The sequence below is a fragment of the Hevea brasiliensis genome, chromosome 7 (assembly GCF_030052815.1).
Source record: "Hevea brasiliensis isolate MT/VB/25A 57/8 chromosome 7, ASM3005281v1, whole genome shotgun sequence".
Lineage (NCBI taxonomy): Eukaryota > Viridiplantae > Streptophyta > Magnoliopsida > Malpighiales > Euphorbiaceae > Hevea > Hevea brasiliensis.
Window position 1 is genome coordinate 84,615,822 of NC_079499.1, and position 72,089 is coordinate 84,687,910.

Below are 72,089 nucleotides of genomic sequence, written 5' to 3' on the forward strand. Positions count from 1 at the left end.
AATTTGTAGACTCAGGAGGTCTATGTATGGCCTTAAGTAGTCTTCTAAACAATTTTATATTCATTTTCATAATGAAATTACATTGTATAATTTCACTATGATTGACAAAGACCATTATATTTATACAAAAAGGTCTAAAGATAAGTTCGTGATCTTATCACTATATGTAGATGACATATTTATAGCTAGGAGTGACATAGAGTATGTCACAGAAACAAAAGAGTGGTTATCATCTAAATTTGAGATGAAAGATATGGGTGAAACAGCTTAAATTTTTGGAGTTAAGATTTTAAAAGATCATTCAAAGAAACTATACTATCCCTTTCATCATTCAAAGAAACTATACTATCTCTTTCACAAGAGCTATATATTAAGAAAATTCTTGAATGATTTAATATGCAAGATTGCAAACCCATAGACACTCCTAAATCCAAAGGTAAGTTGAAGAATGTGCCCCACGACTCCATAAGAAAAGGAGCAAATGAGTAGAGTTCCTTATGCTAATGTACTCAGTAGCTTTATGCACATTATAATGTGTACTAAACTTAATATCTGTTATGCTATCAGGTTGGTTAGTAGATATCAATATGATCTAGGACATCAATATTAGAAAGCAGTTAAGAGGATACTCAGATATCTTAAAAGCACAGTCGACTATTCACTATGTTATTAAGGAAAAGATCTGCAATTGAAAGGCTATACCAATGCTTGTTGGGGAGGTGATTTAGATGAAAGGAAATCTACCTCAGAACATGTTTTCTTACTAAATAATGGCAACATATGTTTAGACTAATAAGAAACAATCCTATATTGCCTTATCAACTATGGAAGCTAAACTAGCGACATTTTCAGCAGCTGTGCAAGAAGTTGTGTGGCTTAAATGATTCCTAGTACATTTGGTTGTGTCAGACAGTATTATTGAACCAATAATGGTTAATTACGATAGTCAATCCATAATAGCTTAGACTAAGGTTCCAAAGTACAACGAAAAGGCAAAGCTTATTAATATAAAGTATAATTTTATTGGAGACATGGTTGCAAAGAAAGATGTGAATATGAAGTATATATCTACGCATGATATGGCAGCAGATCCCTTTACAAAACCTATTGCAAAAGAGGTTTACAATAGGCATGTAAAGTCACTGGGTTTTCATAGATGTTAATGTATTTTACTTTATGTATTTTCTTAAACATGTTCATGTAAATGACATTATTAAATAATTAATGTCAAATTCATTTATGCCTAAATTATTTTATTTTAATTATATTATATGTTTTGAACATGTTTTGAGAAGTATGTTAGACAGATAAAAGATTGGCCTTTTCACATAAGCAATCCCCTTTGTTATCTAAGACATTAATGAAGATGAGACAATTATAAACTTATTATTACCTAGAGTGATAATATTTAGAGCTCAAAGTTTATAATATTATGTCATCTAGTAGGAAATATTTAATCATATGTGATTAAAAAATAGTATTTGTCTTAATGCTGGATATGGGTTTTGATGTACATAAACTAGAGTAGATATGTGAACTCAAAGTAGATATTGGGAATATCTAAACTATCATCCGCACAGTAATTTTGACATATACTCCATGGGAAAGGAGATAATACTGTGTTACGTGATTCATACCGCGTATGTGATAAATGTCCAGCTAGGGTAATACAAGTTAAATATCTACTTGATATTGTGTGAAGCCCTAAAGGTTGCAAGTAATCTTCATTTTGTACCTTTATGACTCTGATTAGTTATTTGAGACTTAATTTAGTGCTTGCTATCTTAGAATGCTACCAAAAGATCATGAATGATTCGATCCAATGGGACATTACTAGAAAAGCAAATTAAGTTAAGGTATAGAGAATTGTGAGATGAGGAATATCATTAAAGTATTATCACATTAAATTTTGCTCATTAATCAATCAATTATGTTTATTTGGGATAGACATAATTATGAACTCAATATTATGAAAATGAGATTGTAAGATATTTGAATGTAATAAATGATCTAGGATATCACATACTGCATCTACTCTAAACTCCATTAATAGAGATGCTATATTATTTTAATAGGTATATAGCAATTGAGCTCTTAAAGCATGCGTTGGTCACACGATCTATCCGTGAATTATGAAGATTGTAAAAATTAAAGTGAGAGTTGACCCATCATATGTGAGTTGGGGGATGAAAGAAATTGGGTTTGAGACACCTATATGGGTCAACCCGAATCTATATCTTATAAATAATAAAATAAAAGAATTTTATTATTATCTTAAAAATATTTAAAGGCCAAGAAACATATAACTACTTGTGCAGTTACATATAAAAGAATATTATATATTATATTTTGAAAGGCTATCTTCGAATAGAGTTGGTTGCAAACATATGCTGCTTCTTAAGGATAAAAAACTGAACACTTGATTTTTGAAACAAGTTTTACAGAGTTACAACAACCTTGTAAAGAAGAGAAAATTGGCTTTCGCATGATCTTGTTTTGGTTTTCAAAATACTCTCACTCTTAAGCACATTTTCTGGAGCATCTTTTTTTGCAATAAGGTGTGCACTTCAACTATGATTTTATGAATTTAGTTCATGTCCTAATATGTGATTAACTCTATTACTAGTGATACAAACAATGGTGCTTAGTGTTTATGCAAGAGCATGATTTAGAAACTATGTAATAGTTGTTTTATGGTTTACTTAGTAATTTTTATAATATGGAGTGAAATTGTAAAAATTTTAAAAAATACATATTTTTTCTGCCAATTATCTCTTTTTAAAATAAAAAATTAAAAAAATAATTTTATAAAAAAACTAAATAGTAATTTTTTTTTTTATTTTTTATATAGTGTCACAAGGATTTTGTGGTCGCCGGATGGTTCTCACCGAAGTGGGAAAAGTGAGGAGTTGCCACTTTAATTTTGAGGGAAATTAAAGAAAACTGTTTGTAAAGATTAAAAACCACTTCGAAAACAGAGATTCTAGGTTCGGGGTCCGTATACGGGTAGGGAAGGTGTTAAGCACTGCACCTCGTCCCTCAACGAGGGTAAACAGATTTAATGTTATGCTCTTTTTAAATTGAAATTAATAATTTGGGGATTAGAATGATGATGTTAATCATTTGTACAGATAAAATGAATGTTTGATATTTCACTATTACGGGTTGCCCAAGAACACGAGTACATGAGATGACCCTTCAGTGAATAGGTGTTGTGTAATAGGTATTTTGAGGATTAATATGAATAATGAAGTTGTGATATTTTCAGAGGGAATTTTTGCCCTATAAATATGAGTGCCTTGAGGAGGACTCTCCAATGGGCCTCAACATAATAGTCGGGATACTTTGGATGAACTCTCCCATAGACTCACCATTTATGACGTATGATGAGTATTAATTATAACAATGGAGTTAGAAGGGAAAGGACTCTCTCCCGATCTAAAATGTTCTATTAGGATTTTAGCTAAGATAATTCAGGTAAAGACTCTCTCCTGATCTCTTAATATATTTTAATTTGAATTTAAGCTAAAAGAATTCGGGTAAGAACTCTCTCCCGATCTCTTAATGCATTCTGTTAAAACTTAAGTGGAGGATTCATGTAAGAACTCTCCCCTGATCTCTATATATATTTTGTTAAAATTTTGACTGAGAATTCAGGTAAGAACTCTCTCCTGATCTCTTAATGTATTCTGTTAAAACTTAAGCGGAGGATTCATGTAAGAACTCTCTCCCGATCTCTATATATATTTTGTTAAAATTTTGACTGAGAATTCCGGTAAGAACTCTCTCCCGATCTCTTAATATATTCTGTTAAAATTTAAGCGAAGGATTCGGGTAAGAACTCTCCCCCGATCTCTATATATTTATAAGAATGGCGTTTTATTAGAACTTCGAACTAGGGATTCTAGTAAAGGGTCTTTCTTGATCCCTTTTATAAGGGAAAGAAATACCGAAGACATAGGAAACCCCTGTGAAAAGTTTTTCCTGGCCTAAGGGGCTTTATAACTAGATAGCGGATGTTAGGCCAAACTCCTTGCCAATCTTTCATATGATTGCTTTATTCAAACTCTTTGGTTTCAGACTCCATCCCTTTTCTAGTTGCTACCCGAGGTCCAAACTTCGTCTCGATTTTCAATCTCTTATCTTATCGTCTGAGCTTATTCCAGGCCTCGATCTCATAGCTTATTTTCCGTTTCGGCCCCTCTAGCCTATTGTGATCATTCTATGACCGCCGGAGTTACGTTCATTTTCCTATTGTTTTCATTTATTTGTTAAGTACTTCTGCCTACACTCTTTAGAGTATTTACGAGTAGCCAATGACTCAAACATCTACTTTTAAAAGGAGTGAAAATGGGGTGATGATAAATGAAATTTATGAATGAATAAAAAAAGACAAAGGAAATAACTACGAGCTAAGACAACCTATTCTAAGATTTAGTGTGATTGGATATGTAAAAATACTTGAGAAAACAAACCAAAGGTATTCAAAAAAATGACAGTTTAGACGCTTACCTGTAGAAAGTTGGGGAGATAGGCGAGCCAACTCCAGTATCAACAAATCTTAGAGAGCTGAAGGCAAACGGCCAAAGAACTTGAGCTTACCCGAGGTAATGAGAATAAAGCAGAATGAAGTTGAGCTTGAAGGGTAATGCACAGATACTAAAGTGATAGGAATGAGGCGTAGTGAAGTTGGGATCACAGGGTAGTGCACAGGTACTAACAATGAAAATCACAGGATTTAGAGCTCTTTAAAATGAAATACTTCAGAAAACTAGTTTCTAAAGTTTCTCAAAACTTTAAGAGCTTCGAATGACAAGCAGGTATTACATGCTTCGAATCAAAGTTCAAAGTCTTTCCACGATAATCACCACCTCCTCTTCTCTACAATATTACATGCAGGTATTTATAGCAAATAGGTGTTCAAAATGAAGGGTCAATATCTTATCAGGAGAAGACGAAAGGCTTAGATTCAAAAGGACATAATCTGATGTCTGAGAATTAAAGAGAATCAAAATGGGGGGTTGGGATTCCATTCAGAATATCTATCCTTTCATCCCTTAATCCAACAGTCAAGGGTCCCGCCTTACAAAATGGATGCAAAGGCTGGGAACAAAAGGCACCGAATCTGTCATCTGCTTTCGATCTGAGGGCTCCAAATCCATCCTTATAATTGTAATCAACGATGTAGATCGAGATGCATAGGACTGCTTTAACCGTTTAGCATCTGGCTGCTAGGAGGGCGTCCTTGCAAATGAGATGTGTGGTGAGGATCAGATCATGCCTGTAATGCTTTAACTAACTCGGATCTAACGGTGAAGGGAGCTAATTGAAGGTCCTGACCGGAAGTTATTTAACCCCCCTGAGTTCTCAGATCTCTATAGGTCATCCCCTATTTTTTTCTGATCTTATTATGACTGACCCATCTTAAGATTGTTATTCCAATCTGATTGTGACTGACCCATCTTAAGATTGTTATTCCGATCTTTATCTTCTATTGCATCCGGTCCTTTTTACTTCTCGATCTCTCTATTTTCCAACCTCCTACTCAATCCAACCTGTATCAGTCAAAGCAATCAATTCTTCGATTACCAATGAGCCCGCTTCAAGTTTCACAATAAATGCCAAGGCCCTATATATATGCAGCAATAGGAAATCACCTTAACACTTCACTTTTCCTTCTCCAGTTTATTTTCAATGCACCACTTCCCTAATTCTAGCTTTTCCGGCGATAATTCTAATTATGATGGCCATTTTGATCTTTTTTCGACTGTTTCCTTTGCCCTTCGCCTGAAAATTTAAGACCCCGGCGATCAGAGAGCTATGAGAACGTTATCTAATGACAGCGAGAGAACTAGACTAATTTACCGATCAAGGTCATAAAGTGATGACCGTGCCGATCTCGAATCAATCTGCTGGTATGATCGGTAGACCTATCTCAGACAAGAGGACTGCTAATTTCAGTCTTGATGTCGGTAACCGCCTCTTGAAGTTCATTTGGCTCCCAACAATATCGGGCATCCCAACTGCAGCTTAGTTCTGGTCAATGACATCGGCGATGACTCTGCTCAATATCATGGAAGTCATAATCACCCTATTTGAGCTTCACATCTATCCATTATTTGTGATTGGCTATCAAACATATCTTTGATTCAGCCATAAGACTAGGCTTTGACATAGGCCCATCGTGCGACATTTTGAGTTCGGAATGTAGTCTAGGGATACTTGTATTTGCTAATCTTGAAAGATCGCCCAAATGATGTAATCTAATCTTTTGGAAATGAAATGAAATTTTATTTGAATATTTAGTTTGTTTTATTATTTTTCAATCCCTTTTAATTATGTCCGATCTAATCCCGCCAAATGAACTCATAAACCAATCTCCTTTATCTGATCTCTTTATCTGATCTAATCCCGCCAAAGTGGTCAGATCTCGCTTATCGATGCAGCATTTAATGCACCAGTGGGTATAAATAAGGAGGGGGTAGCCATTTGCAAATCATACCACTTTCAGATTTCTCTCATCGATATCGAATTCTCTCTCGTTTTCCAAGTTTTTTCAGCATCGACTAGTACTCCGGTAAGAGCTTTAATCTTTTTTCGATCAATTTTCCTTTTTATTTCGTGAAAATGAGTGGTACTGAGGGTCAGAGAGCTGCAAGCCTGCCTTCCCTCCATATTTCATGGACCTCAAAAGAAGGCGATGTAATTAGGCCAAGCGGGCAATCCAGCACAGCCATCATTCCAACTACTGGTCAAGCTACCAGATCGAAGTGAAAAACGTCTTCGAAGAAGGAGAACCTGCCAGTTGATGAACTGTCATTAATCCTTAGAGAGACTGATCTCCAATCTATTAGTCAAGAATACAATCTGCGAATCGACTCATTTGAACTGATCAGATGCCATGGCGATCTTTGGGCTGATCACTTCTTTGAAGAAGGCAATCTTATCATACTGTACGAGGAGCAGCTGAAGTCTGGGCTCCGTTTTCCCTTGGATGGATTTTACAAGGCCATCTTGAAATTCCACCATGTCTCAGTAGCTCAAGTGCATCCGAACTTCTGGCAGACTTTAGTAGCCTTCAGAGGCCTCTGCCGAGCCAAGAGACTGGAGCCCACGGTTAGGATTTTTACCTAGCTACATAAGCTTGCCTGAAGAAAGGATAATGAATTTTGATTTTTTCAAACAAAGCCGAACTGCAGGCCATTCACCGATCTCCCTTCTTTGCTGAAGAACTGGAAGGATCGGTTTTTTATCCTTAGGAGCAAGGATCAAAATAGCTTTGAGGGGATCCCACGTAATTAGAATTATTTGGTCCCCCAAGTTTTTAAGAAGCTCACTTTAAATGAAGATGAAGACACCATTGTGAAAGAATTAAAAGCTCAGGCAGCCACCCATAAGTATTCGTGCTTAGATGCGGTCATGGCCAAACTGAAATGGTCGATGATACGTCTAATCGCCCATGAAGATTACGAGCTTCAGCTTTCTGACCTCAGTCCTATGATCAGTATAATCTAGATCCCTAGTCTCTTAATCTTACTGGACTCACTGACTTTTTCTTTGTGCAGGTATGGCCGGAGGTAAAGCTTCCAAAGAGAGCCGTAAAAAAAAAAGGGAGATCTCCCAAAAGGTACAAGCGATGAAAGGGGCTACTGCCGCTACTGCTCAGACACCCAGATGAGACTTGGTAGAAGTACCGAGCTCCCCTCCTCGACCTCAGGAGCAGCCAGTCTCAGAAGTAGAGGTCGTCACCTCTCCACCTCAGCAGATTGAACGTCCACCTCCTCCGATCTCTTCTAATATAGAAGGGGAGTCTTTTGGCCCTACTGTTAGAATTCAGAAATTAAGATGCTTGAAACTTGAATTCAGAGGTCGATAACAAGAAATTAAAATGCTAGAGAGTAAAGATCAACTTGGGTCTTGAATCCAGAGGTTGAGGGTATGAAATTAAAATGCTGGAAAATTAAAAATAAACTTGGATCTTGAATCCAGAGGTTGAGGGTATGAAATTAAAATGCTTAAAAGTAAAAATCAACTTGGATCTTGAATCCAGAGGTTGAGGGCATGAAATTAAAATCAATATGAATCTTGAATTCAGAGGTCGATGACAGGAAATTAAAATGCTGAAAATCAAAAATCAACTTAGATCTTAAATCCAGAGGTTGAAGGCAATGAAATTAAAATCAACATGAATCTTGAATTCAGAGGTGGATGACAGGAAATTAAAATGCTGGAAATTAAAAATTAACTTGGATCTTGAATCTAGAGGTTGAAGGCAATGAAATTAAAATCAACATAAATCTTGAATTCAGAGATTGATGACAGAAATTAAAATACTGAAAATTAAAAATTAACTTGGATCTTGAATCCAGAGGTTGAAGGCAATGAAATTAAAATCAACATGAATCTTGAATTCAGAGGTTGATAACAGGAAATTAAAATGTTTGAAATTAAAAATCAACTTAGATCTTGAATCCAGAGGTTGAAGGCAATGAAAGTAAAATCAACATGAATCTTAAATTCAAAGGTTGATGACAGGAAATTAAAATGCTAGAAATTAAAAATCAACTTGGATCTTGAATCTAGAGGTTGAAGGCAATGAAATTAAAATCAACATGAATCTTGAATTCAGAGGTTGATGACAGGAAATTAAAATACTAGAAATTAAAAATCAACTTGGATCTTGAATCCAGAGGTTGAGGGCATGAAATTAAAATCAACATGAATCTTGAATTCAGAGGTTGATGAAAAGAAATTAAAGTGCTGTAAATTAAAAATCAACTTGGATCTTGAATCCAGAGGTTGAAGGTAATGAAATTAAAATCAATAGGAATCTTGAATTCAGAGGTTGATGATAGGAAATTAAAATACTGAAAATTAAAAATCAACTTGGATCTTTACTCCAGAGGTTAAAGGCATGAAATTAAAGTGCTGAAAAATTAAAAATCAACTTGGATCTTGAATCCAGAGGTTGAAGGCAATGAAATTAAAATCAACATGAATCTTGAATTCAGAGGTTGATTAAAATGCTAGAAAGTAAAGATGAAATTAAGGTGCTGGAAAATTAAAAATCAACTTGGATCTTGAATCCAGAGGTTGAGGGTATGAAATATTATGTTTGTACCTTTAATGATCACAGAGCAAACTTGACACAAGATCTTCCTCCATTCAAAGTGTACTTAACAAGGTCCCGAAGATAGATGATTATTGAAGAGGGTCAGAACGAGTCCCAAGACTTGACCTACAATTTCCTCCTTTTACTCACTTTTTCAGGATGCCCTTTTGGGTTTTCACCCCTTACTCATTTTGTAGAAAATGCCCTTGCGGGTTTTCGCCTTTTTTCACACATTTTGCTAAGAGCACCATTTCGGGTTTTCACTCCTACATTTTTTTTTAATGCACCAATCGCCTGGCCATCATTTATCCCCTGCAAATCTCATAGCAAAGTATATGAGGTTACCAATATTTAAATCCTTATCTTATAATAAAGTTTTAATGAATTAATAGCGCATAAATCAAGGTACACAATTGAAAAAATAAATAAATTAAAGTGAGGGAACAATTTTATTATGGCTTAAAAACAAAGGTACAATTTCAAAGAAAATGGTACAAGAGTAGACCTCACAAATTCCTTTTAGCTAACTTTGAACTCCCTTAACTGCCACCATTTCAAGTAATCTTTCGACGAACGTTCGTGCCATGGTAACTTATTACCTCTTTTGGTCTCAAGCCCCCTTCCTTATTTCTCCGTTTTCTGTACCTAGGAGCGCCCTTTTGGGTTTTCACCCCTAGAGGATGATTTTTATTTTACTCACTTTTTAGGATGCCCTTTCGGGTTTTCACCCCTTACTCATTTTGTAGAAAGCGCCCTTGCGAGTTTTCGCCTTCTTTCACACATTTTGCTAAGAGCGCCCTTTTGGGTTTTTACTCCTACATTTTTTTTTAATTTAGGCATAATATCTTTTTACAGCATCTGCATTCACGGGTCTCAGGAATTCTTCCCCGTCCATATGAGTCAAGATTAATACACTGCCAAAAAATGCCTTTTTAACCACATAGGGTCTCTCGTAAGTTGGTAACCATTTTTCCCGGGGATCATTTTGATTTGGGAGGATCTTTTTTAAAACCAGATCTCTTGATCGGAATTCGCGCGGGCGAATGTCTTCATTAAATGCTTTAGCCATTCTCCTTTGATATAACTATCCATGACATGCTGCTGTTAGTCTTCTCTCGTCTATTAAATTTAGCTAATCTAACCTCGATTGAATCCATTCTGACTTATCAAGTTCCAACTCTTTTAGAATTCTCAGGGAGGGAATTTCCACCTCTATAGGTAGAATGGCTTCCATTCCGTAGACCAATGAATATGGAGTTGCCCCAGTCGATGTCCTTATGGAGGTCTGATAGGCATGAAGGGCAAAGGGAAGCATATCATGCCAATCTTTATAAGTGACAGTCATTTTTCTAATTATTCTCTTGAGATTTTTATTAGCGGCTTCCACTGCTCCTTTCATTTGGGGACGGTATGGTGATGAATTGAGATGCTAAATTTTGTACTGGTCACACAAATTTCAAATCTTTGGGCCATTCCAATTCCTAGCATTGTCGATGACAATCTCGCCAAGAAGGCCATATCGGCAGATAACATTATTCTTGAAAATTTTAAGGAACTTATTTTGTGTGATATGAGCATATGACGTGTAACACCCTCACTTTAGCTAGTCCGTGCATTCGACTGTTTTGGTGATTAATGTCGATCTGGACAGTCAGAATATCTAGAACTATATGTAAACTAGAGTGAGGAGTCATAAATAACTCAAATAATAGTAAGAAAAATTTAGGAAAAATTTTAGAAATGAAATACAATAAAGTTAAATGAGCCGGTGCCCCGGTGATGGGTGACCCTAACGGGAAGTTGCTGTCCTCACAGCTATTGGCTCTAAACTGGAGGGTAACCCAGTGAAATAACTTTTGAGATTCTAGAGAAGAGCCATTGAGGTTTTGATGGCATTAGAATACCAAGAAAATGCTTCTAGAATTTTATCAATCGGTACAGACAATTTTGGCTCAATAAGCCAAACGAAGGGCATTTTGGTCATTTTGTCTTCAGAGATAATTTTTTTGCCAACTTGTCTAGTTAAATTTATATGAAATAAAATATGAATAAATATTGCTACAAATTTAATTACAAATTAGTAGAAAAGAAAAGAAAAGAAAAGAAAATGAAACAAAATGCAAATTATGACATCACCATGATGCAATTAAAAGCCCTCCACCCAATCACAACTTGACAAACAAATTAAAAAGGATAAAAATGAGATAAAAACAAACCATTTCCAGCAACCTTCTTCTTCCTAGTCCCGCACCAAAGAGAGAGAGAGAGAGAGAGAGAGAGAGAGAGAGAGAGAGAGAGAGAGAGAGAGAGAAACCCACCATTGTTATGCTCACGAGCTTAAAACCCTAGCTAATTCCACCATAAAACCACTTACCCCCGTCACAAAAATTAATTCTTACTACTAGAGCAAGCTTGAGGCAGCAATTTGAAGAATAAATTTAGGAGAATTTGAAGTTGTTATAAGCTTGGAAGAGAGATCAACATAAGGTTAGTGCTTACTCTCCCTTCCTACCTTTATTAAACCATGAATTGAAGTCATGAGGAGTTGATATTGCATAAAAATTTAAGAAAACCATGGGTATTAGAAAGACCAAAAATTTGGCAGCCTTGATGACCATAAGAGTTTGATGAATTTTGAATATAAACTTACTTAATAATGATGATTGATGACTAAAAGTGTGTTAGAAGTTGTATGAGAGGACTTTATATGAATTAAGATATGTTGAATTAGGGTTTTGATCATAAATTTAGGATTTTGTGGTATGCTTGAAATTGATCTTATTGAGGTGATTTGTTGACCATTAGAAGTGCCTTGAATTCCAATTGAAGTTTGGGAGTTGGGAGAAATTGAATTGGAAGTGTTGATTTTCATGCAGAGAATTCTGGACCTATGAGTCCAGTGTATTTAAATAAACATAAGTAGAGCTAGATAGCTCCAATTGGTGTGAGACCAATTGGAGATGAAATTTAAGACCTTAAGCCACATTTTTGGTGAAGAAATCATGCCTAGAAAACTAACCTAAGTTGCCCTAAAAATTGACCTGATCTGGGTAACACACATACTGCCCTGGAAAAGTGACCAAATGAACAGTGTTTGTTCATTTGACCATAACTCAGTGTAGAAATATCCAAATGACCTGAATTTTATATCAATGGAAAGATTAGAAAATTTAGAACAACTTTCATGGGGGACACAAACTCAAATTATGAACCTAAATAATTCAAATTGCTAGTCCAAGTTATGACACCAAATCTGGCAGAACCAAATTGCCTAGAAATTCTGGGCACAGGTCAATCCGGCCAGTTATGGTAAAATGGTCATAACTTGAGCTACAAAACTCCAAATGGAGTGATTTAAAAAGAGAATTAAAGAAGACAAATAAAGGAACAACTTTGATGAAGAAAAGTTTGCCAAATTCTCACTGTAGCTTAGACCAATGGAATAGTAAACATAGGACACAAAAATTGAATTTTTGAAAATACTTTTAGGAGGCTTTGAATTGCAATTGGCAATCAATGCCAATATACTTAGAACCCAAAATGTGGTATAAATATGTATCAAACATTTATGTGCATATTATGAATTAAAAAGTCAATATTTGAAGAGAAATGGTCAAGTGAATAGTAACTACCGAAAACTTAAGTTGCTAATGAGGTCAATGGTACCCCACTTAAAGGATTTAATGTATACCTAAATTATGAGAATAGGTAGATGGGAATTGTATTCTCATCACAAATAGAACTTAGGAGACATTATTAATATATTTTGAAATGTGGTTTAGAAATCAATATAAATGAAAATATTGAACCTAGGGACATATAAAATAATGTAATAAATTAGATAAGGAATTATAAAGGAAAAATAGATGATATAATTGATAAATTGTGAATTATATAAATGATATTCATGAATATATGCATTAGATGAAAATGAGTCTAGATATTGTATTTCCACTAGGAAATAAAGTTTAGAATGTTACAATAAATATATGTAATGGAATATATAATGAAATGATAGACCCATTAATATTAAATGGTACATGAGAGAAAATAAGGGGAATTATAAATACTTAGTAAGTAAAGATATTTTTTGAATTATAAATGATAATTCATATAAATTTTGAAATGAATAAATCAATCACATAAATGTGTGAATAGGATTTTAGTTCTCATTAGGAAAGAAAGGAATAATATTTTGAGTACAATGGTACATGAAAACCATTGTTGTGAATTGTGATCAAAATGAAGGATAAAATGAATGTATAAATTATGAGAAATGTATAAATTATGTATAATTGTGATTAAGAAAATTTATGTTCCCACTAGGAACAGAATTAAGTGATATAAATTGTAATTAAAAATTATAATGAATTAATGATATACTAATACATATTAAAACTTAATGGTATTTATGTGCCCATGGATCGCCTAGACATGTGTGTCAGATTAGATAGATTGGCATGCCAATAGGGCTGTATGCCTGTATTCATGGCTTTATGCCCGCACTCATGGCTTTTATGCCCGATTATATGTTATCATGGCTTTTAGACATATTGATATGTTATCATGGCTCTTAGGCCATATTGACTGCATACATGGTTGACGTTTTGTATTCCATAGTGCCAACGACCCGTTATTCAATTTAGTCAGGCTGTCATAGGTTACCTGGGCAGTGTAAATTATTGAAATTATTTAAGAACATTAGTAATTAAAAATATTAGAAAGTATTGAATGAAATAAGAAAAAAAAAATTAGCAATAGAAACATAACTGAATCAAGCAGTACAAATGAAATTTTCAGAATTGTAGGAACCAAAAATATAATACTCCTAGAATTAATCTGTATATCGAATATTATTACTGTATAAACTCAACACTTCCAAAGATGGACAAAATAGAATATAAAATAGTTGATATTAGAAATATCATACCAAATTTAATTGATACCCGAGGATCTAAATTATACTTTAGAATTATACTTCAGTTTTTCTTTATCTGTATATATTATTTTCTTTGTTATATTATTGCACCAATAAGCAGAAATGCTTAGCGCGATGGATTTGTTTTCTTCGTGCAGGTACTAAAGCTAAAACCCAATGGACATTTGACTAGGATTGTTAAAGTCCAGGTCTACAGAAGTGTCAGAAGTGCTCAAGGTTGTCACCTCCTCAGCAATGCATATAGATAGGGCTCACATTAGTCATTTTATGTATTTTGTATATTACAAATATTTCATATGTTGTAATGTAAACTAAAATTTTATAAGTAATATTTATGTGATGTAAATTAATAAATTGATTAGTTCATATGTAATTAATTTGTATATTATGTAAACTATGAATTTGTTCAATTAGTATGCAAATTATGTAAATTAATGGAAATATGAGAATTTTAATATGTGAAAGAAGTATGAATGATAATGTATGGAAATAAATGTGAAATTGAATTATATAGAGAATATTTGAACTAATCAGATGATCATGATGAGTACGGATAAATTTTATTGTATGGAAAATATTGTTGAGATTTTCAAATAGGTAAATAGTGAATCACGTCAAACGTTAATATAATAGGGGAAACTCCATTAGTTTCTTCGTCAAAAATTAATTGATATTAAATTAAATGAATTGAAAATTTCTAAAATAATAAAATAAGATAAGTTAGGGTGCTTTGGCACCGAATGTAGCATGCCTTATTCGGTTACACTATAGAGGAGTGAGGGGTGTTGCATGACGTTGCCTCAACCCATTTGGAAAAGTAATCAATAGCCACCAAGATGAACCTGTGCCCATTGGATGCTTTGGGATTAATAGGACTGATTACGTCGATGCCCCACATTGCAAAAGGCTAAGGTGAGACAAGATTACAAAGCTGATGAGGCGGGACATTTATCAGATCAGCATAAATTTGACATTTATGACACTTCCAAAAGTACTCAATGCAGTCTTTTTCTAGAGTAATCCAGAAATATCCCCGTCTCACAATTTGCTTGGCCATCATAAGCCCATTGGCATGAGTAGCACAATTCCCTTCATGAATTTCAAAAAGGATCCTTCTTGCTTCTTTTGCATCTATACACCTCAACAACTCGCCTTTGGAGCTTCTTTTGTACAAAATTTCACCACTGGGGAAGTATCCTAGTGCTAACCTCTTGATCATTCTTCTTTCATTTCTGCTTGCCCCGAGAGGGTATTCCCTGATTTTGATATAGACTTGGATGTCATGATACCAAGGTTTACCATCTGTTTCTTCTTCGATAATGAAGCAGTACGCCAGCTCACTCCTTGCTTTAATTTGTAACATCTGTGTCATTTGTCCCTCTTCCATCTGAGTCATAACAGCTAGAGTGGCTAAGGCATCAGCGAATTGGTTTTTGTCACAGTTGAGGTGAGTGAAGGAAATCTCTTCGAATTTCTTGATCAATTCTAGGAGATACTTTTGATACGGGATCAGTTTCGGGATTTTAGTTTGCCATTCCCCTTTGACTTGGTAAATGATTAAGGCCAAACCTCTGTATACCTCTAATTTTTTTATCTTTATTTCGATGGCAGCCTGTAAACCCATCACACAAGGTTCATACTCTGCAACATTGTTGGTGCAGTCGAACCTTAGCTTGATAGCTATTGGGAAATATTTTCCAGCTGGGGATATCAAAACTGCCCCAATCCCATTACCAGATAAATTGACTGCTACATCGAAATATATTTCCCATACGTCATTTGGTTTTTTGTCATTACTGCTGACTTCATTAACATTCTCATCAGGGAATTCAAAATCTAGGGCTTCGTAATCCTTGATTAGGTTTTCTGCTAGGAGATCAGCAATCACACTTCCTTTGACTGCCTTTCTAGTCATGTAGACAATGTCATATTGAGAAAGTATGACCTGGCATTTTGCTATCCTCCCTGGCACGAACGGGCTTTCAAATATATACTTGATTGGGTACATTCTAGAGATGAGCCATGTTTTATGATTCAACATGTAGTGCTTGAGTCGATTTGTTGTCCATGCCAATGCGCAACAAGTTTTCTCTAGAAATGAGTATCTCGACTCGCATTCATTAAATTTTTGCTTAGATAGTAAATGGCTCTTTTCTTTCTCCCCGTGTCATCATGTTGTCCCAGCACACATCCCATCAAACTTTTTTGAACTGCCATGTATAAAATCAACGGCCTTCCCATCACTAGAAGAACCAATATCGGCGGATTTGATAGGTACTATTTAATCTTTTCAAAAGCCTCTTGACAAACTTGATTCCATTGGGCAGTGTTATTCTTTTTGAGTAGTTTAAAAATGGGCTCAGCTTTAGTAGTGAGATTGGAGATGAATCTTGAAATGTAATTCAGTTTTCCAAGGAAACTACGCACTTCCCTTTTTGTCTTTGGGGATGGCATTTCTTGAATGGCTCGAACTTGTCTAGATCCACTTTTATTCCTTTCTTGCTCATTATGAATCCCAATAGCTCACTAAACCTGGCCCCGAACACACATTTAGCTGGGTTCAGCTTTAGTTGATACTTCCTGAGCCTTTCGAACACTTTTCTCAACACCTATACATGACTTTCTGCCCCTCTGGATTTAATGATCATATCATCCACATATACTTCTACTTCCTTGTGCATCATGTCATGGAATAATGTGACCATGGCGCGTTGGTAGGTAGCTCCAGCATTCTTTAATCCAAAGGGCATCACCCGATAGCAAAATACCCCCACTGGGTGATAAAAACATTTTTGTCTTTATCTCCCTCATCCATGGGAATTTGGTTATACCCCGATGCCCCGTTGATACATCAACATCTTCCCAGCCTTGCAGCACATCTATGTGTGGGAGAGGAAAATCATCTTTTAAGCTTGCCTTATTGAAATCCCGATAATCAACACATACCCTTACTCTTCCATCCTTCTTCATTACAAGGATGACATTAGCTATCCACTCGGGGTATTTCGCCACTTTTTGGAATCCAATATCATACTGCTTTTTGACTTCATCCCTAACTTTGAGCAGCGTGTCGGGGCTCATTCTTCTTAATTTCTGTTTCACTGGGGTCGTCCTAGGAATCAGAGGGATTTTATGTGTTAATATCTAAGGATCCAATCCTGGCATGTCATCATAGCTCCACGAGAATACATCAATGAATTCCTTGAGCAAACTGATCATACTCTCTAATTCTCCATTATTCACGACCTTAAGTTCCCTCTTAATTTCCTCAGTCCCTAAATTTATGGTGTGCATTTCATCCCCACAAGGGAGGGCACATCTCTTTCGCCCTATTTTTCTACAGACTCTTCTTTGGAATCACTCAAATGAATGGCAGTTATGGGACTTTCAAAGTTAACATAAAGAATTTCAGAGTCAATTGAATTATTATGTCTGGATTGGTTAATGGTCCTGAAGAAATGAAAGTGAAGTATATTAAAAAATGGATTTTAATGGCGAAAAGAAAAGAGAATTGGACACAAAATGCGATATTAATTTATTAATACTTCAATCATAAAAAAAAGGTCTATTTACAGCATTACACTTATCACCATGGACAGAATAATCAAGTGTTGATAACAAAATATACTTTACTCGAGATTAAGCATAGGGATATCTTCTACTTCCCAATTATCAAGCTCTTGCCCTTCAGCGATTGGTGAAATTAGCACCTCGGACATGGAGTCTAGCTATATGACATTGATGGATAGCTCTAAAGGAGACTTTTCACTTTCTTCTAGATTCTCAATGATTGGTTTGGTAAAAATATCTGTGATTTTTGGGACAACTTTCACCTTCCTGAATGTTTTGTCAAACATTTTATCCCTAAGCATATTCCTCATCCAAAATCTTCCATCTACTAGAGCATCTTTTTCATATCCCAAGATGAAGCGACCGATCTTATGAATAGCTGGTATAGGTTTGACAATTCCCTGTAATGTGGCGCCCAATCCCTTGCCCTTTTCATAGCCACTTTTCAACATTACCTTTGGAATCATTGCCGCAGCTCCTTCATCACTCAAGGTAGTTCCTTGTAACTCCAGGGCTTGGAAAGAACTTTCCAAGGATCTTTCAATTATTTCTACATAAGGAACCGATTGAGGTTTAGTGGCTAGCATGGCTTCCTCCCCTCTTACTATCATGATTTTGCCACTCATTATGTATTTGATCCTCTGATGCAGAGTTGAAGTTACTGCATTTACCGAATGGATCCAGGGTCTTCCCAACAACAAGGTGTATGCTGGCTCAATATCCATTACTTGGAATGTGATGTTAAAAGTGCATGCCCTGATCTGAAGTGGCAAATCAATGTCCTCTAGTACCTCTCTCTTTATACCATCAAAGGCTCTTACTACGATGGCACTTTGGCGTACTGCTGATAAATCAACAGATAGTCTCGCCAAGGTGGCATTACGCAAGACATTGAGGGCAGATCCATTATCAATCAGAACATTAGTGACTATGCACCCCTTACACTTAACTGTCACATGCAGAGCTTTGGTATGCTTCAAGCCAGCTGGGTCTACTTCATCTTCCGAAAAAGTGACGAAATTGGACTTCTGAATTTGCCCAACTATCTTTTCAAATTGCCTCGGTGTGATATTGGGGGTCACAAAGGCCTGGTCCAGAACTTTTTGTAAGGCATGGCGATGCACTTCTGAGCTCAATATCAATGACAGCAAGAAAATTCGAGTGGGTGTCTTTCTTAATTGCTCGATGATGTCATATTCACTTTGTTTCATGATCTGCAGCAGTAGTTCCACTTCTTCTTTCTTTTCACTAGATTCCCCTTTCTCAACCCTTACAGCCCCTTCCTCCACATTTTCTGGTGACTCTCCCATTTTTACTTTCCCCTTCTTCTTTTCTATTTCATCATTTCTGTAACATCTCCCGCTCCTGGTTATAAATTCTACTTCCTGATCTTGTGGGAGCAAGTTACTGGTTGTGACAGGTTTTGACTCTAGTTGGGAAGTAGTATTATTGAAGGGTCCTATATAGGTCATCTTGAAATGCTCGTGTGGGGCGAAGCATGGCTTAGGAGAGGTGATGGGTTGAGTGTAGGTATGGTTGAGGGTAGGAATTGAAGTGCTGCTGGATGCACTCTGAATAAATACATGGAGATTATAGTTCCAAGGCACTGTATGGGTATTAGTGACTGGGAGTTGAGGCGGAGTTCGGATGATCATTATTGGTGGTACTAGTGGTATTGGTGTGTTAGGAGCATAAAAGACTATTCTTGGATTGGGGGTAGAGGTATCTCAGCCAAATCTGGCTGTGTTCACTTCATCCTCTATCCTTGACCTTCGCTGACATCTCAAAATTCTGAGTGATAGCATTCTCAGAACTTCCTACTTGAATTCATCACAGTTTTACGACTCATGATCAGCCATCCCTCCATGGTAAGGACATCATGAATTATGCCGATCACTTCCTAACCCAAATCCCTAAGGGCATACATATCCCTCTCTTACTGCGATTGCAAAAATCTCATTGAAATGCAAAATCAGCTGATTTACCTCCAAGATTGATCTTTCATCCCAAGGTTCTATCACATTCACACTATTCCCTGTATCATGATTAGGTAATGCGTTTGAAGTGACGTTGGGAAGAGAGTCATTTCCCTCAATTTTTAACCATCCATTTCTGATCAGAGCCTATACCCTTCCCCGAAGAGCTCCACAATTATCGGTTGAATGCCCCACTGCCCCACCATGATATTCACATCGGGCATTAGCGTCATACCACCTAGGATATGGTGGCTGAACCGGGTTAAAGGGAATGGGCACTATCTAATTTATACCCAATAAGTATCGATAGATTTCACTGAGCAGAAGGGGGAGAGGTAGATCAGGAGTCCTTGGTGGTCTTGGGTTGGTTTGAGGAGTAGGTGGTCTTAACTGAATAGGTTGAGCAGGCGGTTTGGGGTGGTAAGCAGCTTGAGGTGGATATTGTGGGCGAGGGTGAGGATAATTTGGAAAAGGAGGCAAACCATTTGCTAACATTGGATTCTGAATTAGAGGGTATGGTCAAAAGTTATTTTGAGGGAGTGGTGAGTGAGCTTGTCTGGTGATAAAGTGTACATCACCTTCCTTCTTTTTCTCGAAACTGGTGGTTTTCTTTGCAGAGTTTTCTCCAATCAACTCTTGCAACCTTCCTAACCTGAGGTTAGCTTCAATCCTTTCACTAGTCTGGATAATGTTGGAAAAGCTATTGGACGTATTTCCTATCATTAAACTAAAATACGGGGCCTTTAGGGTTTCAATGAATAGAAAGCAAAGCTCATTATCAGTAATCGGAGGATATACCTCAGCTGCCTTCTCTCTCCATCTCTGTTCATATTCCTTAAAGCTCTCCTTCTCCTTCTGCACTAGATTTTGAAGGTCTCTTCGTGTTGAGGCGACATCGCAATTGAATTTGTACTGCTTGAGGAAAGCATCAGCCAAATCTTTCCAGGAGCATATTTTACCCCTATCCAGCTGTATGCACCATCATAAGGCTGCCCTAGAGAGGCTTTCATGAAAGAAATGGACTAAAAGTCTATCATCTTCCATAAGGGCAGACATTTTGGTTTTGTAAGTGGCTAAATGGATGTAGGGATCTGAATTTCCAGTATATTTGTCAAAATCTGGGACTTTAAACTTAGGTGGTACTACTACATCCGGTACCATTCTCAGTAAAGATACATCAGCTGAGCCATACATGTTCAGACCTTTTATAGCTCTTAGTCTTTCCTCTAGAGCAGACAACTTCTCATTTTCCTTTTCTTTTCTTTCACCCCCTACTACATAAGCCATGCCTCTGGTTGGGAAATTAGTTGCAGGGTAAACTGAAGGGATTGATATGGAAGGGTGAAATTCGGCGTTTGAGATAGCTAGATGATAAGAAATGGGTAAGTCATTATTTAGGAATGTTGGACTGACGGTGATTGTCAGATCAGGAATAAGAGCTTAGAAGGTGAAAGAGGTTGAAGCTTGATGGGAATCAACCATCATTGCGAGTGGGAGAATTACTGGTAGATTTGGTTCTGGTGTAGGTCGAATGGTTTCTTTACTCTGGGACATCTCCCTCATTAGTTTCATCAACTCTGAGACTTAGTCTCTCAATTCCGAAACTTTTCCTTGTAGGTTCTGTACTTGTTCCTGGTCTTTCATTATCTTCCTTGCTCGGGACCTTATTAAGTAAACTCTTTTCAGTTGAACCACTTGCTCGATCGGGTTTGCTTTGTTTGGAGCAATGTTGATTTCCTGTAGAAAGATTTTATTAGTTTTAAATTTTGTTATAGTTAAAGATCCTAACTAGACAAAGGATACGGTGGCAGATAACTACCAAAATGGAGTCTGCAGAAGGTGAATTGTGTCAACTTTATCATGGCATCACTCGATAGTCCAATAGTGAATAACGGGATCGTATGTGTGTCTATGACACTTGTCCATATGATGCATTCATTTTTTCGTATAAACCTAATGAGGATAGTTCCCACGAGAGTTACACTATTCATTCATATTTTGCTAAACATGGTCCAAACAATTCATTAACAATCTGTTCATACACAACATTCTTGCTATTGCCTAGGTTCAGGAAGACTCTTTAAAATACAATGACATCTTTTGAGATACTCATAGAGTCTTTCTTCTTGTTTGGCAAGATTCAATGTCTTCAAGGCATACTCGAATTCTGGCAGCAGTTCTTATTTTCTTTGGGCTATCATTCTTTCTAACTGGTTGATATTTTCTCTTGGCTCTTGATGAAGGGTTGCTTGCCTTTCTTTTTCTTTCCTTTCTTTGGCACATGCTTTCAAAATGTCATTAATAAGTTATGCCTACTCCTTTAATTCAAGCTTTTTCTTTTTGCTTTCCTATTTATATTCTTCCATAAGTATTTCCTGATATTCCAGTTTTTCCTATAATTTGCCATTCTGGACTCCTGCCACTCTCACTGCGCTTTGAAGCAAGGTCTTTTCTTTCTCCCACTGTATTTCCTATCCCTCAAATTCTGCTTCTCCTGCTATTACTTCTTCCCTGAGCCTCTTTACCTCCTTTTTCAGGATTCACTATTGGTCTTCTAACTGCCTTATACGTTCTTGCAATTGTTGGTTCTTAGCATTCGAATTCTGTAGAGAGCTTACCAATTTGGCACTAACTTCTTCTGAAAGAACTTCTCGATGAGGCATGCTTCCCTTAGGCTCTACTAGTTCGGGAACTCGATATCCCCCATCTCTGCTTTTTCTCCATCTGAGATAATCTTCCGTGGTGCTTGGCCCTTTAGGCGACCATTCAATCAAGGTGACCTTTGCCCAGGATTTGCAAAATGCTTTCAGTTCTTCCTCTCTATCGGGTTCATGATAGAAATGAGCTTGATGGAACCCTTCAACATTGGGCATGAATTGGGTTGAACCGAATTGCCTCATTACCAAAGCTGGGATATAACTTGTGCACCCAGTCAGTCCTATCAAAAGAACCAAGTGATTATCCCCTATACTCAACAAAATGGGCTGGCCCGTAGTCCACAATTTCCTCCAGCAATAGTTGTGACTGTTGAAGCTTAGAATCTGCTCTTGCCAATGTAGTTCATTCTTTGGACTTATTGCCAATTTAGCCATCTTTTCGATGAGAGGCTGGTAGGGATACCAAGTTAATCCCTTAGTTTCCAGAGGACAGATATGGCTGAGGATCCAAAAATGTAGCAATTAGGGACAACACTTGATGGTTCCCTTACCCTGTTGTCGGCAATACGTTAGAGTCAAAAAGTTCTCCACGAGGATGGCAGGTATTGGGTTAACATTCTGCTTCTCTACTACCCAAAACAACTCTGTTACGCTGTGGGTTATAACTCCCAAAGGCCTGAGAAACAAGATTAGGCCGTAAATTCCCAAAGCTAGTGCCAACGAAGCCTGTTCCCATTGCTTGCCCTGAATATGCAAATCCAAATATTTTTTTATGTAAGTCCAAGAACACCCATGTGTGCTTCCCTTGACGGTTTCCTTCACCTTTGCTTCCTCTGCAGAGATTCCAAGTATATGCGCAAACTGTTTCCAAGTCTGCCTATGCTTAAGGTGTAGATAAATGCGATTTTGTACCACATAAGGGATCTCTAGCAGCGTCTGATATTCTTCTGTAGTGGGAATCGTCTCAATATTATTGAAGGAGAACACACTATGCCTGGGATTCTAAGTTGATAGCATGGCTTTTAATGCAGGAACTTGTACTCTGACCCACATTAAAGTTGCAATCCTTCCATACTTTTTCTCGAACTTTACTTTGACATAATCGGGAAGTGATTTCCAACTGCTGGATAAATCATCAAGACCAGTCATTCTAACCACAACCTTACTAGGATCAAATGGAGGTAGTAGGCAAATGTCTGCCCCTATGTCATCAATCTGTAGGGACTTTGAATAATGAATTAGTCTAGACCATGGTTTAGCATTCTGTTCTTGCCTTGAAACTCCTTCAGTTGACTGACTCGAGGATACCATTTTAAAGTTTCTCTTTATCCTTTACAGACACTAGTTTACAATACCTGTAGAAAGTAGGTCAGTAGGATAAACTCAGGTAATTTTAAATTAAGGTGATGATATCTTTACACCTATCAAGGCAGGAAGGTGTGCAGATTATCTTAACAACATAATTCAAAATTACCTTTAAATTACATAAGAAAATTAAAAAGTAAAAGAAAGAGTGGAGTAAGAGCAATTATGTCCCTTTTGTCCTATGAATAGGGAAAATCCTAATACTAGGTAAGTACTATCTAATTAGATAGTTCTACCTTACGAGGTAGTTTGCTATGGCTTTTAGCTAATGTGATAGTTTAGCTCGAGTTCTAAAAGCTCAAAGGTTCCCAAATTATCCCTACTGTATACAGTAAGGCCTCATTCCACCACCATGATACTAACGGGAGAATTCCATGGGTATCACTATAAATGGAACAAGTTCCAATCTGAGCAGAAGCCTTCACGGATACTAACGGGTAAGACCCACGGGTATCGCCACATGACTCCCTCCTATTTCTTAAAGGGTAAGAAAGCTCGGGTATAGGGCTGAAGTGTGTGAGGACATCGTGTAAATAATTAGTGTGTGAAAGGACATATTTACCTCTTCCTAGTACGGGGGGAGTTTTAGATGAAGATTGCTGTAATAAACAAGATAATCAAAATAAACAAAATGGTTAGAAAGAATAATAATAATCAATATATTAAGACTTTCGAATTTTATAAGTTAAGCCCCCTACTTATGATTTTAATTTATATGAGCATAAAATTAAATCTGCTTTTAGACCTCTAAACCAAGGTTAAGGAAATGTCCTCAGTGGAGTCGCCAAGCTGTCGCAAGGATTTTGTGGTCTCCGGACGGTTCTCACCGAAGTAGGAAAAGTGAGGAGTTACCACTTTAATTTTGAGGAAAATTAAAGAAAACAGTTTGTAAAGATTAAAAACCACTTCGAAAATAGAGATTCTAGGTTCGGGGTCCGTATACGGGTGGGAAAGGTGTTAGGCACCCCACCTCATCCCTCAACGAGGGTAAACAAATTTAATGTTGTTCTCTTTATAAATTGAAATTGATAATTTGGGGGTTAGAATGATGATGTTAGTCCTTTGTACGGATAAAAGGAATGTTTTATATTTCACTATTAGGTTGCTAAAGAACACGAGTACATGAGATGACCCTTCAGCAAATAGGTGTTGTGTAATAGGTATTTTAAGGATTAATATGAATACTGAAGTTTTGATATTTTCAGGAAGAATTTTTTCCCTATAAATATGAGTGCCTTGAGGAGGACTCTCCATCGGGCCTCAACATAATATTTGGGATACTTTGGATGAACTCTCCCACAGAGTCACCATTTAGGACATATGATGAGTATTAATTATAATAATGGAGTTAGAAGGGAAAGGACTCTCTCCCGATTTAAAATGTTCTATTAGGATTTTAGCTAAGATAATTCAAGTAAAGAATCTCTCCTGATCTCTTAATATATTTTAATTTGAATTTAAGCTAAAAGAATTCGAGTAAGAACTCTCTCCCGATCTCTTAATGCATTCTGTTAAAACTTAAGCAGACGATTCAGGTAAGAACTCTCCCCCGATCTCTTTATGTATTTTGTTAAAACTTTGATTCAGAATTCAGGTAAGAACTTTCTCCCGATCTCTTAATGTATTTTGTTAAAACTTAAGGGGAGGATTTGGGTAAGAACTCTCCCCTGATCTCTATATATATTTTGTTAAATTTTCACTGAGAAATCAGGAAAGAACTCTCTCCCTATCTCTTAATGTATTCTGTTAAAATTTAAGCGGAGGATTTGGGTAAGAACTCTCCCCCGATCTCTATATATTTATAAGAATGGCATTTTGTTAGAACTTCGAACTAGGAATTCAGGTAAAGGGTCTTTCTTGATCCCTTTTATATGGGAAAGAAACACCGAAGACACAGGAAACCCCTGTGAAAAGCTTTTCCTGGCCTACAGGGCTTTATAACTAGATGGTGAATGTTAGGCCGAACTCCTTGTCGTATGATTGCTTTATCCTAACTCTTTGGTTTCAGACTCCATCCCTTTTCTGGTTGCCTGCCTGAGGTCCAAACTTCGTCTTGATTTTCAATCTCTTATCTTACCGTCTGAGCTTATTCCAGGCCCCAATCTCATAGCTTATTTTCCATTTCGGCCCCTCTAGCTTATTGTGATCTTTCTATGACCGCCGGAGTTACTTTCATTTTCCTATTATTTTCATTTATTTTTTAAGTACTTCTGCCTATACTCTTTAGAGTATTTATGAGTCACCAATGACTCAAACATCTACTTTCGAAAGGAGTGAAAATGGGGTGACGATAAATGAAATTTATGAATTAATAAAAAAAGACAAAGGAAATAACTATGGGCTAAGATAACATATTCTGAGATTTAGTGTGACTGGATATGTAAAAAAACTTGAGAAAACAAACTAAAAATATTCAACAAAATGACAGTTTAGACGCTTACCTATAGAAAGTTGGGGAGACAGACGAGCCAACTCCAGTATCAACAAATCTTAGAGAGCTGAAGGCAGACGACCAAAGAACTTGAGCTTACCTGAGGTAATGGGAATAAAGCAGAATGAAGTTGAGCTCGAAGGGTAATGCACAGATACTAAAGTGATAGGAATGAGGAGGAGTGAAGTTGGGTTCGCAGGGTAGTGCACAGGTACTAAAAATGAAAATAACAGGGTTTAGAGCTCTTTAAAATGAAATACTTCAGAAAACTGGTTTCTAAAGTTTCTCAAAACTTTGAGAGCTTCGAATGACAAGCAGTAAGACTGAATCAAAGTTCAGAGTCTTTCCACGATAATCACCACCTTCTCTTCTCTACAGTATTGCATGCAGGTATTTATAGGAAATGGGTGTTCAAAATGAAGGGTCAGGATCTTATCAGGAGGAGATGGAAGGCTTAGATTCAAAAGGACATAATCTGATGTCTGAGAATTAAAGAGAATCAAAATGGAGGGTTGGGATTCTATTCAGAATATCTATCCTTTCACCCCTTAATCCAACGGTTAAGGGTCTCGCCTTACAAAATGGATCCAAAGGCTGGGAACAAAAGGCACCGAATCTATCATCTGCTTTAGATCTGAGGGCTCCAAATCCATCCTTACAATTGTAATCAAAGGTGTAGATCGAAATGTACAGGGCTGCTTTAACGGTTTGGCATCTGGCGGCTAGGAGGGCATCCTTGCAAAAGAGATGCGTGGTGAGGATCAGATCATGCCTGCAACGCTTTAAATAACTTGGACCTGACAGTTAAGGGAGCTAATTGAAGGTCCTGATCGAAAGTTATTCAACCCCCTTGAGTTCTTCGATCTCTATAAGTCACCCCCTGTTTTTTCCCGATCTTATTATGACTGACCCATCTTAAGATTGTTATTCCGATCTGATTGTGACTGAACCATCTTAAGATTGTTATTCCGATCTTTATTTTCTTTTGCATCTGATCCTTTTTACTTCCCGATCTCTCTATTTTCCAACCTCCTACTCCATCCGACCTGTATCGGTCAAAGCAATAAATTCTTCATTTACTGATGAGCCCACTTCGAGTTCCGCAATAAATGGCAAAGCCCTATATATATGCAGCAATAGGAAATCACCTTCACACTTCATTTTTCCTCCTCCAGTTTATTTTCAATGCACCACTTCCCCAATTCTAGCTTTTTCGGTGATAATTCTAATTATGATGGACATTTTAATCTTTTTCCAACTGTTTCTTTTGCCCTTTGCCTAAAAATTTATGACCCCGGTGATCAGAGAGCTAGGAGAACGTCATCTAATGACAGCAAGAGAACTGGACTAATTTACCGATCAAGGTCAAAAGTGACGACAGTGCCGATCTCCAATCGGTCTGCCGATATGATCGGTAGACCGATCTCAAACAAGAGGACTGCTAATTTCAATCTTAATGTCGGTGACCGCCTCTTGAAGTTCATTTGGCTCCCAACAATATCGGGCATCCCGACTGCAGCTCGGTTCTGGTCAATGACATCGGCGATGACTCCGCTCAATAGCACGAGAGTCATAGTCACCCTATATGAGCTGCACATCTATCCAATGTTTGTGGCTGGCTATCAAACATATCTTTGATTCAGCCACAAGACTAGGCTTTGAGATAGGCCCATCATGCGACATTTTGAGTTTGGAATGTAGTGTAGGTGTAACACCCCTATTTGCATAGCCTGGTATATTTCACTATTTCGGTGACCGGTGTCGGTCCGGATAATTAAGGGGATTAGAACCACATCTAAGACAACTAGATAAGCCCTGAACACAAATAATTAGTAATTGTCAATTAGTTAAGTATAAATAAGAAAAACAGAACACAAGAAGTTAAATGAGCCGAGAGTCACAGCGATGGGTGACCTTCTCGGGAAGGACTGTGAGGTCGATTTAAACTCGAATTTCGAACTGTAAAATGTGATGCCGCGGTCCTTAGGACTATTGCAAACACAGTGGAAAAGAGAAAATCACGAAAAAGAGTTGTTAAGCAGGTTAAATAATTAGGTTAGGGATCCGGAAGAAATATTGAATTATTTGTAAACCGAATCGAATCGGTGAGAGGCAATTTGGTCAATTCACCCCTAGAGCTGACCCCTAACCTAACTGTCTAATAAAATTGGAGAAAAGAAAATTTTAGGATCAAGAATTAAATTAAAGAACTAAAGAAAAATAAATGAAAAAAAAGGAAAAAAGATGGAAAATTATGACATCATAGGGTGATATAAGCCATGACATCATAATTAAATTTTAATTAATGGAAAATTTGACTAAGTCAAAAAGCTTTAATAAATATACAAAAAGGTAAAAGAAAAAAAATAAAATCTTCATCTTCTTATCCCATGGTGCCGTCCACCTCTCTCTTCCCTCTCTCCCTCCCTTCACCTCAATTAAAGCTCCTTAGTTAAACCTTGTTAACTTCACTTGAAAAGAAGCTTGAGCAAGAAAAGAAAAGAGGAAAAGGAAGAAATTGAGGAAGAGGAAACTCCAAGTTGAGGTAAGCATTAAATTGAAATTTAATGGTTAAAAATGCATGTTTTGAGTTACTTTAGCTTAGTTTTTAACTTAAAATGAAAAGAAAACATCTTTGGAGGACCAATTGTGAATTTCGGCCAGCTAGGGTTTAGGTTTGAGAATGAATGATTTTGATGCAAATTATGAAGTAGTTAAGTGTGAATGAGTGTATAAATACTAAATATGCATTTAGAATTCAACAAATGAGCTAAACATGGAAGTTAGGGTTGTGGACCTAGGGTTTGAGAGATAAAATTTTGAGAATTGGTCAAATGATATGTTTGACCTTGCTTGAGTTAAAAAATGGTCATGTATGACCAATTGTGGTGTGTAGGAAGTGTTGGAATTAAGTTTGAATTCAGATTGCTTATGGTCATTCTGCAGGTAGCATGACCAAGGTCCTTTTCAGGGACCAAAACTTAAAATTTACTAACCCAATTGGTGTGAGGCCAATTGGGAATGAAACTAGACACAAAATGACATATTTTTCATTTAGGAATCATGCCCAAAAAGTGACCATAGTATAGTGAACAAATTGGCCAAATCTGGAATTGAGTGTTCTGCCCTGTACAAAAATGACCAAATGAATAGTGTTTGTTCATCTAGCTATAACTTGGGCTAGGCGGGTTCAAATGACTTGAAATTTTATCAGTAGAAAGCTGAGACATAGCCCTACAACTTTCATGAGAACACAAACCCAAATTATTCCCTTAACCAAGTCATTTAGCCAACCAAATTTAGTGACCTAAAACTACCAGAACCAGGTTTGGTGCCCAGAAAATTTGGGTTAGACCAATCCGGCCAGCCATGTTCAAATGGCTATAACTTGAGCTACAAAACTCCAAATGGAGTGATTCAAAAAGAGAAATAAAGTTAAGACAATAAGGAACAATTTCTATGAAAAAAACTTAGCCAAATTCTAACAGTAACATGACCAATGGAATAGTGCAAAATAAGACACCAAAATTAAAAATTTGAAATTTGTACCTAAAAGACTTAAGATTGGAGAAAATGACCAAAACCAATAAGTTAGATAACCAAAATGTGGCATGTGGGTATAATTGGATTTCCCATACCTATTAAGTATAAAAAAGTCAATATTTTGACTTGAATAGTATCATGAATAGTAACCTCAACATGAAAATTTTTAAGAATATAAGTTTAAGCATATTGGGACTAGTATTGAACATATATGAATTAATTGTTGGAATTATTGTGAGGCAAAGATACTGAGACACTATAAATTTCATGTTTCAGCTAAAAAAGACCCGGAAGGTCTAAGAGACTGAGTTAAGGCCTAGAGGCAACTCATGTCAGGTTTGCGCATAATAAATCTTATTTCATCATTTTCTTATTACCGATTTGATTGGATATGATTTATGAAAATTTGGTGTTAATCATGAATTGTGTTGCCACTTTGTGAATAAAACTATGACTTTGGAAATTTATCAGATTTCTCATGAATTATTTGAATAAAATGTTTGAAATTGATTTCTGATTCACACTTAGCATGAAGTGCCTTATTATTCCTCCTCCATTTATGGGGTTGAGATTGATTATTTTCCTCCCTTTCTGGTTTACCAGTTGAGGTTGTAGATCAGATGAGTACTCATTAGCTAGCTAGACACCTCCCTCATTGATTTCGATTAGTGGGGTTATAGATTGCTTTGTCATGGTGTGCAACGCGGCATTGATCGAAAATTTTGTGTCAAGGCTTAAGTTGTGTATGAATTGGAAGCACTATGTTTATTAAATTGTTTGACCAAAATTTTGCTATAATGAGTTTTGATAATTTGCAAAATATTTAAATTGTGATTTATCAATGAATGTTATATGTACTGCATTTTAAATTTTTATTGTGCACTACTGAGTATTTTTATACTCAACGATAGCTTATTTTGTTATCGCAGATAAGGGCAAGGAGAAAGCAGTAGGGTGAGCTGCTGAATTAACAAGGACTTCACTGATCTTTTTGTATGGGTATTTGTTTATACCCTTGTAGTTATTTGATGTAAATATTGTAATGTCATATGTATTAATGTAAAGTTAAGCAATTGTATAGTAAATTATAAAATTTTTATTTTAGATTTTCTTTTTATAAATTAAGATTTGTATTTATAAATTAAGTACTTTATGCAATGTGAATGAATTTATGAAGTATTTGAGATGAAAAACTTTGGTTGAATTGTGGACTTAAATTGAATTGTGTTGACTTGAGTCATTTTGGTGGTTAGGAGTTGTGGAAACAATTATTGGAAGTGTTTTTATAGGTTTTTGAAGAACTGTTTTCTCAAAATACAAATGGCACTCTGTCAAAATTTTTCCAAAATTTGCGGACAAATAAAAATGGACAAAAAGTTTTACTAGTTTTGAAACTTCAATTAAATGTTTTTAATTCCTACTAAAATGCTCACCACTTCCAAAAAGTAAGAAAATGGTTTTAAAATCCTTTGTAGGGTACTTAATGATTTATCAGTAGGTGAAGTTCGGTAATTCATTAGGTATTCTACGGGATCATGTTATGCCTTACAGAGAAGTAAGGTGTGACAGTAGAGATACTTGTAATTGTTGATCTTGAGAGATCACCCAAATGATGTAATCTGATCTTTTGGAAATGAAATGAAATTTTATTTGAATATTTATTTTGTTTTATTATTTTCCAATCCCTTTTTATTATGTCCGATCTAATCCCGCCAAACTAAATCATAAATTGATCTCCTTTATTTGATCTTTTTTTCACTCTTCTGGAATTTTCTTGGGGCACTGGAATGGTCAGATCTTGCTTATCGATGCAACATTTAATGCACCAGCGGGTATAAATAGGGAGGGGTAGCCATTTGCAAATCATGCCACTTTCAAATTCCTCTCATTGACATCAAATTCTCTCTCATTTTCCAAGTTTTTTCGGCACCGACTAGTACTCCGGTAAGAGCTTTAATCTTTTTTCCAATCAATTTTCCTTTTTATTTCGGGAAAATGAGTGGTACCAAGGGTCAGAGAACTGCGAGCCTACCTTTCATCCATATTTCATGGACCTTGGAAGAAAGCGATGCGATTAGACCAAGCAGGCGATCCAGCACAGCCATCATTCCTGCTACTGGTCAAGTTACCAGACCAAAGTGAAGAACGTCTTCGAAAAAGGAAAACATGCCAGTTGATGAACTTCCGTCAATCCTTAGAGAGACTGATCTCCAATCTATTAGTCAAGAATACAATCTGTGGATCGACTCATTTGAAATGATCAGATGCCATGGCGATCTTCGGGCTAATCACTTCTTTAAAGAAAGCGATCTTATCATAGTGTACGAGGAGCAGCTGAAGTCCGAGCTCTATTTTCCCTTAGATGGATTTTACAAGGCCATTCTAAAATTTCACCATGTCTCGGTAGCTCAAGTGCATCCAAACTCCTGGCGGACTTTAGTAGCTTTCAGAGGCCTCTATCGAGCCAAGAAACTGGAGCCCACGGTTAGGGTTTTTGTTGACCTGTATAGGCTTGCCCGAAGAAAGGATGATAAATTTTGATTTTTTCAGGCAAAGCCGAACTGTAGGCTTTTCACCCATCTCCCTTCTTCGTTGAAGAACTAAAAGGATCAGTTTTTCATCCTTAGGAGCAAGGATCGAAATGGCTTTGAGGGGATCCCATGTAATTGGAATTATTTGGTCCCCTAAGTTCCTAAGAAACTCACTTTAAATAAAGACAAAGATGCCATGGTGAAAGAATTAAAAGCTTAGGCGGCCACCCATAAGAATTCGTGCTTAGATGCTGTCATGGCCAAATTGAAATGGTGGATGATGCGGCTGATCGCTAGTGTCACACCCTACCCCTCTGTAAGGCATAACATGATCCCGTAGTATACCTAATGAATTACCAACTCCGTCTACTGATAATCCATTAAATACACTACAAGGGATTTTAAAAACTTTTCTTACTTCTTTTACAGTGGTGAGCACTATTTACAGGTGTGAAAGACTTTGGTGAACTGAAGTGAAACAACTAACTCATTTGATTTATTTGGAATATCTGTAAAAATTTTGGCAAGGTGCCATTTGTATTTTGGACAAAGCAGTTCTTGAAAAACTCAGTAAAAAGCACTTCAATATATTTTCAAATCTCAACTCCAACATTTTTATCAACACAACACATTTCTCAAGTCAAATCCACAGTGATTTTCAAAGACTAAGATACAAAGATATAACACAATTTTTACAAGCCAAATAACTCATAATTATTTTACAACTTTACTGTACAACTTAAATTTACAACTGCTCAAAACCAAGAACAAAATATACATACAGTGAATATACATTACAATACAAAATGCCACATGTGGTATACTCACTATACCCAAAAATCTCTCGCTGGCGATACTAGCAGCCTAGCCTGCTGCCCTGTCTGTCTCAGTGGTGCACAACATTTACCAAATACAAATTTTAAATCACAATTCATAAATCATATCAATAGTGGATACTTAAAACCATAGTTAAATTCAAGACAATAAATGTCAACAAGAATTTAAACTCCATTTGTTAATATCACAATAATTTTCAATAAGTCAGATCATGGTTGAATTCAATAGACAGTATATGTCAATAAGAGTTTAAATCAATTTCACAATCTCACAATACATAATAACACAATTCGATCAAATAACTGAAGAATACAGTGTTGCCAATCTATAACACAATTTAGGCCATGACACAATTTTTTTCCATATATGCCGTGTTGTACACCACGACAAGACATGCTCACCCCAATAATCGAAATCAATGAGGAGGAAGCTAGCTATATAATGAGAACTCATCCATACTCACCTCGGTGGGAAGTCAAAGAGGAGGAACATAATCATACTCACCCTGGACTAATAAGTCAAAGAGGGAGGAATAATCACACTCACCCCATTAATGGAGGAGGAACATATTATCGATGTCATGCCAATTGTGAGTCAAAACAATTCCAAACATTTTATTCAAATGATCCGTAAGAATCCAATAAATTTCCAAAGTTATAATTTCATTCACAAAATGGCAACACAATTCGTAATTCACTTCAATTTCCACAAAAACCATTTACAGTGCTTTTCAATCAATAAGTATCCATCAAATACCATTCAAACAATTTTTCACAGTTTCAAACCATTCACAATGTTTTTCAATCAATAAGTGTCCACCAAACACATTTCCACAATTTAAAACAATGATATGCGAATAGTCAATATTTATTTCCATTGAAAATAATTCAAAAGAAACAGTTGTTGTGCACAAACCTCGATGGTATCCCCACGATCCGGACTCAGTGTTTCCTTCCCTTTTCCCGAGTCTTTGGTAGCGAAACACAATTTGAAGTGTTTCAGTACTAATTTAAACTGTCTCTATCGATGGTGTTTGGTAAATAATGCACTGAACTCAATTATTCACTTAATCACCTAATATACCGACCCTCGTTGCGTTTTAGGTAAATTAGGTTTTAGTGTCGTTAATATGTCACATTTGATAGGGTTTTAGGTTTGGTATGTTTTACCAAAGTCATTTCCTTGCTTAGTGCATTTTAATGCAAATTCTTTGGATCGGGACACTGGTTTGACCTAAGGACGATCTAGTTCCTCGGTTTTGGTCTCGGTCGAAACTACAAACTTGTAGATTTAGGTCTTATGGACCGCGGTGCAAAATTTCAGGTCAATCCGAGTTAAGTAGACCGAGTTATGGTCATTACACTCTTGCTGGTCAAATGGTACCATTTTAGGTCAATTTTAGGTCAAATTGGTCAATTCTGGTTCGGCCAGTTTTGGACCCGAACTTGTGCAAGTTGTTTGACTTGCTTATGGTCATTTCTGGGCTTTGGTGTCTTCATAAGACTTGTAGGTATGGGTCTTAACTATTCTTGGTTAAAATTTTAGGTCAATTGGACCTGGTTTGAGTGAGTTATGGCCTAAACACTCACTGCTGCCCAATTGGTCATTTTTCAGGTCCTAATTGCACCTAATCCGAATTGGTCATTTTTTTAGGTCTCCTTGCAAGCAGAATTTTGGCATGGTTTCTCAATGAAAGTTGGCACATTTTGTGCCTAGTTTCACCTCAAATTGGTCTCATACCAATTGAGGTTACACATTTAAGGTTATAGGCTAAAATGTGTACTGCCCTCAATATGCTTTTCACACCCCATTCAAAACACATATTTACCTTGCAAAGTTTACTTCCATACCCTACCAAATCAGTTTTGGTACATTACCAAAAGCACTTTCTACTTTACATTAACATTATTTTGGGCAGATTCCAATCAGCCTCAACACACCAATATCATTCACAATTACAATTTCTAAGTACTATTACAAACACACCTAACCATTACAAATTTTACACACACTTTACAAGATCAATCTACATACATATCATCAATCCTTCTAGGTTAATATTCTGCATACATTTCCTTCAATATATACCATTACTCAAGTGTCCCCAAGCTGCCACAAACCATTCTTCAACATCAAAGTGCCGTCCATTTTACAATTTCCCATCCAAGTGCATAAATCACCACATAAACATGAAATAATTCACTAGGTTACTAATTCATCATGATCAACACCATTTCTCATCAATTATATGCACAAATATCTCATCAAAAACGTGACTCATGGCTGTCCAAAATGAAAACAACAATAACCCTTCAAACTCAAAATTTTCTTTCACCAAACTAACACCCATAACATGAACATAAACTTTAACAAAGAAATTCTCAAAAATGCAAACTTACCTTTAATTGTAACTTGCTAAACCTTCATCAAACTTCTCAAAATTAGTATCAATATCTTCCTTGTGATGTGTAGACAAAGTTTAATGAAGAACACTAAGAGGTTGGAGTTGAAAATGGAGAGTTAAGAAAGCTTGCATGAAAAATGGCTAAGGAGTTTCCTTCACTCTTCAATTCGGCAATTTGAATGCAAATGAGGAAGATGACTTATTCAGCTGCATTTTAAGTGTACACATGTCCCACTATGTATTTAATTAATCCCCTTAGTGGTCCACTTAGTACTTAATCATATAATAAAGTAATTATTCATTTATTCCACATTTAACCCATAATTTCCACTATTTATTTTAGGTACCACCAATTTAATTTTTCATTTTATTTTCTAAGTGTAATACTATTTATTTTTAATGGACATTTAGGTCAAAAGACACTTCGGGATGTCAAATGACCATAATGCCCCTGTTCGGGTGGCATTCCTGATTTTTCGGTATTACCGGGTTTTGTCTGTTTTTCGATTTCTCACTTTTCTTTGTACTAATTATTTAATTTTTCTTTGATATTTCTAATGATATTTATTCTTCAACAAGGGTCTATTTATGTCCCAAAAATGTTTTCCGTGGTTCCCATGATCCGAGGCGATCAACGGTCCACGCCGTGACTTCCCAGTGCGGTCACCCATCGTTAGGTTTCCCGGCTCGTTTAACTTGATCACATTTCTTTGCAATCATTTTTCCTTTGTTTTTCTTGTATTTCCTTTTCTTGTATTTCATTATTTTATGTCTCCTCACCCATTTTGAAGTACGGTTCTTAGCATCCTAGCTGTCCGGACAACACTAGTCACCGGAGCAGCAGAACGCACTACCGAACTTAGGGGTGTTACAATTCTCCCCCCCTTAAATAAATTTCGTCCACGAAATTTTACCCAGTAGTCATCTTACAATAGTCATACGTTTATTTTCTCCTTTCTATATGGTCGTAAGACTTTTAACAATCTAATACAATGTTTAATTTGCTTGGATAACCCCAATCTCCTCTTACTATTATGTTGTCTAATATTTCAGCTCACGTTCCTTCTTGAATGACCCTTGAGGTCATATTAGAATCATTCATCGTGCATTGGTCCTCGACCATTCTAGTCCATAGTCTTCCTCACATTCGAATATTTCTTTGTTACATATGAATCAACTGTTCAAGTCTCTACTTCCATAACTCTTTTTATCTCACAATGTTCTATAACTTACTTCCTTTTATCTTGAACTATAACCTTTCGATATTTTAACTTTTGAGTTTTAGATCCCTAAGTAGGATTTTCAAACTTATTTCTAACAATTAAATTGTCACGGCATAACTATGCCAAAGCAGATCGTTGGCAACTATTCTCATCTAGGTGTACTATCGGTTAGTACGTAGCTCTACACAATAATCTCAAGTTAGTACTGTAATCTGCAGCTTACAGTATAAACATCAAGAACATTGCATAGTTACTACGATACATCACAATAGATCAAACTTTGTTATCTTTTATTCTTTATGAATTCACTGATATTCGAATCTTATTCTGATTACAATATCCATTAGCAATTTCTAACAGTAACCTCCTTGCCCTTATCAAGAGCAATTCCATTACTGCATCTTACTTTTACGTCCTCTTGCCTTACATTAAGTAGGCTCACTAATTAGCTTTATAATTTATGGTGTGTTAGGAAATACTTTTCGCCGATAAACTCTTTCAAAACTAATTTCACTTATTATCACAATCCTTATCTTAAGGGCTAATCACTAATGCGTCAAAATTTATTCCTCTGTAAACGAATAACAACAGAACATATAGTTCTAACACTAATGTAAAAATATGAAAATTCCAGGTCAAACAATACATATATATATCTCAGTTGCTAATTGAGAAAGTACCAGAATGATGTCAAAAGTCTCGGTCTCTTTTCGTCAGTATAGCGTATACTCGTTGAAGCATCACCTGTTTTGGCTGATTCACGATGAGTCGACTTCTAGGTGTACTATCCCTACCTCTACCTTTGCCTCTACTAGCGATGGTGAACTCTTTGGGGTAGAAACTTGGGTTGATCCCTTTGGTGTAGTAAATGATCCGAGCGACACGGATTTACACAATCCTTAGCAAAATGACCAGTCTCTCCACAATTAAAGCATGCTCCTACGGCTCTATAACATACCCCACTATGTGGTTTACCACAAGTTTCACAAAGTCGATCTGACAGCGCATTTCTGGGTTTCTGTTGAGTTGGCTGATCGGATCGAGGTGGTTTCTGTCTATAAGTTCTATCTCTATCTGACTTCTTACTATCTCTGTCGTATCCCCCAAATTTTCCTCTTTCCAGAGGGACCACTAGAACTACGTTCTGTGACTTTCCCTCTTTTACGCCTTCTCTGATTTCTTTTTCTCAAGAGCCGCTTCAGATTCAATTCTTTCTAATTCTAGTGCTTGAGAAATAAGTTCAGAGAAGTTGTTATGTTTGAATCCGACCACTTGTAATCTGATACTAGGCTTCAAGCCGGTTTCAAACCTCTTACATCTCTCCTATTTGGTAGAAAGTAGACTTCTTGCATAATGGCTTAGGCGGGAGAATTCCCTTTCATACTCGACCACGATCGCCCCTGTTTGGACTTAGGAATTCTTGCGACTTCGGTCTACATAAGCATCGGGGACATATTTTTGCCCGAATTCCCGAGAAGTCATTCCATGTTAGCACTGCAGTTCTATCAGATGTGGGGATGGTTTTCCACTAGTCATAAGCATCCCCAGAGCAAAGATCTGAGTACTCAAATCTAAGCTCCTCTGTGCAATGCAGTTTCTTGAATACCCTATCCATCCTCTCTAACCATTGTTACGCCTCTAGAGGATCTCTGTCCCCTTGAACTCTGTAGCCCCATACTTCATCAATTTGTCATATTGTCTAGCGTAAGATCGTGGTTGTACCACCGGTGTCGTATTGGGACTTGAGTAGGCACATTACCATCCATTTGTTGGAACATTGCGTCTCACGAGCGAGCGAAGCTGCAGATGCTGCGCAGTGGTGCTCTTGAACCACCGACATTATGTAGGCATGGGGCATCCCTTGCACCTCGGCCTCAATAGATTGATCGATTGACGATCACCCTCTTCCATAGTCAATGCGAGGATTTTAGATCTCCTAAACCAATAACACAAGGAGATTTCCTCCGTTAGTGCATATTTATAATGTAATGTCTTGTATGTATCAAACAATGATATTGAGCGGTTATCTTGTGAAGAAAGAATATTCAAATGACAGTGAAAATAGAATTTAAGAACTTTGCTCGATACCACTAAAACATGTCACACCCTACCCTCTATAAGGCATAACATGATCCCAGTAGTATACCTAATGAATTACCAACTCCGTCTCGATAATCCATTAAATACACTACAAGGGATTTTAAAAACTTTTCTTACTTCTTTTACAGTGGTGAGCACTATTTACAGTGTGAAAGACTTTGGTGAATCAAGTGAAACAACTAACTCATTTGATTTATTTGGAATATCTGTAAAAATTTTGGCAAGGTGCCATTTGTATTTTGGACAAAACAGTTCTTCAGAAAACCTGTAAAAAGCACTTCAATATATTTTCAAATCTCAACTCCAACATTTTTATCAACACAACACATTTCTCAAGTCAAATCCACAGTGATTTTCAAAGACTAAGATACAAAGATATAACACAATTTTTACAAGCCAAATAACTCATAATTATTTTACAACTTTACTGTACAACTTAAATTTACAAATGCTCAAAACCAAGAACAAAATATACATACAGTGAATATACATTACAGTATAAAATGCCACATGTTGTATACTCACTATACCCAAAAATCTCTCATCATGGCGATACTAGCGGCCTAGCACTGCCTGTCTGCATCTCTCTACTGCGGCGACAATAAAAGCTATCATTGAGACAATGTCTCGATGGTGCACAGCATTTACCAAATACAAATTTTAAATCACAATTCATAAATCATATCAATAGTGGATACTTAAAACCATAGTTAAATTCAAGACAATAAATGTCAACAAGAATTTAAACTCCATTTGTTAATATCACAATAATTTTCAATAAGTCAGATCATGGTTGAATTCAATAGACTGTATATGTCAATAAGAGTTTAAATCAATTTCACAATCTCACAATACATAATAACACTATTAGATCTAATAATCAAGAATACAGTGTTGCCAATCTATAACACAATTTAGGCCATGACACAATTTTTCCATATATGCCGTGTTGTACACCACGACAAGACATGCTCACCCCAATAATCGAAATCAATGAGGAGGAAGCTAGCTATATAATGAGAACTCATCCATACTCACCTCAGATGGGAAGTCAAAGAGGGAGGAACATAATCATACTCACCCGGACTAATAAGTCAAAGAGGAGGAATAATCACACTCACCCCATTAATGGAGGAGGAACATATTATCGATGTCATGCCAATTGTGAGTCAAAACAATTCCAAACATTTTATTCAAATGATCCGTAAGAATCCAATAAATTTCCAAAGTTATAATTTCATTCACAAAATGGCAACACAATTCGTAATTCACTTCAATTTCCACAAAACCATTTCTGATTGCTTTTCAATCAATAAGTATACATCAAATACCATTCAAACAATTTTTCACAGTTTCAAACCATTCACAATGTTTTTCAATCAATAAGTGTCCACCAAACACATTTCCACAATTTAAAACAATGATATGCGAATAGTCAATATTTATTTCTATTGAAAATAATTCAAAAGAAACAGTTGTTGTGCACAAACCTCTGATGACTGTCCCCCTGATCTGGACTCAGTGTTTCCTTCCCTTTTCCTGAGTCTTTAGTAACTGAGAAACACAATTTGAAGTGTTTCAGTACTAATTTAAACTGTCTCTATCGATGGTGTTTGGTAAATAATGCACTGAACTCAATTATTCACTTAATCACCTAATATACCGACCCTCATTGCGTTTTAGGTAAATTAGGTTTTAGTGTCGTTAATATGTCACATTTGATAGGGTTTTAGGTTTGGTATGTTTTACCAAAGTCATTTCCTTGCTTAGTGCATTTTAATGCAAATTCTTTGGATTAGGACACTGGTTTGACCTAACCGGACGATCTAGTTCCCTCGGTTTTCGGGTCTCGGTCGAAACTACAAACTTGTAGATTTAGGTCTTATGGACCGCGGTACAAAATTTCAGGTCAATCCGAGTTAAGTAGACCGAGTTATGGTCATTACACTCTTGCTGGTCAAATGGTACCATTTTAGGTCAATTTTAGGTCAAATTGGTCAATTCTGGTTCGGCCAGTTTTTGGACCCGAACTTGTGCAAGTTGTTTGACTTGCTTATGGTCATTTCAGGGCTTTGGTGTCTTCATAAGACTTGTAGGTATGGGTCTTAACTATTCTTGGTTAAAATTTCAGGTCAATTGGACCTGGTTTGAGTGAGTTATGGCCTAAACACTCACTGCTGCCCAATTGGTCATTTTTCAGGTCCTAATTGCACCTAATCCGAATTGGTCATTTTTTTAGGTCTCCTTGCAAGCAGAATTTTGGCATGGTTTCTCAATGAAAGTTGGCACATTTTGTGCCTAGTTTCACCTCAAATTGGTCTCATACCAATTGAGGTTACACATTTAAGGTTATAGGCTAAAATGTGTACTGCCCTCAATATGCTTTTCACACCCCATTCAAAACACATATTTACCTTGCAAAGTTTACTTCCATACCCTACCAAATCAGTTTTGGTACATTACCAAAAGCACTTTCTACTTTACATTAACATTATTTTGGGCAGATTCCAATCAGCCTCAACACACCAATATCATTCACAATTACAATTTCTAAGTACTATTACAAACACACCTAACCATTACAAATTTTACACACACTTTACAAGATCAATCTACATACATATCATCAATCCTTCTAGGTTAATATTCTGCATACATTTCCTTCAATATATACCATTACTCAAGTGTCCCCAAGCTGCCACAAACCATTCTTCAACATCAAAGTGCCGTCCATTTTACAATTTCCCATCCAAGTGCACAAATCACCACATAAACATGAAATAATTCACTAGGTTACTAATTCATCATGATCAACACCATTTCTCATCAATTATATGCACAAATATCTCATCAAAAACGTGACTCATGGCTGTCCAAAATGAAAACAACAATAACCCTTCAAACTCAAAATTTTCTTTCACCAAACTAACACCCATAACATGAACATAAACTTTAACAAAGAAATTCTCAAAAATGCAAACTTACCTTTAATTGTAACTTGCTAAACCTTCATCAAACTTCTCAAAATTAGTATCAATATCTTCCTTGTGATGTGTAGACAAAGTTTAATGAAGAACACTAAGAGGTTGGAGTTGAAAATGGAGAGTTAAGAAAGCTTGCATGAAAAATGGCTATGGAGTTTCCTTCACTCTTCAATTCGGCAATTTGAATGCAAATGAGGAAGATGACTTATTCAGCTGCATTTTAAGTGTACACATGTCCCACTATGTATTTAATTAATCCCCTTAGTGGTCCACTTAGTACTTAATCATATAATAAAGTAATTATTCATTTATTCCACATTTAACCCATAATTTCCACTATTTATTTTAGGTACCACCAATTTAATTTTTCATTTTATTTTCTAAGTGTAATACTATTTATTTTTAATGGACATTTAGGTCAAAAGATACTTCGGGATGTCAAATGACCATAATGCCCTGTTCGTGGCATTCTGATTTTCGGTATTCTAGGGTTTTGTCTGTTTTCGATTTCTCACTTTTCTTTGTACTAATTATATAATTATTCTTTGATATTTCTAATGATATTTATTCATCAACAAGGGTCTATTTATGTCACAAAAATGTTTTCGGGGTTCCCAGATCCGAGGCGATCAACGGTCCACACCGTGACTTCCCAGTGCGGTCACCCATCGTTAGGTTTCCCGGCTCGTTTAACTTGATCACATTTCTTTGCAATCATTTTTCCTTTGTTTTTCTTGTATTTCCTTTTCTTGTATTTCATTATTTTATGTCTCCTCACCCATTTTGAAGTACGGTTCTTGGCATCCTAGCTGTCCGGACAACACTAGTCACCGGAGCAGCAGAACGCACTACCGAACTTAGGGGTGTTACAGCTAGTGAAGATTATGAGCTTCAACTTTCTGACCTCGGTCCTGCGATCGATATAATCCAGATCCCTAGTCTCTCAATCTTAGCAAACTCACTGACTTCTTTTTTGTGCAGGTATGGCGGGTGGTGAAGCTTCCAAAGAGAGTTGTAAGCGAAAAAGGGAGGTCTCCTGAAAGGTACAAGCGATGAAAGAGACTACTGTCACCGCTGCTCGGACACCCAGACGAGACTTGGTAGAAGTACCAAGCTCCCCTCCTCGACCTCAGGAGCAGCCGGTCTCGAAAGTAGAGGTTGTCTCCTCTCCACCTCAGCAGATTGAACATCCACCTCCTCCGATCTCTTCTAATGTAGAACGGGAGCCTTCTGGCCCTACTGTTAGAACGCTCTCTCGATAAGCTCATGTGACACCCCTTACCCGTCTGTAGTATATCCGAGTAAGTTATGTCACACAGTGTACCAGAACACTCTATTTTATCTCAATCATTTTTATTCTTCCTTAATTTATTTTTATCATAGTTTTAATATAATTTGTGAAATATAATTCATTTAAACCATTTATTGAAATTATAATTTATTTGAAGTTCCGAAAATTTTATAGAAAATCCGGTAGAGTACCGGCTAAAAATGGAGAAAACAGTTCTTCGGAACTTGTGAAAAATACTTCTAATAATCATTTCCAATCATTCTCAAACTCCAATAATCATCAAAATCTCAATATTTTTCAACAACATTTCCATTTCTCAATCATTCATTTCTCATGGTATTCATATATAAGCAATAAATAAATACTCAATTTTCCATTCATAAACACAATTTCCACTATTTACATTAACATCAAAATATATTACATAAGTCTCAATTACACAAGAGAAAATAAAAATTAGTTACAAAATACCAAAATGAAACCTAGTGTCCTACCAATGCACTGAAGATGGTGAGGTGACACGGACACTATGCAGAGTTGCAGATGGTCTCACCCAGTCTGTGGTCTACTGGGCTCTCGATCAGTCTCTCCAGAACCTACATGTGGCAAAAGCAATGCGCTAAGTAATAATGCTTAGTGGTGCCAATAATAAAATAAAAAGAAATAACAGAAAATAAATATGTAGTGAATGTATTGATGTCTCATTGCAAATAAATTTTCGATGAGTATTTGTAGTCTTACTTATTTTGTACTTGTTATATTCATTATTTCATTAAATTTATCCACTTTCATTTTTGGTTGCCCAAGTAACCTATACTGGATGACTGGACTGGATAAACGGGTAAACTGGCACTGGGTATTAAGTACCTCGGGCCGTCACATCATCGGTCACATCTGTATCTCCCGGTGTGCAACAGAATAGCTAATAAGCTGTAATAACATTAGGCACAAGGCCAAGTCTCAACACAATGTCAGAATGGCTAAAAGCCATGAAATCATAGAATGGCATAATGCCATGTGCAGTAATTCTAACTGAACCCAATTGGCATGCCAAGCTATCCAAACCAATCTTGTTAGGTATAATAGGGCATTTCACACTTCTAAGTTTCACAATTTTTGGAATTTAAGTTTTAGTGTTATTATTCCATTCATTGATCAACAAAAATGTTGACTTTTGCATAGCCAATAGGTACATTGGTTTTAATATCATCAACATACCACATTTTACATTCAAAATTTGTTGGTATTGGTTGCCAATACCATTTCTAAACTTAATGTTAGTTGGGCAGAATTTTTACTTTTTATACCTTATTTTTACTATTCCATTGGTCAATTTTGCAATGGGAATTTGGCAAACTGATCAACATGAAAGTTGTTCCTTATTTTGTCTAGTTGCATTTCATGTTTTGAATCACTCCATTTGGAGTTTTGTAGCTCAAGTTATGGTCCAAAAACCACAACTGGCCGGATTGAAATTTTTCTGGACTGACCATATCTACATTGCAGTGAAAAGTGACTGCAACTCACTTGTTGGATAGGTTTTGGTCATAATTTGGGTTAGGTTTCTTCATGAAAGTTGTTGGTCTCTGGTAAAATTTCAGGTCAATTGGACCATTCTACACTAAGTTATGGCCAAATGATCAAACACTGTTCATTTGGTCATTCTGCAGAAACAGACTGCAGGTCACCCGGATTAGGGCAAGCTTTTGGTCCACTTGGTTTGGTTTTATGGGCATGGTTTCTTCACCAAAGTTGTGTCATTATGTGTTTAGTTTCATGTCCAATTGGCTTTGGATCAATTGAACCTATAAAATTCAAGTTATGGCTGCCCAAACCTGCTAGACTCATGTCCAATTCTGCAGGTCACCATGGGCAGCCACACCAACTGCAATTCCCACTAATCAAACCACCTCATTTCTTGTTTACACATAACCAAATGGTCACTAATTGACCATTAAAACTCACTTTCATCATTACATGATCAAAGTCTCCATTTCATGCTCAAACCCTAACTCCAATTTCCAATTCATGGCATACACACACCAAACTCATACCAAATCACTTTATCCATCATCTACACTCATCAATAACATAATTCAGCCACTTAATTTCATCAAAAACCAACAATCCTTAAACTTTCTCATGGCTGAAAAATTTAGAAATTTCATTTACTCAAGTTTTTCTTTTAATTTCACACAATTTCTACTTGATTTAGCATGCTTACAAGATTAAAGAAAGAAAAGATATTGTTTAGTGCACTAACCTTTTTGAGCTTCACTTAACCTTGATTAAACCTCCCTAATCTCTTCTTCTTTGGCTGCCAATAGCTTTTTCTAGGTGAAAGATCAAATTTTTGTGAAGGGACTTAGCAATTTTGGTGAACAAATGGAGAGGAAATTCAAGCTTTTAAGCTTGAAAATGGTGGAACCTCTTCTCTCTCTCTCTCTCTCTCTCTCTCAACGTTTTTGGCTGCCCAAAGGTTAAAGATGCAGATTGGTTTTTCAATTTTTGGTCTCTTTTATCTCTTTTAATGTGTTTAACAAATTGTGATTGGTGGAGGAAATTTAAATGACATCATATGTTGTCATAATTAGTATTTTCTTTCATTTTCTTTTCTTCTCTTCTATACTCATTTCTAATTTAACTTTTAGCAATATTTATTCATATTTTAGATCATAATAATTATTTGCTTAACTGGACAAGTCGGCCAAAAATCATCTCTGAAGATGAAATGACCAAAATGCCCTCCGTTTGGCTTAACGGGCCAAAATTATCTGTACCGATTGAAAAATTTTTCTAAGCATTTTCTTGGCCTTCTAATGCTATAAGAACCTCCATGACCCTTCTCTGGAGTCTCAAAATTTATTTTATAATTTTTTCCCTGGGTCTAGGGCTCCTAGTTGCGAGAACCGCAACTTCTCACTAGGTTACCCATCGTTAGGGTACCGGCTCATTTAACTTGGTTGTATTTTATTTCTAAAATTTTTCCTAAATTTTTCTTATTAATATTTGAGTTAATTATGGTTCCTCACTTTAGTTTAAATATTTTTCCAGACGTTCTAGCTGTTCGGATTGACACTGGTCACCGGAATAGTAGAATGTACGGAGTTGCTACAGGGAGGAGGGTGTTACAACTCTTCTCCTCTAATTTAAATTTTGTCCTTGAAATTTTCCTGATGCAAACAGTTGAGGGAACTATTGCCTCATCGTCTCTTCACTTTCCCAAGTTACTTCCTCGGTGTTGTGGTGCCTCCAAAGCACTTTCACCAGTGGAATCTGCTTATTTCTCAACTCTTTCACTTCCTGAGCCAGGATCCGTATGGGTTCTTCTTTATATGTCAAATTCGGTTGTACTTCAATTTCTTCCATGGAGATGACATGTGAAGGATCTGAGCGGTATCTTCTTAGCATAGATACGTGGAACACATTGTGGATCTTGTCCAGTTCTTATGGTAAAGCTAGCCTGTAGGCCACTGGACCCACACGTTCAATGACTTCATATGGGCCAATGAACCTAGGGCTTAACTTACCTTTTCTTCCAAACCTTAGTACCTTCTTCCACGGTGACACCTTGAGGAACACTTTGTTGCCAACCGCATACCCTATTTCTTTTATCTTCAGGTCGGCATAGGATTTCTGTCTGTCTGAGGCAACCTTCATATTGGCTTTGATTAGTTTTACCTTCTCTTCAGTCTGTTTCACCAAGTCTGGCCCTACCAGTTTGTCTTCGTCCAATTCAGTCCAACACACTGGAGTTCTACATTTTCTCTGTAACATCCCCACTGTACGTATTCTGTATGTTCTATTGCTCCAGTGGCCAAATAACAGTCCAGGTAAGTTAGGATGTCGGGAACTACACTTCGGTGATAGTGAATAGACATATAATAATGAAATAAATAAAAAGAAAATACAAGAAAAATCAAAGAAAAATGAAAGAGAGAAAATGAAGCTAAGTTAAACGCAATCAGCAATGATAGGTGACCGCACTGGGAAGGCCATTGCCAATCCCAGGACTGCGGGGAACCCTCAGAATTTAATTTTGAGGCATAAATAAAGGTTTATTGAAATGTAATTGACACTAGAAATATCAAAGAAAAATTAATAAATTAGTACAAAGAAAAACGAAAAATCGAGAAACAGATAAAAATCGGTGTTACCGAAAAATCGGGAATATAACCCGAAGTGGGATATTTTGGTCATTTGACACCTAGAGTTGCCTTTTGACCTCAATTTCTATTAAAAATAAATGATATTATACTTAGAAAATGTCATGAAAAATTAAATTGTGATACATTATAAGAATAGTGAAAGAAATGGGGGATAAAATCCAATTTATGAAACTTTAAATAATTAACATTAAAATCCAAGTTAGTGCTCCACTAACTCTTAATTTGGGACACTTAAATATTCCTTTGGGACAGCAGAACCATCATCTTCCACCTTGAGAAATAACCAGCCAAGAGAAATGAAGTTCACCATGGAAATCACCATGGACGCCCCACATGCAACCTCCACGGGTGCATGATCAAGCCACCATTTCTACTTAGTTCCTTTATTAAGCTTGCCTACTTACCTTGGGGAAGATATTGGCAACAAGAAAAACAAGATTTGGTGAAGTTTTGATAAGCTTCAAAAGTGGTAAATGTCCAAAACCTCTCCCTTGCTTTAGTAAACCTTGTGTTTAGGTTGAGGTGAGTATTTTGGTTAAGAGAAATGAAGAAAATCTTGAGAAATGAAATGGTCCATTTTCGGCAGCCATGAATATATGTTGTAGTTGAATTTTTCTTACCTATAATGGATGGAAACTAAGGTTGAATAACTTAAATGGAGGAAGTAGTAAGTTAAAATCTAAGTATGTGCATGTAGTGCTTGAATTAAGGGTGAGTAATGGAACCTTAATGCTTTGGGCAAACTACCATGTTTGGCAGCCTATTAAACCATGAATTTGTATGTGAACATGTAGTTATTAATGAAATATGCTAATGTTAAATTGTGGGCAGCAAGTGTAAGTGATATTGAAGTATGATTATGTTGAAGTGTATGTGTAATATTGACATTGAAATATGTTGAATTTTGGTGGAAGTGAATGTTGAACTTAATGGTGAATTGTGTGCATTGAGCACTTGAATATTCTGCCCAAAATTGTTGCTGGAATTGTGTACAATATATATATAGAAGTGTTATTGATTGAATATTAAAGTAATGAGGAGGAGAAGGAATATCAAATTGGAAGTGTATGTGCTTTGTGCAGGTTGTGTATTGAAGGCAGTACCTAAATTAGGCCATAAGTGCCAAACTATGAACCCAATTGGTATGAGGCCAATGAGGGGTGAAACTAGACACCAAATAGGCCAACTTTTATGTAGAAATGTTGCTAAAATTCTGCCTAGAAACTGACCTTAAAAATGACCAAATCCGGATTAGCAACCTTGCAACCCAGATTTTTGACCATATGAACAGTAGTCCTTGGGATGACCATAACTCACTCAAAACAGGTCCAATTGACCTGAAATTTTTACTATGGTTAGTTTAGACATTGATCTACAATTCTTATGAAGACACCTAAGCCCAGAATGGCCAGAACCAAGTCAAATGGCTTGCACAAGTTCGGGTACAAAAACTGCCGAACCAAAAGTGACCTAAAATTGACCAAATTTTGCACTAAAGATGCAATCTGTCCAGCTTTAGTAAATTGACCATAACTTGGTCTATAAAACTCAGAATGACCTGAAATTTTGCCCCGCATGCAATAAGACATAGAGCTACAATTTTACTTCCTTGACCAGAAGCTAAAAACCAAGAAAAATAGGACTTTAAGCTAGACCAATCTAGTACACAAAAATTAAGAATTTGACATTTTACAAACAATGATGCTTGAAGCATTTTGACAATGAATGCCAACTTGTAAAAATGGTAAATTGCACTATATTGGCAGTATATTGAGATATAAATTGTGACATATTGATGCTAGAAACAACTTATCCATATTACCTAAAAAAGGTCAACATATGCATTGACTTGTGAATTATATAATAATTAGTAAACTCCAAAAATTAAAGAATTAAATAATTAATTTATAATGTGCCCTAGTTTGCCTAGTTGATTAGTATGGATAGGTTGGCATGCCAATAGGATTCTGACAGCTATTCTGTAAATGGCTTCATGCCATACTGTGTTTCTGACTTATTATGCCAAGATCAGTGACTTTAATAGCCTACGGCTATACATATTGTGTATTTATTCTTGGCTTATCGCCAGATTGACTATATGGCTTCTTAGCCACACTAATTGCACACCGGGAGACACTTTGTGACCGATGGTGTGACGGCCAGAGGTACTAGGTACCCAGTGCCAGTATATCCATTTATCCAGCCTGGTCAGTATATAGGCTACACGGGCAGTTATTCAAATACTATTAAATTCAAATAGCTAAATCCAATCTACTGACATACAGCACCACCAAAAATTCATAAACACTCTATTTACTTTATTTTAGTGTATATTTCTTTATATTTGGCACCACTAAGCAAAATTGCTTAGCGCGTTGCTTTTGTAACGCGTAGGTATTGGAGACAGTTGGGGAACCTAGCAGACCTACGACCGGGTGAGACATCAGATCTGCACAGGAGTCCAGAGTCATTTGCACTGCATTGCATACATGGTAGGACTTAGGATATCTTGTATTTTTTACTTTTATTGTATTTTTGAAATTCGGCCTTGTATTTTGTAATATTATGAAAGCTTTAAAGTTTGTAATATCTTGTACATATTAAATAACATGGAGATTTTCTGGATATATTTAAATTATTATGGACTGTATTATGGAACTGTTTAGTGACTGTAAAAGTCTATTGACTTTACTGAGAAATAGAGACTGTGAAATATTTGAGATTTTGATATTATCATATTGAACTGTCTTCAACAGGTTTGGAAGGACAGTTTGTCCGAAATACAGATGGCACCTTGCCAAATTTTTATTACCAATCTTGAAATATTGATTTTATTAATGTATGAAAATAGTATCAGCATCATATGAATATTACATAAAAGACTTCTTAAAATCTAATTGAGCTCAGGAAAAGAGATAATCACAGACTAGGTGTTCCTGCACGCTGTGTAGCATGCCTTGCTCGGCTATTCTGTAGACGAGTGAGGGGTGTTACATTCTCCCATACAGTGCTTCATACGGGGCCATTTGGATGCTAGCTTGGTAGCTATTGTTGTATGCAAATTCTGCTAGTGGGAGGTATCTATCCCAACTGCCCTCAAATTCAATGACACAACTCCTCAGCATATCCTCAAGGACCTAACATATATTTCATGTTATTATTATCATTTTAGTTCAATATTTGTATTAATTCAATTGGTTTCAATTATTTACCTGGATTACTCTTTCTGAATGCCCATCCGTCTGAGGATGGAAAGCTGTGCTGAAGTGAAGTTGTGTACCCAAGGATTCAAGCAACTTCTTCCAAAATCTCGATGTAAACCTTGGGTCTCGATTAGATATGATGGAAAGTGGAATTCCATGCAGTCTAACTATCTCACTGATATACAATTCTGCTAACTTCTACAAAGTAGTCGGTCCTAATCGGCAGAAGTGTGTCGACTTCGTCAATCTATCTACTATCACCCATACTGCATCATGTTTCTTCTGGGTGAGAGATAGACCACTTACAAAATCCATGGTGACTCGATCCCATTTCCATTCAGGTATGCGTATAGGCTGTAGCAAACCCGATGGAACTTGATGTTCTGCCTTGACTTGCTGACATGTCAAGCATTTAGTTACATAGTCAGCTATGTCCTTCTTCATACCAGGCCACCAATACTGAAGCTTCAGATCATGATACATTTTTGTACTTCCTAGGTGCATAGCATGCACACTGGTGTGTGCCTCTTTTAGAATACTGGCCTTCAATTCTCCATCATCTGGTACACACAGTCTTCCTTTGTAGTACAGACACCCATCTGTTTTCACTTCATAGTCAGTTTCTTTTCCTTCTAGGATTTTTCTCATAATAGCCTTTAGCTTCTCATCTACCCTCTTTCCATCTAAAATCTACTGTAACAGGTTTGGCCTCACTTGCAACTCAGCCAAAATAGCTCCATCTCGAACCAAAGATAGACGGGCATTTAATGATCTCAAAGCTGTGATGGATTTTCTGCTCAAAGCATCAACAACTACATTTGTCTTCCTAGGATGATAGTCAATTACACAATCATAGTCCTTCAGGAACTCAATCCATCGCCTCTGTCTAAGGTTGAGCTCCTTCTGAGTTGGCAAATATTTTAGACTTTTGTGGTCTGTGTAAATGTAGCACTTTTCACTATATAAGTAGTGCCTCCATATCTTCAGTGCGAAGATAATTGCTGTAAGCTCTAGATCATCGGTAGGGTAATTCTATTCATGTGGCCTTAGCTGCCTGGAAGCATAAGCGACCACCTTCCCCTCTTGCATTAATACACACCCTAACCCATTATGAGAGGCATCACTGTAGACCACAAAGTCCTTTCCCGACACTGGCTATGTTAATACTGGTGCCTCTGTCAACATAGCCTTCAACTTCTCAAAACTAGCCTGACACTTGTCATTCCAGTCAAATCTGACATTCTTGTGTAACAACTTGGTCATTGGAGCAGCTATTAACGAAAATCCCTTTACAAATCTTTTGTAATACCCAGCTAGCCCCAAGAAACTTCTAACCTCAGTTGTATTTCTGGGAGGCTTCCATTCCATCACTGCTTCTATTTTCTTGGGATCCACTCTAGTCCCATCAGCTGACACTATGTGTCTAAGGAATGCAATCTCATTCAACCAGAAGTCACACTTGGACAACTTAGCATACAGCTTCTTTTCTCTCAAGGTTTGTAGAACAATCCTCAAATGCTCATCATGTTCTTCCCTAGTCTTGGAATATACCAAAATATTATCAATAAAGACCACTACAAACCAATCTAGGTATGGATGGAAGATACGATTCATAAGGTCCATGAATGCTACTGGTGCATTTGTTAAGCCAAAGGGCATCACCAGAAACTCATAATGCCCATACCGGGTCCTGAATGCAGTCTTTGGCACATCTGCATCCTTCACCCTCAGCTGATGATACCCTGATCTGAGATCAATTTTAGAAAATACTCCTGCTCCCTTCAACTGATCAAACAGATCGTCAATTCTAGGCAACGGATATTTGTTCTTCACAGTCACTTTATTCAACTGCCGATAATCGATGCATAACCTCAAAGTCCCATCTTTCTTCTTTACAAATAGCACTGAAGCTCCCCATGGTGACACACTGGGGCGTATGAACCCCTTATCCAGTAACTCCTGTAACTGGATTTTCAGTTCTTTCAATTCTGTGGGCGCCATCCTATAAGGAGCAATAGAGATTGGTCTTTGTACAGGCGATATCTCAATAGCAAATTCAACTTCTCTTTCCGTGGTAAACTGGCAATTCTTCAGGAACACATCCGGGAAGTCTTTTCGTGGGTATGTCACACTGAGATCGGCTTACTTCGCCTAGTATCCACCACATGTGCTAGGTAGGCTTCACAGCCTTTTCTCATCAGTTTTCTTGCAACTGTGGCTGAGATGACATTGGACAAGGAATCTGTCATTTGCCCCACAATTGTGATCTCATTACCCTTATGAGTTTTCAAAGAAATCCTCTTCAGTTTACAATCAACCATTGCCTGATGACGTGACAACCAGTCCATTCCCAAAATCACGTCAAACTCATGGAAAGGCAACTCAATTAGGTCTGCCAAGAATTCATACCCTTGAATCCTTAATGGGCAACCCTTGTATACTTTGTTCACCACTACACTGTGGCCCAATGGATTAGTGACTAGAATGTCTTGGTCACTCTCTCTTACTAATATCCCCCTCTCTATGGGTAGGTTGATGCAGATGTATGAATGAGTGGATCCTGGATCCACCAATGCATGCACAGATGTATTGTAGAGGGAGAACATACCCCTAATGACGTCCGGGGCATCTTGCTCCTCCTGAGCTCTCATGGCATAAGCTCTGGCAGGTGGTCTGCCCTCAAGCCTCTCTGCTGGCTCAGATGCAGGCCTCTGTGATGGTCCCATTGCTTCGGATTTACCAGATTTCCTACCCCTTTGTGGTGCAGGAGCAGGTCTGTCTGCTTGTGTTAGAGCAGTTGTAGTAGTTCTACGTGGACAGTTCCTCAGCTGATGCTCTATCAACCCACACCTTAAGCAGGCACCGGTCACTCTCCAACACTCCCCCTTATGCCACTTCAGACAATGTGGACATGCAAAAGATGCTGGGGCTGGTCCCCTGAACCTCGTCCCTGGAGAGCTGCCCACTGATGCTGTGGACTGACCTCTCTTAGGGGTGAACTGTGGCCTGGGCCCTTGGGTCTGACCTTGACTTTGTGGTTGACCTGAACTCAGTGCAGGTGGACCTTTGAACTTCTTTCCTAGTGCAGGAGATGAGCTAGACTGACCCGGACCCCTCTTCTACTATCTCTCTCTTCTGGTCTGCTCACCTATTCTTACTTTTTCAACTTTTATTGTAGCTTCCACTAACTTGGTAAAGTCTGTGATTCCCAAGGCAGTGATCATGATCTTTATATTATCATTTAATCCCTCTTCAAATCTCTTACACCTTTCGGCTTCATTAGGGACTATCTCCCTTCCGTAGTGGCTCAGTCTGACAAATTCCTTTTCATACTCGGCCACTGTCAACTGTCTCTGCCTCAGGTTAATGAATTCCCTTCTTCTCTCTTCCAGGTATACACTACCCACATATTTCTTCTTGAATTCTGAGAGGAAGAAGTCCCAAGTTATTACTTCTGGTTGCACTTCACTAGACACCGTATCCCACCATTCATATGCATCATCTTGCAACAGAGATATGGCAGCTTCTAGGTTTTGCTCTAGAGTGCAGTGGAGTTGTTTTAAAACTCTGCCTGTTCTGTTCAACCAATTTTTGGCTGCAACAGAATTATCTTCTCTCTTGCCAAAGAAGTCCATTGCTCCAAATTTTCTTAATCTTTCCAGGTGTGATTTCGGTTGTGGAGGTGGTGGTGGTGGTGGCATTACCCCAGCCATTTGTTTGAAGAATTCGGCCATTTGCTGGAACATGGCCTGTAGAGGTTGAGCAGGCTCTGCTTGAGCTGGCGGAGTAGGTTCTCCCCTACCCCCAGTCTCAGCTGCTGCAGGTGGAGCATGACTCTCCACTTCCTCCTCAACTGCCCTCTGAGATGTAGGGTCCATATCCTATTTAACAAAGACAAACAGATCTGCATTAGTGTCACCTCGACTCTTACAAATGCAATGCATGATATGGACTCAATCTAGGCCTAGAAACGCCTAAACCATGCTCTGATACCACTAAATGTGACACTGCTTACCCGTCTACAGTATATCTGAGTAAGATATGTCACACAGTGTACCAGAACACTCTATTTTATCTCAATCATTTTTATTCTTCCTTAATTTATTTTTATCATAGTTTTGAATATAATTTGTGAAATATAATTCATTTAAGTCATTTATTGAAATTATAATTTATTTGAGGTTCCGAAAATTTTATAGAAAATCCGGTAGAGTACCGGTTAAAAATGGAGAAAACAGTTCTTCGGAACCTATGAAAAACACTTCCAATAATCATTTCCAATCATTCTCAAACTCCAATAATCATCAAAATCTCAATATTTTTCAACAACATTTCCATTTCTCAATCATTCATTTCTCTGGTATTCATATATAAGCAATAAATAAATACTCAATTTTCCATTCTTAAACACAATTTTCACTATTTACAATAACATCAAAATACATTACATAAGTCTCAATCACACAAAAGAAAATAAAAATTAGTTACAAAATACCAAAATAAAACCTAGTGTCCTACCAATGCACTGAAGATGGTGAGGTGACACGGACACTATGCAGAGCTATAGATGGTCTCACCCAGTCTGTGGTCTACTGGGCTCTCGATCGATCTCTCCAGAATCTATGCGTAGCAAAAGCAACGCGCTAAGTAATAATGCTTAGTGGTGCCAATAATAAAATAAAAAGAAATAACAGAAAATAAATATGCAGTGAATGTATTGATGTCTCATTGCAAATAAATTTTCGATGAGTATTTGTAGTCTTACTTATTTTGTACTTGTTATATTCATTATTTCATTAAATTTATCTACTTTCATTTTTGGTTACCCAAGTAACCTATACTGGACGACTGGACTGGATAAACGAGTAAACTGGCACTGGGTATCAAGTACCTCAGGCCGTCACACCATCGGTTGCATATGTATCTCCCGGTGTGCAACAGAACAGCTAATAAGCTATAATAACATTAGGCACAAGGCCAAGTCTCAACACAATGTCAGAATGGCTAAAAGCCATGAAATCACAGAATGGCATAATGCCATGTGCAGTACTACTAACTGAACCCAATTGGCATGCCAAGCTATCCAAACAAATCTTGTTAGGTATACTAGGGCATTTCACACTTTTAAGTTTCACAAATTTTAAAATTTAAGTTTTAGTGTTATTATTCCATTCATTGATCAACAAAAATGTTGACTTTTGCATAGCCAATAGGTACATTGGTTTTAATATCATCAACATACCACATTTTGCATTCAAAATTTATTGGTATTGGTTGCCAATACCATTTCTAAGCTTAATGTTAGTTGGGCAGAATTTTCACTTTTTATGCCTTGTTTTACTATTCCATTGGTCAAGTTTGTAGTGGGAATTTGGCAAACTGATCAACATGAAAGTTGTTCCTTATTTTGTCTAGTTGCATTTCCTTTTTTGAATCACTCCATTTGGAGTTTTTTAGCTCAAGTTATGGTCCAAAAACCACAACTGGCCGAATTGAAAATTTTCTGGACTGACCATATCTACAGTGCAGTGAACAGTGACTTCTACTCACTTGTTGGATAGGTTCTAGTCATAATTTGGGTTAGGTTTCTTCATGCAAGTTGTTTTTCTATATCTCAGCTTGTTGCTGGTAAAATTTCAGGTTAAGTGGACCATTCTACACTGAGTTATGGCCAAATGACCAAATACTATTCATTTGATTATTCTGCAGAAACAGACTGCAGGTCACCCGGATTAGGGTGAGCTTTTGGTCTACTTGGTTTGGTTTTATGGGCATGGTTTCTTCACCAAAGTTTTGCCATTATGTGTTTAGTTTCATGTCCAGTTTTCCTTGCACCAATTGAACCTGTAAAATTCAAGTTATGGCTGCCCAAACCTGCTAGACTCATATCCAATTCTGCAGGTCACCATGGGCAGCCACACCAACTGCAATTCCCACTAATCAAACCACCTCATTTCTTGTTTACACATAACAAAATGGTCACTAATTGACCATTAAAACTCACTTTCATCATTACATGATCAAAGTCTCCATTTCATGCTCAAACCCTAACTCCAATTTCCAATTTATGGCATACACACACCAAACTCATACCAAATCACTTTATCCATCATCTATACTCATCAATAACATAATTCAACCACTTAATTTCATCAAAAACCAACAATCCTTAAACTTTCTCATGGCTGAAAAATTTAGAGATTTCATTTACTCAAGTTTTTCTTTTAATTTCACACAATTTCTACTTGATTTAGCATGCTTACAAGATTAAAGAAAGAAAAGAAATTGTTTAGGGCACTAACCTTTTTGAGCTTCACTTAACATTGATTAAACCTCCCTAATCTCTTCTTCTTTGGCTGCCAATAGCTTTTTCTAGGTGAAAGATCAAATTTTTGTGAAGGGACTTGGCAATTTTGGTGAACAAATGGAGAGGAAATTCAAGCTTTTAAGCTTGAAAATGGTGGAACCTCTTCTCTCTCTCTCTCTCAACATTTTTGGCTGTCCAAAGGTTGAAGATGCAGATTGGTTTTTCAATTTTTGGTCTCTTTTATCTCTTTTAATGAGTTTAACAAATTGTGATTGGTGGAAGAAATTTAAATGACATCATATGATGTCATAATTAGTATTTTCTTTCATTTTCTTTTCTTATCTTCTCTACTCATTTTCAATTTAATTTTTAGCAATATTTATTCATATTTTAGATCATAATAATTATTTGCTTAACTGGACAAGTCGACCAAAAATCATCTCTGAAGATGAAATGACCAAAATGCCCTCTGTTTGGCTTAACGGGCCAAAATTGTCTGTACCAATTGAAAATTTTTTCTAAGCATTTCCTTGGAATTCTAATGCCATAAGAACCTCAATAACCCTTCTCTGGAGTCTCAAAAATTATTTTATAATTTTTTCTCTGGGTTTAGGGCTCCTAGTTGCGAGAACCGCAACTTCTCACTAGGTTACCCATCGTTAGGGCACCAGCTCATTTAACTTGGTTGTATTTTATTTCTAAAATTTTTTCTAAATTTTCTTATTAATATTTGAGTTAATTATGGTTCCTCACTTTAGTTTAAATATTTTTTCGGACGTTCTAGCTGTCCGGACCGACATTGGTCACCGGAATAGTAGAATGTACGGAGTTGCCACAGGGAGGGTGTTACAGCTCAACTCCTTATCCAATCGCTGGAAAGAAATTGCTCAGCCCAAGAAAATCCTGGTGTAACACCCTCCCGGTAGCAACTCCGTACATTCCCATCGTTCCTGACCGTGTCGGTCCGACAAATAGAACAACATCGAAAAATATTTAAACTAAAGTCAGGAACCATAATTAACTCAAATATTAATAAGAAAAATTTAGGAAAAATTTTAGAAATAAAATACAACCAAGTTAAACGAGCCGGTGCCCAAGCGATGGGTAACCAGAGGGAAGTTGCGGTTCTCGCAACGAGGAGCCCTAGACCCGGGGAAAAATTCATAAAATAATTTTTGGGACTCCAGAGAAGGGTCATTGAGGTTCCTATGGCATTAGAATGCCAAGAAAAATATTTAGAAAATTTTTCAATCGGTACAGACAATTTTGACCCGTTAAGCCAAACAGAGGGCATTTTGATCATTTCGCCTTCACAGATGATTTTTGGCCGACTTGTCCAGTTAAGTAAATAATTATTATGATCTAAAATATGAATAAATAATGCTAAAAATTAAATTGAAAATGAGTAGAGAAGAGAAGAAAAAAAATGGAAGAAAATACCAATTATGACATCATATGATGTCATTAAACACTTACCCACCAATCACATTTAGTCAACACTTAAATTAACTAATAAAATATGTATAAGAATACAACAAAAGCTCCTAAAATTCCAGCAGCCATCACCTTCACAAAGCTCACCCGTAGCTTTCAAATTCCATAGCCAAACCTCCATTGATTTTCAACCAAAGCTTCATTTCTCTCCTCTTTTCACCATAATTCCTCCTACTCCTTTCACTAAAATTTATCCTTGCACCTTGCATAACCTTTTGGCAGCCAAGAAGAAGAAAGAAAGTGAAGTTAAGCTTGGGAAAATTCTGCCCTACAAGAGGTTAGTGCACCTATCTACTTAAAACTTTTATTTTCCATGTTAGGGACTCAAAATCAACATGAATTTGTGAATTAAATGAACCAAATTTGTATATATGCCTACCATGAATTTCGGCAGCCCTAAGGAAGGAACAATGATGGAGTGTTTTGATGGACTTAAAGTGGATTCGAGATCATGTTTAAAGCATGTATGCATGTGGTTAGTGAATGAGTTAGTAATTAAGGTATATTGTGAAAACTTATAATGGAAACTAGGGTTTTGAGAAGTGAAAATTTGACTTGGCTTAGGAAATTCTTAGAGAACATTTTAATAGTCAATTAGTGACCATTTTAGGTAATTTGACCATAATTTGGACTGAAATATAGCATGGCAAAGTGAATGAGTATGCTGCCTAGTGAGTGCAGCAGGGTGGCTGTGATTCCAGCCCACTTGGACTGCCATATCTTTGGCTGTGTTGGTCCAATTGGTGTTTGGCTAATTGGACATGAAACTAGGCTTATAATGGCACATTTTTGCTGAAGAAACTATGCCCAAAAGACCAAAGCAAGAGGACCAAAAGTTGGCCCCAATCCGGACACCCTGCAACAGCACCTGCAGAAATGACCAAATGAACAGTAACTGTTCATTTGGCCATAACTCACTATAGATTTGGTCAATTGACCTCAAATTTTTACAGCAACAAGTTAAGACATAGACAAAAAACTTTCATGAAGAAACCTACCCCAAATTATGACCAGAACTTAATCAAAATGGCAGTCACAATCACTGTTCATGGTACTGTAGATTTAGTAAATTCTGCAGAATTGAAATCCGGCCAGCTGTGGTTTTTGGACCATATCTGGAGCTACAAAACTCCAAATGGAGTGATTCAAAAAAGTAAATTCAACTAGACAAAATAAGGAACAACTTTCATGTTTACCATTTCCTCAAATTTCCACTGTAACAGTCCCTAATAGAACAGTAAACTTATGGTATAAAAACTGAAAATTCTGCCACTTAGTGTTAGGCTTAGAAATGGTAATGGTGATCACTTCCAACAAGTTTTAAATGCAAAATGTGGTATGTTTGGAGTGTCAAAACCAATGTACCTATTTTCTATCCAAAAGTCAACATTTTTGTTGACCAATGAGGTGAATAGTGACACCAAAACTTGAAATTCAAATGTGAAATTAGAAATGCATTTAGGGGACTTTAAATTGCAATTGGCAATTAATACTAGCAAATGTAAAACTCAAAATGTGGGATCTTGGTGTAATTAGAATTAATATATCCATTAAGTATAAAAAAGTCAACATTTTGATTGACTAGTAAGGTGAATAGTAATCAAAATGATTAGTAAATTAAGATGAAGACCTAGAACCAATTCTAAGCTTAAATGCTTAGAATTGTATGATAAATGTGGACTATGCATCCTAGTCAAAATTGTTAAAAAGAAATTAAGGCCATAAATTTGAAATCCATGAAATATTTATGGATTACTTGAAACATGAAAAATAAGTCACCTAAATGATATGAATAGATAGTTAGGGCTTATATGCCCATCACAAATGGAATTCATAAAGTATTAATAACTCAACTTGAAATATAAAATTTGCAATTACATAAGTAGATTCTTGAATGTATAAATGAGAAAAGGAAAAATGTTTTGAACACAATGGTACATGTGAACCATTGTTTAGAATTGTGATTAATATGAATAACATAAAGAATGAATAAATGAACCATATTAATGTATGAATGAGACATTAGTTCTCATTATTATAGAAAGGAGAAGTATTTTGAGTACAATGGTATAAAAAGGATAATTGATGTGAATTGTGATCATATAAATGATCAAATGAATGTATGAATTATAATTGAAATTTATTATGAAATAATGAAGTCATAAAACACAATATATTAATGTTTAATGATATTATGTGCCCTTGTATTGCCTAGACATGTGTGTCAGATTGGATAGTTTGGCATGCCAATAGGGTATTGTTTTAGCAGTACTGCGAAAGGCTTTATGCCTGTATTCATGGCTTTATGCCCGTATTCATGGCTTTATGCCCGCATTCATGGCATTATGCTAACATTCATGGCTTCTACGCCCGATTATGTGTTATCATGGCTTTCTAGCCATACTGACTGCATACGTGGTTGACGTTCTGCGTCCCATGGTATGACGGCCCGAGGCACCAAGGTGTCCAATGCCAACGACCCGTTATCCAGTTTAGTCAGCCTGTCATAGGTTACTTGGGCAGTGAAATTCATTGAGATAAGTTAAGAATATTAGCAATTTAAAATATTAGAAATTAAATAAAATAAATGAATAAGATGACCTAAAATAAATTAGAATAGTTATTTATTAGAAAGAATCGAAATGAACTGGACAGATATTAAAATTTACTTATTATGAGATAATCTGAGACAACCTAGCAAGTATTGGGAAAATGCTAAAAGATTAGCAAAGAAAATTATAAAATAAATAAATATTGCAAATGAGACTTATATAATAATATAAGCATAAATTTATTATTTTCAGATCATTTTTTTTTCTTGTACATTATTACTGTACATTGGCGAAATAAACGCTTCCAAAGAAGACTAAATTAGGATAAAACATATTAAATTTTAGAAACCGCATGTGAAGTATAAATAGATCTTAATTATTTGAATGATGTTTTATTTCTATCTTTATTTGTATATTATTTCCTTGTTATATTATTGCACCACTAAGCAGCAATGCTTAGCGCGATGGAATTGTTTCCTCGCGCAGTCTTTGAGCTAGAACCCACCGGACGTTTGTTGGAAATTTTGAGAGTTCAGATCTGCAGAGTGTCAAAGGTTGTCACCTCCTCAGCAATGCATGTAGATAGGGCTCACATTAAGCATATCATGTATTTTGTGTATGTTAATTATTTCTTATATTGTAATATAAATTAGCAAATTGTAATTAATTTGTATATCATGTAAATTATGAAATTTTGTAATTATTTTGTAAATTATGTAAATTAAGGAAATTTGAAAATTTTGCTTATGTAAATTGAGAATGTTTACATATGAATTGAGTGCGAATGGAAATGTATGGAAATGATTATGAAATTGAGTTATATGAATGAGATGTGAATTATGAGATGAATGATTGAGAAATGAAATTGAAAAATGTTGAGATTTGATATTGGAGTTTGAGAGTGATGAGATATAAATATTGGAAGTGTTTTTCACAGGTTCTGAAGAACTGTTTTCTCCATTTTTAGCAGGTACTCCGCCGGATTCTCTTTAAAATTTTCGGAACCTCAAATAAATAATAATTTTGATAAATGGCTTAAATAAATTATATTCCATAAACTATATTCAAAACTATGACAAAAAAATTAATTAAGGAAAAAAAATAGAGTGTGCCGGTACACCGTGTGACATACTTACCCGGATATACTGTAGACGGGTAAGGGGTGTCACATTTATTGGTATCAGAGCGCGGTTTAGGCGTACCTAGGCATAGATAGATAAAATAAGATTGTGTGCATGATATGCATTGCATTCACATGAGTCGAGGTGACACTAATGCAGATCTATTTTCGTGGTTATTTTAGGTTAAGGTATGGATTCAGAATTGCAGAGGGCAATAGAAGAAGAAGTAGTAAGCCGTATCCCGACTGGGAGTGATATTGGAAATCGGGGAAATCCTGCTCCACCAGTGCAAGAGGTGCCTGTACAACCCCAACAGGCCTTGTTTGAGCAGATGACTGAATTCTTTCAACAGATGACTGGGGTTATTCCACCATTGCCTCAGCGAAAATCACCTCTAGGAAAAATTAGGAAGTATGGAGCTGTAGATTTTAATGGTAGAAAGGAAGACGATTCTTCAGCTGCTGAGTATTGGTTAGAAAGAACTAGAAGAGTCTTGCAGCAGCTCCATTGCACACCAGAACAAAGTTTGGAGTTTGCAGTTTCATTGCTACAAGAAGCTGCATATCGGTGGTGGGATGTTGTAACCAAGGCAGTGCAAACAGCAGACGTAACTTGGGAATTCTTTCTGATAGAGTTCAGAAAGAAATATATTAGCTGTGTTCATGAAGAGGAACAGAAGAGGAGTGGTGATCAGCAAAAGAGGAAATTTGGACAGTCTAGTAATAAGAGGCCGAGAGAACAGTTAAGTCAGACATCTGATCAAAGTAGGAGATCCAAACCTGTGCCTATACCGGAAGAGATCAACCAGAAACACTAGTAGTGAGTGCGCCAGGACAAGCAAGAAAATGTGGCCATTGTAACAAGTGGCATAAAGGTGAATGTAGGGGATTGACTGGAGCCTGTTATAGATGTGGGGCCATAGATCATCGTCTGAAAGATTGTCCTAAGAGGACTTTACCACGGACCCAAACAGAGGTCGTGGAAGGACCAAGTACAACAGTAATGTCACCCAAGTCAGAGAGGAGCAAGAAGCCCCAGATATGAATTTGAGGTAAAATATTTCCTTTGTGATATGCCTAAGTGTATAATGATATATTCGAAAAGACTAAATAGTACCATATATATAAAAGAAGTAGACAGATGGAGTAATAGAAAGGTAAAAGAATTATCTCAGAACCTAAAACACCCAGTAAATTTCGAGGATGAAATTTAAATTAGAGGGGAAGAGTTGTAACACCCTCCCGGTAGCAACTCCGTACATTCTACTGTTCCGGTGACCGGTGTCGGTCCGAACAGCTAGAACATCCGAAAAAATATTTAAACTAAAGTCAGGAACCATAATTAACTCAAATATTAATAAGAAAAATTTAGGAAAAATTTTAGAAATAAAATACAACCAAGTTAAACGAGCCGGTGCCCAAGCGATGGGTAACCAGAGGGAAGTTGCGGTTCTCGCAACGAGGAGCCCTAGACCCGGGGAAAAATTCATAAAATAATTTTTGGGACTCCAGAGAAGGGTCATTGAGGTTCCTATGGCATTAGAATGCCAAGAAAATATTTAGAAAAATTTTTCAATTGATACAGACAATTTTGACCCGTTAAGCCAAACGGAGGGCATTTTGGTCATTTCGCCTTCACAGGTGATTTTTGGCCTACTTGTCCAGTTAAGTAAATAATTATTATGATCTAAAATATGAATAAATAATGCTAAAAATTAAATTGAAAATGAGTAGAGAAGAGAAGGAAAAAAAATGGAAGAAAATACCAATTATGACATCATATGATGTCATTAAACACTTACCCACCAATCACATTTAGTCAACACTTAAATTAACTAATAAAATATGTATAAGAATACAACAAAAGCTCCTAAAATTCCAGCAGCCATCACCTTCACAAAGCTCACCCGTAGCTTTCAAATTCCATAGCCAAACCTCCATTGATTTTCAACCAAAGCTTCATTTCTCTCCTCTTTTCACCATAATTCCTCCTACTCCTTTCACTAAAATTTATCCTTGCACCTTGCATAACCTTTTGGCAGCCAAGAAGAAGAAAGAAAGTGAAGTTAAGCTTGGAAAAATTCTGCCCTACAAGAGGTTAGTGCACCTATCTACTTAAAACTTTTATTTTCCATGTTAGGGACTCAAAATCAACATGAATTTGTGAATTAAATGAACCAAATTTGTGTATATGCCTACCATGAATTTCGGCAGCCCTAAGGAAGGAACAATGATGGAGTGTTTTGATGGACTTAAAGTGGATTAGAGATCATGTTTAAAGCATGTATGCATGTGGTTAGTGAATGAGTTAGTAATTAAGGTATATTGTGAAAACTTATAATGGAAACTAGGGTTTTGAGAAGTGAAAATTTGACTTGGCTTAGGAAATTGTTAGAGAACATTTTAATGGTCAATTAGTGACCATTTTAGGTAAGTTGACCATAATTTGGACTGAAATATAGCATGGCAAAGTGAATGAGTATGCTGCCTAGTGAGTACAGCAGGGTGGCTGTGATTCCAGCCCACTTGGACTGCCATATCTTTGGCTGTGTTGGTCCAATTGGTGTTTGGCCAATTGGACATGAAACTAGGCTTATAATGGCACATTTTTGCTGAAGAAACTATGCTCAAAAGACCAAAGCAAGAGGACCAAAAGTTGGCCCCAATCCGGACACCCTGCAACAGCACCTGCAGAAATGACCAAATAAACAGTAACTGTTCATTTGGCCATAACTCACTGTAGATTTGGTCAATTGACCTGAAATTTTTACAGCAACAAGTTAAGACATAGACAAACAACTTTCATGAAGAAACCTACCCCAAATTATGACCAGAACTTAATCAAAATGGCAGTCACACTCACTGTTCATGGTACTGTAGATTTGTTAAATTCTGCAGAATTGAAATCCGGCCAGCTGTGGTTTTTGGACCATATCTGGAGCTACAAAACTCCAAATGGAGTGATTAAAAAAAGGAAATTCAACTAGAAAAAATAAGGAACAACTTTCATGTTTACCATTTCCTTAAATTTCCATTGTAACAGTCCCTAATAGAACAGTAAACTTATGGTACAAAAACTGAAAATTCTGCCACTTAGTGTTAGGCTTAGAAATGGTAATGGTGATCACTTCCAACAAGTTTTAAATGCAAAATGTGGTATGTTTGGAGTGTCAAAACCAATGTACCTATTTTCTATCCAAAAGTCAATATTTTTGTTGACCAATGAGGTGAATAGTGACACCAAAACTTGAAATTTAAATGTGAAATTAGAAATGCATTTAGGGGACTTTAAATTGCAATTAGCAATTAATACTAGCAAATGTAAAACTCAAAATGTGGGATCTTGGTGGAATTAGAATTAATATATCCATTAAGTATAAAAAAGTCAACATTTTGATTGACTAGTAAGGTGAATAGTAATCAAAATGATTAGTAAATTAAGATGAAGACCTAGAACCAATTCTAAGCCTAAATGCTTAGAATTGTATGATAAATGTGGACTATGCATCCTAGTCAAAATTGTTAAAAAGAAATTAAGGCCATAAATTTGAAATCCATGAAATATTTATGGATTACTTGAAACATGAAAAATAATTCACCTAATTGATATGAATAGATAGTTAGGGCTTATATGCCCATCACAAATGGAATTCATAAAGTATTAATAACTCAACTTGAAATATAAAATTTGCAATTACATAAGTAGATTCTTGAATGTATAAATGAGAAAAGGAAAAATATTTTGAATACAATGGTACATGTGAACCATTGTTTAGAATTGTGATTAATATGAATAACATAAAGAATGAATAAATGAACCATATTAATGTATGAATGAGACATTAGTTCTCATTATTATAGAAAGGAGAAGTATTTTGAGTACAATGGTATAAAAAGGATAATTGATGTGAATTGTGATCATATAAATGATCAAATGAATGTATGAATTATAATTGAAATTTATTATGAAATAATGAAGTCATAAAACACAATATATTAATGTTTAATGATATTATGTGCCCTTGTATTGCCTAGACATGTGTGTCAGATTGGATAGTTTGGCATGCCAATAGGGTATTGTTTTAGCAGTACTGCGAAAGGCTTTATGCCTGTATTCATGGCTTTATGCCCGTATTCATGGCTTTATGCCCGCATTCATGGCATTATGCTAACATTCATGGCTTCTACGCCCGATTATGTGTTATCATGGCTTTCTAGCCATACTGAGTGCATACGTGGTTGACGTTCTGCGTCCCATGGTTTGACGGCCCGAGGCACCAAGGTGTCCAATGCCAACGACTCGTTATCCAGTTTAGTCAGCCTGTCATAGGTTACTTGGGCAGTGAAATTCATTGAGATAAGTTAAGAATATTAACAATTTAAAATATTAGAAATTAAATAAAATAAATGAGTAAGATGACCTAAAATAAATTAGAATAGTTATTTATTAGAAAGAATCGAAATGAACTGGACAGATATTAAAATTTACTTATTATGAGATAATCTAAGACAACCTAGCAAGTATTGGGAAAATGCTAAAAGATTAGCAAAGAAAATTATAAAATAAATAAATATTGCAAATGAGACTTATATAATAATATAAGCATAAATTTATTATTTTCAGATCATTTTTTTTTCTTGTACATTATTACTGTACATTGGCGAAATAAACGCTTCCAAAGAAGACTAAATTAGGATAAAACATATTAAATTTTAGAAACCGCATGTGAAGTATAAATAGATCTTAATTATTTGAATGATGTTTTATTTCTATCTTTATTTGTATATTATTTCCTTGTTATATTATTGCACCACTAAGCAGCAATGCTTAGCGCGATGGAATTGTTTTCTCGCGCAGGTACTGAAGCTAGAACCCACTGGACGTTTGACTGGAAATTTTGAGAGTTCAGATCTGCAGAGTGTCAAAGGTTGTCACCTCCTCAGCAATGCATGTAGATAGGGCTCACATTAAGCATATCATGTATTTTGTGTATGTTAATTATTTCTTATATTGTAATATAAATTAGCAAATTGTAATTAATTTGTATATCATGTAAATTATGAAATTTTGTAATTATTTTGTAAATTATGTAAATTAAGGAAATTTGAAAATTTTGCTTATGTAAATTGAGAATGTTTACATATGAATTGAGTGCGAATGGAAATGTATGGAAATAATTATGAAATTGAGTTATATGAATGAGATGTGAATTATGAGATGAATGATTGAGAAATGAAATTGAAAAATGTTGAGATTTGATATTGGAGTTTGAAAGTGATGAGATATAAATATTATAAGTGTTTTTCACAGGTTCCGAAGAACTGTTTTCTCCATTTTTAGCAGGTACTCCGCCGGATTCTCTTTAAAATTTTCGGAACCTCAAATAAATAATAATTTTGATAAATGGCTTAAATAAATTATATTCCATAAACTATATTCAAAACTATGACAAAAAAATTAATTAAGGAAAAAAAATAGAGTGTGCCGGTACACCGTGTGACATATCTTACCCGGATATACTGTAGACGGGTAAGGGGTGTCACACCTGGTCTAGCCAAGGTCATGGGCGCCTTCATCTATTTCCAAGAAGATCGAAACCGGTTGGCTGAGGAGAGTGTTGACGATATTCTAACTCAGACAATGAGTTTGGGCTTGGAGGCTATTGCAAACCAACATGTGATCAGAGAAAAAGCCCACGTCTTAAGGAAAGAGATTCTTAAGGCAGTCTAGGATGCGTCAGCTGCAAAGGCTCAGCTCTCCACTACCAATGATTACATTGTCAAACTGGAAGATCGGGTGAAGTATTGTAAAGAGAGGATAGCTGAAGTGGAGCGAGAACTTGAAGTCACCCAGGCTGGTCAATCTGCCGATCTTACTAATTTTTTTTAGGAACTTCGGGCAAAAGAGGAGGAGCTTCGGGCAAAGGAGGAGGAGAGCATTACAAAAGAGGCTGGGGCATATGTGAACACCCAAAGTGACCTCTTATCCGAACTAAAGAAGCATTATCCTGAGGAGGACTTTACCTGGATGGATAAGCTCGTTCCGACGGTCGAAGAGGACAGCGATTAGGAGCACGAGGGTGAGGAGAGAGAGAGAGGAATGTAACTGGAGAGCAGGGCGGAGAAGACCCCCCTGCTAATTGACTTGTATGAATTTAAGAACAAATTTTAATGAATTTAAGTATCTTTTATGATCAATTTCTACTGAGATCGGGAAAATATTAAACAGAACATGGATAAGCACTGATCCACTGCCTAATTCGTCGGCCATAAAACTTTCTAACAGAGATCAAATAAATTGGAAAGCCTAAAAAATGACTGCAATTTGTTGAGTTTGTTAAATCTACTTAAAGATCGGATAAAACGCCTATCCCCCAGAATTTGGAGCTTTGGACATAAAGAGATCGGAAAACAAATCATGTTAAATATGAGAAGTGAATTTAATCTGGACATTATTAAGAGATCGGAATAAGATAAGGCAGATATCGAATAGGGCGTACACTAGAGAGATCGATTGAATTGTAATTATTCTAAGTTGACTTTGAATATCGACCTAAATATAGTATCTACATATAGCAATAATACTTTTAGAAATTAAGTGGTGTAATAGAAATCGCGAATAAAATAAAAAAAATTCTTATTTAAATTGAATTTATTATATATTTAAAATATAAATATATAAATTTTATTTATTTAATAAATAATTTATTATAGTTTTGTATATTAAATTTATGTAAATCCATTTTAAGAAAAAAAAAATCATAAAGTAAAGAAGGACACGGGAACATTAAAATGTGATGGTTCCATTTCATATCAAAGACAAGGAAGTCAGCAACTATTCACAAAACAAATGGACCAGGACGCGTGCCGACAATAACAGAAGAGGGGCTATAATTTGGTGCATAAGGGCCCACTATTTATAAGATATGAATAATTGGGCACGGATCACATGCCGACAAGCCTGTCCTGGCTATATTAAAACAATAAACTAGCAGCCACAAAATTGCCGCACCAATTTGCAGTGGCGTGGGGCCCACTAGGATGCATTGGGGTGGAAAGGGAAAATCCAAAGTTGAAGTCTTTTGAGAGTGACGTGGCACTACTTAGCATAAACTCGACTACGTAGCTTTTCAACCTTAGGAAAAATCCATGGGTCGAAATTGGGAGTATAATTTACAAATTTGAAGCCCATATTTAAGTTTAGATTTGAGGTGGGAGTTGTTTGACTCATTAAATTTAATTATTTAAATTATTAAAAATTTTAACTGTATTAATTATTATCTAAAATTTGTTTAATAATACATTCAATAAATTTTAATAATGTTATAATTAAAAAATAATTCTATTTAATTATACTTTCAAATTTTTATCTATATTTTAAATAATAAAATTATATTATAATTTTAAATAATAATTAAAAATATATTATTTCATAGAATACTCAAAAATAAAATTAACTTATTTGTACATTATAAAATATAATAGTTAATATAAATGTTCAAATTTCAATAAAATGTTCACATAAATGCATTAATTTAGTAAGTTAGTTTATAAATTTGTTCAATAAATTCACTCACGAGCCTATTTAATGAGTTAGCTCACAACTTATTCAATTAGCATCCTCATAAACTTATAAATTAGTTGACTCGCATGTAATGAGCTAATTATTGACCTTGAAGTTGATTCATTTATTAAACAATTCTAATTATTTATCTCGACAGTCAAATCATGCTAAGGTTTTATCCAGTTGAGCATCAAAAACCTCACAATCAACTTAGTTCATTTATACTCCTATAAAAAATAAACTTAATTAAAGAAATATAATTTTTTATAATAGTTTTATTTTTAAAATTAATTTTATAAACATATATGAAATATATGTAATTTACATTTATTTTTTATTTTAGAATTTTGAATTTAAATAATTATATATTTAGTATATAGCATATAAAATATTAAAATCTATTTATAAGTGATCGAAGTTCATTAAGGAATGATACTCACATTTAATTTAAGAATTTGGGAATTATTTATTGGGTATTTTGAATCATATGGATAGAATATCCTCATTGGTAAATTTTTGGCGACAGAAAATTAAAGTCATTACAAGCAAGCAAGTGATAATATTTCGTCACTAATTCGTTACTAATCCATGCAATCACCCAATTTACTTTTTTGTCATTAATTTATCTCAAATTTCTACAACTAATTTTGATTAATCTGGTTTCCAACATTATATGTTTTTAATATGTTGTTACTATTCGTTATTATAAACACTGTTTAGCTAAATTATTAGCAATAAAATTTATTTTACAGCAGGCTTTTTAATGACAAAAAGTTGTCATTAAAAGTTTAATTTATAAAATTCATTGTAAATATCCTTATTGTTATTATTATTTTTTTTAATAGAAAATTAAAGCCGTCACTAATTAGTGATGAAAATTCATCGTTGATGCAAGCAAAATCACCCAATTTACTTTTCGTCACTGATAACATCTGTCGTGAATTCCAATGCTAATATATCACTAGTTTTCATAATTAATTTGGTATTCCATCAATCATTCACTAATCCATTTCTAATCTATTGTTAATTTTCATTGCTATTGTATTATAATTAATCGCTAATCCTTTGTTGACCCATAAAAAATTGTCAAAACAGTTTGTATCCAAAACAGTTTACATCCATAATTAATCACCTTTCAATGGTTTGATCATGTGCCAATCATTTTCTGCTCTATAGGCTACGTACGTTAAGTGGTATTGGAGTAAAGATTTCACCCTCATTAAGATGACCAATATTGATGGTAATGATGGCAATCAACCTTATACTTGGAGAATGATAAAAAAAACAACAAGATTCTATGGAACAACTGAGAATGGATATAGGGCACTAATTTTAGGAGCTTTAAGAGCAATTGTGCACCATATTGAATGTTGGTGGAAATAAGAATCAAGAACATATTCAAGCTAAAGGAGCTGACTCCAATAGAGCTACAATTGATCCTATTCTTGTCCTAGAAGAAGAGTCATAGTAGAGGGTGATACAAGTGATGAAAAGGAGATGGATATCGGGTATGTTGCATGCCAAGGACAAGGGAGAGCCAGCTGAAATTTGTAGCAAAACTTTAAGAGGGATGACAAATTTAGGTTGAAGATGTATATCCCTACCTTTAGTGGTGATCTTGATATTGAAGGTTTTCTTGATTGGTTGACCGAGGTGGATCATTTCTTCAAATATGCAGAACTTCAAAGGAACGAAAGGTGAAATTAGTGGCTTATAGATTAAAAGGAAGATCTTCCAAATGGTAGGATTGATTGAAGGAGACTAGAATGCAAAAAGGACACAATTCAGTTACTTCATGAAGGAAAATGCAACAATTGTTAAGGGGAAGATTCCTACCACCTAATTATAAGCAATATCTCTTTGAATCATAAGAAAATTGCGTACAAGGAACCTATATTGTCAATGAGTATACAATTTTTTTTAAGGTTTGTAGTAAGAAATCACTTAGCTGAAATTGATAATCAACAAGCTACAAGGTATTTGAGGGGTTTGAAGCATTAATATGTGACAAAATTGGCATCCAAATGGTGTTGAGTATTTAAAAGGCTGGGAACTTAGCCTTAAAAGTTGAGATAGTAATGAAAGAAAGAACTTACCATGATGCCTATCAAGAGTGTAGTGGCTAATTTGAAAAAAAGAAAAAGGAAGTTACACAACGTGAATCAAGCTCGAGTAGTGCTAGCATGGAAAACGTGAACAACAAAAATCCAACAAGTGGGAGCAATTAAGGTACAAATCCAAATCCTCCCAAAAATCAATAATCCATAAGTAACATGTCACACCCTACCCCTCTGTAAGGTATAACATGATCCCGTAGTATACCTAATGAATTACCAACTCCGTCTACTGATAACCCATTAAATACACTACAAGGGATTTTCAAAACTTTTCTTACTTCTTTTACAGTGGTGAGCACTATTTACAGGTGTTAAAAACTTTTGTGAACTTAAGTGATAGAACTAACACATTTGACTTATTTGGAGTTTCTGTAAAAATTTTGGCAGAGTGCCATCTGTATTTTGGATAAAACAGTTCTTCAGAAAACCTGTAAAAAGCACTTCAATATATATTTGCAAATCTCAACTCCAACATATTTCTCAACACAACATTTTTCTCAACTCAAATCCGCAATGATTTTTCAAAGACTGAGATACAAGAAATATAATACAAAACTATTCAAGTAAATGAAATCTCAAATTTACATTTACAATAATTTA